At 31.7% G+C, this 72,089-nt stretch overlaps 3 protein-coding genes, 1 long non-coding RNA gene and 1 pseudogene across 9 annotated transcripts in view; 3 read left to right on the forward strand and 2 right to left on the reverse strand.

Moving 5' to 3' along the window:
- Nucleotides 1-8,403: 8,403 nt before the first annotated feature.
- On the reverse strand, nucleotides 8,404-11,061 carry LOC112770586 (probable protein phosphatase 2C 76; annotated as a pseudogene).
- A 15,634-nt stretch (nucleotides 11,062-26,695) lies between these two features.
- On the forward strand, nucleotides 26,696-35,753 carry LOC112771958 (psbP domain-containing protein 2, chloroplastic-like). Of its 4 annotated transcripts, none has more exons than XR_011876092.1 (8): nucleotides 28,672-28,804; nucleotides 29,172-30,340; nucleotides 30,612-30,713; nucleotides 33,051-33,104; nucleotides 33,218-33,270; nucleotides 33,366-33,404; nucleotides 33,483-33,624; nucleotides 34,404-35,753. XR_011876092.1 is itself a non-coding variant. In XM_025816823.3 (3 exons), exons 1-3 carry the CDS (start codon nucleotides 26,730-26,732, stop codon nucleotides 29,229-29,231), a joined length of 537 nt encoding a protein of 178 aa, XP_025672608.3. In that variant the 5' UTR covers nucleotides 26,696-26,729; the 3' UTR covers nucleotides 29,232-29,462. The 4 variants fall into 4 exon arrangements, 1 of the variants encoding a protein (XP_025672608.3); XR_011876093.1 differs by lacking the exon at nucleotides 28,672-28,804 and adding an exon at nucleotides 31,235-31,414 and having other exon boundaries at nucleotides 29,603-30,340; XR_011876094.1 differs by lacking the exon at nucleotides 33,483-33,624.
- A 9,680-nt stretch (nucleotides 35,754-45,433) lies between these two features.
- On the forward strand, nucleotides 45,434-48,347 carry LOC112771923 (uncharacterized). The gene is made up of 5 exons (XR_003187274.3): nucleotides 45,434-46,600; nucleotides 46,745-46,864; nucleotides 46,946-47,048; nucleotides 47,834-47,879; nucleotides 48,021-48,347. It is a non-coding gene; the product is annotated as an uncharacterized lncRNA (long non-coding RNA).
- A 341-nt stretch (nucleotides 48,348-48,688) lies between these two features.
- On the reverse strand, nucleotides 48,689-53,069 carry LOC112771920 (psbP domain-containing protein 2, chloroplastic-like). Of its 3 annotated transcripts, none has more exons than XM_072224576.1 (4): nucleotides 52,599-53,037; nucleotides 52,255-52,404; nucleotides 51,399-51,453; nucleotides 48,689-49,001 (listed from the first exon to the last, which is right to left on the reverse strand). In XM_072224576.1, the coding sequence occupies exons 1-4, from the start codon at nucleotides 52,914-52,916 to the stop codon at nucleotides 48,877-48,879; spliced, it is 648 nt and encodes a 215-aa protein (XP_072080677.1). In that variant the 5' UTR covers nucleotides 52,917-53,037; the 3' UTR covers nucleotides 48,689-48,876. The 3 variants fall into 3 exon arrangements, 2 of the variants coding, with proteins under 2 accessions (XP_072080677.1, XP_025672562.1); XR_011876095.1 differs by lacking the exon at nucleotides 48,689-49,001 and adding an exon at nucleotides 51,597-51,675 and having other exon boundaries at nucleotides 51,178-51,453; nucleotides 51,764-52,404; nucleotides 52,599-53,031; XM_025816777.2 differs by lacking the exon at nucleotides 48,689-49,001 and having other exon boundaries at nucleotides 51,178-51,453; nucleotides 52,599-53,069.
- Nucleotides 53,070-71,217: 18,148 nt separating this feature from the next.
- LOC140181502 (uncharacterized) overlaps nucleotides 71,218-72,089 on the forward strand; it is a 984-nt gene continuing 112 nt past the window's right edge. The window contains exons 1-2 of the mRNA XM_072225129.1: nucleotides 71,218-71,927; nucleotides 72,042-72,089. The exon at nucleotides 72,042-72,089 is cut by the window's right edge and continues 112 nt beyond it. Of these exons, the coding sequence (XP_072081230.1) occupies nucleotides 71,218-71,927; nucleotides 72,042-72,089 (758 nt within the window). The remainder of the gene's footprint in view (nucleotides 71,928-72,041) is intronic.

Consider the following 72,089-nt stretch of genomic DNA (forward strand, 5'->3'; position numbering starts at 1 on the left):
TTAAAATTTGTTGAGAATTAAAATGTTGACTAAAAATTACATTGCTCGTGTGTTACATGACATAACGGACTAATCAAGAAAGAAAAAGAAAGTTAAGTTTCTTATCAAAGAAATCCGTTGGTAAAATTAAAACCACCTGATTCTTTGATTAAAGCTTACTTTGTTATCAACTTGAGGCTGTAATTTTCCACAAGTTTTAGTATCAAGAGAATAGAGTAATAAGGTAGTTTACCCAAGTCCATCCTTGGAAAAAGCATGACCAGTGCAAAAGACAAGTAAAAATGAACATCAAAGGTAGGTATTCCACATTGGATACTCAATGCCTTCAAGATAAAGAAATTGACCAATGTTTTCTTCCTCTTCTTGAAGCAGATTTACTCCATATGCTGACTTTGATGTAGTTGGAGTGGGTGCAGAGCTAAATCTTTCAAGAATGTTAATAGCATTATCACTTTCGGGCGATAAATTTGGGCTCTCTAAATCATATATGAACCATACCCTCTTGATTTCATTACAAAACATATTTAATTTGTTCAAACATAATTGATTGAGCTCCAAATTTGAAATTGGAAAAAGCATGATCTTTAAGCCAATCATATCGGTAGAAACCAAATTTTATTATTCTGAAACCAACTTTAACAAACTGAAAAATTATGTATCTTCCTAGTAGTATCTATTTTTTACTTCATTATAGGATTGTGGAATATCCAAGATGCTATATCATTTATTACAAGACAGAAATAATACCAAATTGAAGAATGAAATTACAAACCGGAAAAGATGAACAAATCTCAGCCATTGCAATAATTAGTGTCAAATACTTAACAATACCTAACAATAGAGGAGTGATTCCTGTGAATAGGGTCATTGTTGAAAATACTTAACAATAATTAGTGTAAGGAAAAGTATATGGAACCAACTTCAAATCAGCCAAAAATGGAACAACTTGATTAATTATAAATATAGTAATTAATTTTATTTATTTATGATTTAAAATATTGGTTATTAAATGTTTCACCACATTCAAACTAGGAGGAAATACGTTCAGTATTATTGCAACGTGAATCACGGAAACTGATTCAATTAGCTTCCGTCTCTTCACCATCTTCTCTCTCCAAATGCCTAAAACACGATAAATCAGAAAACAGATTCAGAACCATCCAATTTATAATAAAAAGAAACATCCTAATGCCTAGTATAAGCACCATCCACGCAAAAGTTTTGAATTCACTTAGAGACATTTGGCTGATTTTTGCCTGGAACCATCTTGGTTTTCTAGCATTATTGTTAGTGTAAAATACTTTGTCTATAATTTAGTTAGTGTCAAACTCTTGTATTAATTCTCAACTTTTTTTTAGTGACAACCAAATAAAATATAAAAAAAATCATTAATAAAAGTATAAAATTACATAGAAATATTTTATAACTAATTTTTATGGATGAAATACTTTAAAAGAATTTTACATATATGTTTAATTAATATATTTTAAGCTAATAATCTTTTAAAAAGATACATCTTTTTTTTACCAAAAATCTCTTCGACATAACCACAAAGATTTTTTATAAAATTTAGTTCACCATCTCCTTCGGCATTACCATCGTAGCCGGAGAACTAAAAAACCAAATATTATTAATAAAAAAAGTGATGAATTATAATTGCATTTAAAGAGTTCCTGTTCATAGATAATGACATATTTTTACATCATCATTTTTTTTAAACTAATCTTCCTACCTCATTGTTCATTTATAAAACTATCTAAGCTATTATAATGCCTTGGAATTGAGGCACATTCACATAGTAGAAAATCAAAGAAAACTAAGTTAATAATTAACTCGAACTAAATACGTGCAACCTAATTAAAAATCTTTAGTCTATTTATCATGTATTTTTTTAGAAATAATTAATTAATAAAGGTTGATTCTCCTGTTGAATCAACAATTATACTTTTCAAACTCTTGAAGCATGTAACACTAATGATAGATACAGATCTATGTGTTACGTGCGCTCCTTAGCCATATGGACAATGCAGTGGACATTATCGAGACCAAATAAGCACACGTGGTGCGAGATTAAGGTTGACGTGAAGGACCATACTGGTTTTTGCAAAGTTGCATGTCTTCTGAAGATGAAGAATGAGAAAGTACCAAGAAGCCTATGGCGGCTTATATATGATTCTACTTGCAAGAAGATGTTGTAGTCAAAGATTATTAAATTTAAACTCGTGCAATGCACCAAAAGAATTCAATAATGTAAATGAAAATAATCTTTTTTATTAAAAAATAAAATAATTTAAACTTATCAAACTTTTTTTATAGAATTATTTTGGATGATTTTTTTAATATGAACCATATTTTAGTATAACATCCAGTTATTAGATTTTATTACGCTTTTAAAAATTCTCAAGGCGGAAAAATTCACAACAGAAGAATTACAGTAGCAGATTATTTTTTTAAAATTATTTGTAGTAATACTAGAGAACGTATTGAGTTATTATAATATTAAATATATAATATACAAAAAGTGCGTATTGTCAATATACGGGGCGTATTGATATTACATAAGGAATGTATTGTATTTCTCTTATTAAGAAAATATAACTGAGGTATTATAAAAGGAAGAACGCATAGGTTCGGTTGAGTGTGAGTGGGAGAGTGTTTTTTCTTTAGAGTGTGAAAGTATATATGTATAAAAATGCATAAAGGTGTTAGTTTAAATATATATATATATATATATTATAATGCTCAAATTTTTTCTTAAACATGTGTAAATTTTATATGTAACAATAATTTATGTGATGTTATTCTTTTTTGCAATAACATATAAAAAATTTAAGAGTATATTTTATAAATGTGTTGATAATTAAATATGAAGAAGAGCCACATATTCTTTATAGACAGTCTGTGTTATGGTGGTTTCGTTTAGTTTCAAATAATATATGTGGCTGACAAAACAGGTATGTAAGGGATGTTTTTGATCTACCAACAAACATGAACACAAATGTCAGTTATCAAGCTATATGTTGAGTTTGAAGAATTATTCGAAGTTGATTTATCAGAGCCTAACATCAACTGAATGGTTTATAACACTGAAAGCAAAGACGAATTTGAGGGCACTTATCATATTGTTGATTTCAACTAAAGATGTGGATGAAGATGATATAAATTATAATAGTTGAACCTGATGTTGCAAATGTGGTAAACTTACTAGCAAGTCATATCCATCTGGGGAGGCTTCTTTTATGCACATTTTGAATCTAGACACTATAAATGCACTAAAATTTTTTGAGTATGTCAATATAGATAAGTAGTTTTTTTATTATTATTATTATTATTGAATCCTATAGTAATATTGAAGAATTATTTTTTGTTGTTATTGGTGAGACTTTATTATTATTGTAAACAATAAATTTATTATTGACATGGAGTTTAATTCTAGAGAAACTGTGGTTGTGACAATTAAAAATGATATCATTTGCAGAGGTATGGATTATTAGGAGTGTGAATCTGAGCTAACTACATTTTATGCAAAGTGTGTACAATATAAAACAAGTTGCGATTGACTTATCATGGCTAGGCTTATTAAAAGAAAGTTTTGTTAGGTTATAAGGCAGTACAATGGTAGTCACACATGCACTAGAATTATCATTTCTCAAGATTATGCCAAGCTGAATTCAGACATGATTGCAGAGGTGATAAAACCATTAGTTGAAGCGGGTCCATTTTTAAATGTGAAATATGTGATTGTTGAAGTGCAATTAAAATTCAATTATACGATAAGTTACTGCAAAACATGACTGTTTAAGTAAATGGCAATTGCGAAAATTTTTGGTAAGCAATGGTACAAAAAGAGCCATCAATAGCAGTCGAGATCGAAACTACACTAACATACCGAGAGAATGAAACGGTCGAGAATATTAGGATAATGATACGAGTGTTTTGGAACTTTTATCCTTACATTAGAGCATTAAGAAGTTACAAATCAATCGTACAAGTAGATGACATACATCTGTATAAAAAATATAAATTAAAAGAACTCTGATAGTTGTAGTTTTTTAAGATGAGAATAGCAATATTGTGCCTCTTAATTTTTTATTATACTATTTTGTTTGTTAAACAAATGTATTAGGTGATAAATTCGTAAAACACGAATATATCATGTCTTTTGTAATTTTTTTTTAGTTTTTTTATTTTTGGTCTAATTGTATTCATTAGTTATATTATTTATATCTCACCTTTTTTTTTCTCTTTTAACAATTTATAGTTTTTAATATCATTTAGTTATAATGTTGTTAAAAATACATAGTCTTATCATAATTTATAAAAGATAAAATTAAAAATTAAATGTTAATTTCAACAATTAAAATATTATATTCAAACTTGTATTTTATCTAAGAGTTTTATATTTATACAAATATTTAAATATAATCTAAAATAAATAAATAAATAAAAATAACTATTTAGAAGAACAAAAATTAAAATAATAATATGAAGTCGAATAAATAAATTTGAATTAAGTATTTTTGTAATTTTACTTAAAGTCTAATTTATGTATAAATCTTTTAATTTTATAATTATTAAATTTAAAATTAATTTATATATTTTATAAAATATATATTTATTTTATTTTTGCACAATGCGCGTGTGTAAATCTAGTTGAAATTGAAAATAAGAGTGAGAGAGGAAGCATATATATTGAAAAGAGAAAGAGTGCTAGTACACTGTTGCAGTGTTTGTTTAGTGGGTGTGTCCACCCCAATTTTGAAATACGATGACACACTCACACCTATATTTTATGTTTAGTTTTCAAATACATAAAATAAGCAAAGATATGGTGGTACACGTTGGTACACAAATACATAAAATTTGTGTATTGTCATTTTATTGAGACACTAAGACACAAAGATTAAGACATAAGTTTTTCCACTTTTATCCTTAATAGTAGTGACGGTGGTGATGCTTTTTTTTTGGGGAGATAAGGATAATATTGATATTTACCATTTATGTTCTGTTTTGTGCATAATTATCAAACAAAGTAAAAATTTTGTGTCTCCTTATATATATGTTTTTAATATTTATGTATTTATATTTATGTCTTCACCCATATATAAACCAAACAGAGCCTGTGTTCACGAACTTACAGGGATTGGACGTGTGTTACACAAGCAATATGCCCACTGTGTATTGTCAGTGCAATACATTCTTTGCGTGTTGTACTTATTCCAAACGATAATCTCAAATCTTGTAAACTACAGTTTCTTGCAATATCACCCTAAATTTGACTTTGTTCTTTAATAATAAAAAAAAATCAAATTATTTTGCCTAATTTTAAAAATATATTAATATATATATGTTTGTGTATGGTTATATATTTGGAATAAATATTGTTTTGGTCCCTAAATTAAAGTTTAGTATTAAAATCAAATTCGTCTCTAATTTTATTTTGGATTTAAAATCGATCCAAACGTTTTATTTGATATTAAATTCGTCCTTTCAATATTTTCGGACAAAAATACCCTTATATTTTTTCTTAACCTAACCCCACCGTTCACCACCACCACCACCTTTATTACCATCAACTATTCCTCTTCTTATATCTGTTCATTTTAATCCATCAACAATAACAACACAACACAACATAACATTCAAATTTAAAAATTTATCATCAGCAACATAACATTCAAATTAAAAAATAATATTAACAACCTCATTTATTTGAAAGAGATTGAGAAGAAGAAAGGAAAAAGCGAGAGAACAAGAGAGCAAGAGGAAAGCTCAAAATCGTGGCCACCACCATTGGAATTGCCATCTCTGTTGCTCTTGAAAATTGCCGCCGCTGAAACCAGAGACAAATACATGAAGGGCAAGTGGAGACCTGACCCCTTCCTCCAGCTTTTTTAAAAAAAATAACAGTAAAAAGTCCAACCCAACCTAAATAAAACATAATAATTTAAAAAAAAATAAATTCCTAAAACTAAATTCTCTTTCTTCAAGTTTCCTATGGCTCATTAACTGTCCATATACTTTTGATTTTTAAAGCCATAGCCTCACGAGTCACGCCCTCACTGGCACTGCCGAGGGTCCACTAAAGTTTTCAATAATATCAATTAAAGTAAATGTACTCATTCTATTTTTCACTTCTCTTATATAATTATATAAAATTATTAATTAACAAAGCACATTTTCTTATTATAAAATAATACAATTTTATTTTTTTATGTTTACATAAATAAATTGTTGACCCACTTTTAACATTTATTCTCTCTTATTTTTTTTTGGGTAAAGTATATTTTTTGTCCCTGAAGTTTGATAAAAGTTTCAAAAATACCCCTAAGTTTTATTTTATTTCAATTTTGTCGTAAAAGTTTTTGATTTGCATCAAATATACCCCGAACGGCTAATTTTTCAAAAAATTTAAGACCAATTCAACAACAATTTCATAAGAACAACCCTCAACACAAGCAAATCAAGCACAGTTTTCATATATTATTGTTAGATTGGTCTTAATTTTTTTGAAAATTTAGCCATTAAGGGTATATTTGATGCAAATCGAAAATTTCTAGGACAAAATTGAAACAAAATAAAACTTAAGAGTATTTTTGAAATTTTTACTAAACTGCAGGGACAAAAAATATACTTTACCCTTTTTTTTAAGTGAAATTGATAGTGATTTAGTAAAAAAAATATTATTATTAATGTTTAATTAATAAAAATACTTAGACTTTGTTTATTCATATGAATATATAATTATTTGAGTTTTTTTTTAGGTAAAAAGAAACTAGAACATTTTATGATGAGAAAGCAAAGTAAAATTAATACAATTTTTAAGAGAAAAGTTACTTATAAAATTACTTATTTTAAGTTCAACTTTAGATTATAAGTTCTTCCGTGTCAACAAAGTATGTGAATTAGTAGAACGTTTTATCCAGTTGACTTCAGTGACCAAGAGAAATTTCACATTAAAATGCATGCTCAATATTATAAGCTTGACGCTCCTAATCATGTTGAATTAACTAACTTGTGCACAATTTTGGAGTTATGTCAATGATTAACGAAGACAGAAAAGTTTTTAACATATTCTTTGATTGATCATTTGATTTGCTTGGTATTAACTCTTCCTTTTTCAACTGTTACAACTGAGAGATCTTTTTCAGCTATGAATACTGTGAAGAATAGATTCAGAAACAAAATAGAAGATGAATTTTTCGCTAATTGTCTTTTGATTTACATTGAGAAGAAGATTGCTAAAAGATTTGACACAGATTCTATTATCGATGAATTTTATTATATGAAGAATCGACGTGTACCACTTCGTTAGTAAAAAGTACACATTTTTTTGTACTTTAAATATATATTCTCTATCGGTATATTTTTGTAAGAGTTAATAGCCAAATTTGTCCCTGAAAGATCACCCATTTTTCAAATTAGTTCTCAAAAGATTTTCTTAATCATATTAGTCCTTAAAAGATAAAACGTAAGTCAAATTGGTTATTCCGTTAGTTAGATGATAACGATATAATGACGTGTTACGTTAAGTATCACGTGGCATGATGACGTGGTAGGTCAACGCCACGTGTCACAAGATGATTGGTTGACATGTAAAAAAGTTATTTATAATCAAAATAGTTATTGAAAGTTTAGACGTAAGTTATTTTTATTCTTAAATTTTTTAAAATTAATCAAATTAGTACTTATATAAATTTCTTTTATTTTTTTCATAATATTAAATTTGAAGTATTTTTTTATAGTACTAATTTTAATATTATTTTTTAGACTTTAATAAATAAATTTTTTTTACATAAAATAATTAAATTATTATAAAGTTATGTCATTTGTATTTTAAATTTTATATTTTTAAATTGTAATTTTTTATAGTGACATTTTTTTATTTAAACGAGTTTATTAAATTATGGTTGATTATATATTTAAAAATTTACTATTTTAAGTTTATAGTTTTTTTTTTGAAAATAACTACTATATTTATTTAGTGAAATATAAAAGATTAAAACATTTAAAATAACTACTATATTTATTTAGTGAAATTTAAAATATTAAAATTCTAGTTTTTTAATATTTTAAAATAACTACTATATTTATTTAGTGAAATAAAAGATTAAAATATTTAAAATAACTACTATATTTATTTAGTGAAACTCAAAATATTAAAACTCTAGTTTTTAATATTTTAAAATAATTACTATATTTTGTAACACCCTCACTATCAGAAGTCACGCTTCCAGCTGCGCCACTCTAATAGCAATAAGTATTACGACGACTTTACATATTAAATACTAAAATAGGAGCATGTGACTCGACACTGTATCCCTGATTTCTTTGAACATCGAAAGTAAATACTTTATCTTAAAAAAAGCAAACAAACAGGCATAGATTCATATACAAGACTCCTTACATAATAACTCAATATATTATACATATAAAACATACAATTCATATCCCTCTTACAAACTTGTAATAACAAAGACGATGGAAGAAAATAATCTAAACAATACAACAGCATATAAACCAAACGCAGTATAACTCTTCTTAATGCTTCTTCATCCGGTTCCTAAAAAGGTAAAGCTGTAGGGGGGTAAGAACCTAACCACACGGTCTCACCATGGAATTTCAAAGTTGTCATAAAAAGATATTGAATAAGAAAACTGTTCTCAAGCTCAGTGATTATCATTGCTTTATGAATCTTTTAAAACCTATAGGAAATCGTTCAAAAACTTTTTTAAAGAAACAATGTTTAATATTTCAGAAATTCAAAACATTTCCTTTCTTATAAGAAAATCTCAATCAGAAACCAACTACGCAATCAAACAACACAGTCATCATTTCAGCACCAAAGTTCATTCTCAAATGTAGCACGCCAGGACAAACACAAGCAAGACAGATAAGGAAAGCACAAGTAGGTAGCAGTTACAGCAAATAGTTCAAGTAGCAGTTAAGAACAGTTTAGCAATTAGGCAAACCAAAACAAGTTCAAACCCAAGCAAAACATACAAATGCATATAATGCATGCCTGTCCTATGGCTGATGAGGCTCATCTGTCGGTTATCCAGCCAACCCGACAAGTCTGAATTGTCCTTAGACTGTCCCCCGACGTGCATCCCCAAGAGTCTATGCATAGCATTTTTTCTCAAATAATCAATATTGCTCAATGGGGGTAACATTCCCAGGAATTTATATAGTGCCCGGTCACACTTACGTCGTAGGGTCAACAGAGTATCGAGTTTTCAACCTGGTACACGTGGTGGCAAGCCACGACACTTAATCCAGAGAACCTCGTATCTCAGATATTTCAAATTCATAAGCCATATAAATAATTCATTCATCATTCATCAATATCTAAGTCATTCTCAATATCATCATCATTCGTCAATCCTATATCCCATTTCCAAATTCATTCAAAAATCATATTTCAAATCAATCCTCATCATCATTTTTTCCGTTTCGTTCACTAACAATTCTCAATCCAAAACATAACTTTTTCTTTGATAAGTGAAGTAATCTTAAGTCATATAATGCTTAAAATTAAACCTTTTAAAATAACTACTTCAAATGAAACTTCTAATTTTATAAATCGGCAACATCTCCTCTAAAACTCGGATTCTGCCACCCTTTTTGGGTCCCATCCAAGTATTTCTCAAACCTTTTCCAAACCTCAATCATTTTCCAAGATTCAGCTAGTTCCAATATCAAATTATTTTCAAAGCGAATAAGTGCCCATAATAAATCTCTTTTTAAAATCAAACCAGCTCAAATACTAAATTATTTATAAAATCATTTATAAAGTCACTAACTCAAAATTAAACCATTTCCAAAGCCAGTCACAAAAAAAAAACCATTTCCAAAGCCAATTCCTTTACATCATCAAAAATAGCTTCAAAACCAAGAAAAGCCATTTTTCATAATAATCAACAAAATAACCTTTCAAACTAATTTCTTTCCAGCAATCACAAACTATTCAAGCAATCAAGCAATCAATCATTCAATCCAGCAAACAACCAGATTTAGAAGACAATTATAATCACAGGCATATGTTCTCTCACATTAATATCTATTTATCACAACTCTGTAATATAAATATATTTTAAGAAAAACCCTACCTCGATTAGCCAAAGTTCAGTAGTTAAACGCATCAATTCCTCTTCCGTTCATCAACTACTGAGAGAGCAATTGCTTTACCAGCCTTCAATATTATAGTCCCAGAATCTCTAACATAGAGATAGTTATCAACCAAAACAGCGGATGAAGCAGTAGAGCCATCATCCCGGAAAGTGTCTTTTTCAGAATTCAGAAATTGAGAATAAGTCCCTTGATACGTTTCACTTATAGCCAATTTGGCATCAGTAAAGAAAATTTGGATGCTTCATGAGATTATCAAAGAGATGCTCGATGAGAACTACCATGACCATCAAATATTCCAAATAAGCATACTGAATGACCACCAAACTTCAATGTTTTAATATCATAAAATTCCTCCATCGTTACTCTCTTCCATCTAAAGCTTGACAGCTAAGCCTTCCATCCTCACTTTTCCACCCTTCACTTGCAAACCGGCCATCATCATCTTTTTCTGGCATCGTATTCACAAGAGAACCAACACTTCTTGACACAGAACCCATATCCACCATCATCACTGTGAATGTCTTAAATTGACGAATAAGAAATACTAGGGACAGCTTGCAAACTCCTCTTAGTGTTGTTTATTCTCACTTGTTTGGAAAAGGTTCCAGCTTGAACAACCAAAGACTTAGACGACTACTGCATACCATCTAACCGACCAACCAAGAAGACAGGAGTTCCGGCGACAGTTTTCAGCAACCACACCCACAGTAGCGCAGCTTCCAACATAATCAAATAGAGCGACAGTAACCTTCGAGCAACTCCGATGAGCTTCATAAGCGGTGGTAAGAAAGGCGGTCCCGACGGCCAGAGGCTCCAGCAGCGGTGGTGAGATTTGGCGGCAGTGACGTAAACATCGTCTCCTTCCTCGCGTCGCACTCCTCCTCCGTCAGTCTCCTCTCTTCGGGCACTCTCTCTCCTCGGCTCCACCATGGATGGCGGTGACTCTGCTTGTGGTGAGGACAACGATGGTGACCTCAGCAGTGGCAGCGGCGGCAAGATGCGACAGCAGCGGTGGCTTCTCCCCTGCGCGCGCTCTGCTCCTCCCTCGCATGGCTCTGGTTCGCGCTCCTCTTCCTCTGACGGCGACGGCCTCAGCCGCGACAAAGAGCGGCGGAACAGCCCACCAGCTCCGGTGCGTCTTCCCCCTTCCACCGCCGCTCTTCCCTCTCTTTCTCTCTGTTTTCTCGGATTTCACTCTCTCTTCCCTGCTTTCCCTATTTCTATTCCCCTTCTCTTTTTCTTTTAGTTTGTTCTAAAGCTATGTTTCTTTAAAGGAAAGGGGGTATGGCGGTGGTGGTTATGGGTTAGGGTACAATTAGGGTTTTATTTAGGGTAAATGTAAAATTAAGAATTTTTGGGTAAATTGAGGCTTTGTTAAATTTTAATAAAATTAAGAGATATTATATTAAATTAAATTCTAAATTAATCTTTTAAAATTATTTTGAAGATATTATTTAATTATTAATTTGTTGATTAGCTTTTAATTAAATATTTTAATTTAAAATATAAAATAATATAATTAATTTTCTTTGTTTATAAGAATTAAAGTATTAAATTATAAAATATTAATTATTTAAACCAAATCATATAAAATTCTTATTATTTTACATTTACTAAACTTTATAATTTAAATATAGAAAATAATTCCTTAATTATAAAATTAGATAAAACCTTAAATTACTTTAAACTCAATTAATCAAAATTTGCTTTAATTATCTTTAATAAAATAATTTTTAAAATTAAAATACATAATGAATAAATAAATTAAAATTAGCTCTTAATAAGATTTTCTAAAATTTCTGGGTCTTACATCCTACCTACCTTATAAAAATTTTCGTCCTCGAAAATTGATACAAAATAAAAGAGATTTCATATTACTTCGTTCTTGAACTCATTTAAAGAAAAGGCAAAAGGTCCTCAATATATATACATATAGTTTTATATACCAGGATTTTCATATAAAAATATGAAGGGTATAAGTATTATGTGAAACAAGGTTACAAGATAGGCTTGATGTACAAGATGATATGTTTCAAACATGTGATGGTAAAGCAAGGCAGTAAAAGGTTATAAAACAAGTCAGAGTTAAAACGATGTGCTTAACATCCGTATACTAATCTCATACCAACTTCAGAGACTCAACTATTCAAACTTTAACATAACTTATCTCCACCATTCTTAACCGTACTTCATTGAACAATTCATCCGAAGATTTCCAATTTTGTCAAACACTTTGCAAACCTTACTACTGGTCATAGGTCCCACATTAACAAAACTTTCACGTAAAACAAGGTTTCACAATTCCCTGTGACGTCGTACACTTACGAGTTTCACCTTTTACGTTCATCAAACGTGTCCTAAAGGACTAACGTGTCGTTTACTAAGTCCAACGGTCGCACAAGATACCAAAACTAATCTCGAGTATATTCAGAAAAATAATAGACCATAGAAAAGAAAGAAAAGTGACAGGGGCAGCATTCGCGAGAATTTGAAAGAATAAATGCAATTACAGATAAACAATGATGCTCAAGCAACGAAGCTTGCTAGAAAGAAATCAATTGACAATTTCAAGGATAACCTTTGGATCAAAGAAATTCAATAGGATCAATAAGAAGAAAATCAGCGCATTAATTTAAAACATTTCCAAGTTGAGTCGAACAAGTATGAGATTTCATAGAAAATGAATGATTAAAGACAATGGTGACGCATTACTGCGGAACAACTTCAAATGATCACGGGGGTTTCATAGTTCGTGGAGGAGTACGGAATCAATAGCCGTATTGCAAAAGTTTTAACGTAGTCAGAAGTGTAAGCAGATCAAGGTGTACATAAGGTACAAATGGTGAAGCAAGAAAATTTAAATTACATTTCAAGAAAAGAAAAGGAGGAACGATATGTCAAATTGAACGGCACAATTTAGAATACATAAGCCAATACAACAATAAAAAGAGACACTTTACATTTTCAAAGATTCAAGGGTCGGCATCATATCCAAAACAATTCCAATGTTATGTTAAAGAGTACAAGACTTTATAAGGAGAAGTATAATGGCAAGGATAGACGTTCTTAAAGATTCAGATAACAATTTATAAATAAGAGGTGGACGTATGGAGAAATTAAAGAACTTCAATAGGGATGATAAGAAAATGGTGCATTCATTAGAATTGATTTCGAGCTAAATCAAGGTACAAGATTCACACGAAAGCGACCAGAGTCAAGGACGTCATTTACCAAATCCAAGGGAATGTGTAAGAAACACAATCAAATGAAAGATCTACAAGGAATAGATAAACTTAAGAGAAAGATCGTTCTACCTAATGAAAAGAGAAGATATGAAATAAACAATTGAGGGAACTGAAAAAAGTATAGATGTTTGCGTTACCTCGAAACTTCGCGACTCCTTATAACCTTGTACACTTACCAAATTCATTTTTTTGTGCGCACAATTCACATCACTAGGAGCTAACATACAAGGAATACGGAACTTGAGAAAAGGAGGACAAACGGCATAAACGGTACTTGCAAGAAATTAGGAGGATACTCAGGTTCGCAATTGGACAAAGATGGTATTTCGCAAAGATTTTGAAAGAATACGTGAGATTATCAACAAACAAGGATGTATATAAGCTATGTAATGTATCGTAAGGAGCGTTAATTCGAAAGCTTAAGAAGGAATTCTAAATCAAAGAGCTTCGACATGGGCAATAATAAGAAAGAGAGTATAACAATTTAGAACATCTTCAAATTGAACCTAAAGGAATTGGATTATCTCTTTCTAAAGAAAGTATATAAATTCAATATTTTTCAAAAATAACTAAAAGATAAATATTATGTTATGCTAAATTAATTGGAATAAAAGCAAAATCTTACCTTAGGAGGTTTGAAGAGTTCGTAAATACATAATCAAGTAAATATGTATATATATATATATACATAAAAATTCGAATAATGTTGTAAAAGGATCAAATTATGTTTAAATGAGAAAATCTAAGGTAAAGTATTCTTGTAAGGATAAATAAAGACTAAGTAGTACTTTTAGATAAAAGCATGTTGTAACTATATAAAGAAATTATTTATTTTTTGTAGGAAAATACTTATAAAATCAAAGGTTGTCGTATTCAGAATTCAAATAATGGTTACAATCAAAATCAAACAGAAAAAGAACTAAAATGGAACTATTTTTAAAAGAGATTCCAAGATAAGAGTTGTAGGAGAAAACTACTATAATTGATACATTTTATCAAATCAAGGTCAGTTTTTATTATTTTTATGAAGAAACATAAAACCGAAGATTGTAATCCGAGCAGGACACACAATAGTTGCAGAACACGAAACAGGAGAACTAAATCGCATAATCAGTTTACTACGAATCACGACTCTTAAGATTTCAAATAATTTAGGAATCAAGGATTATGCATTGCACCAAAACTAATTCAAGATCAAATCAATAAATACCAAGTTTCTGAACAGTGTCAAGGTTGAATGTTCCTTAAAGATTCTAGCAACAATTAGGAACATAATCAAACAAGGATGTATATGGATGAGGAGATATGGTAGAAAAATATCCAAAACACATTCCAAGAAGAAATCGAAAACTAGAGATTCCAATACAATTGATAAAGAAAACGATAATGTCAAGCACAAATAAAGATTATACGTCAAAACGGAACTAATCTCTAGAACTTAGTTTCTAACGTTCCCAAAACCCGCGACTCGCGTTATCACTATGACTCGCATATCGCCTATGATAACCCATTAATGCTTACATATATATAATTCACTAGTATTAAGCCGGCCAAACATAATACCGAGAATTATGCAATGCAAGATTAATGGCATTAATCAATAGACCGTCATGTGCATAAAGCTCTAATTCTCGTTATTTAAACAAGACCTACTACATGACAGACTCTCAGAGTATGCAATTGAAGCATAATCAGTCCATTCCCAAGGCTCTACAGAAAAGACCGCTCTGATACCATAATGTAACACCCTCACTATCAGAAGTCACGCTTCCGGCTGCGCCACTCTAATAGCAATAAGTATTACGACTACTTTACATATTAAATACTAAAATAGGAGCCTGTGACTCGACACTGTATCCCTGATTTCTTTGAACATCGGAAGTAAATACTTTATCTTAAAAAAAGCAAACAAGCAGGCATAGATTCATATACAAGACTCCTTACATAATAAATCAATATATTATACATATAAAACATACAATTCCTATCCCTCTTACAAACTTGTAATAACAAAGACGAGGGAAGAAAATAATCTAAACAATACAACAGCATATAAACCAAACGCAGTATAACTCTTCTTAATGCTTCTTCATCCGGTTCCTGAAAAGGTAAAGCTGTAGGGGGGTGAGAACCTAACCACACGGTCTCACCATGGAATTTCAAAGTTGTCATAAGAAGATATTTAATAAGAAAACTATTCTCAAGCTCAGTGATTATCATTGCTTTATGAATCTTTTAAAACCCATAGGAAATCGTTCAAAAACTTTTTCAAAGAAACAATGTTTAATATTTCAGAAATTCAAACCATTTCCTTTCTTATAAGAAAATCTCAATCGGAAACCAACTACGCAATCAAACAACACAGTCATCATTTCAGCACCAAAGTTCATTCTCAAATGTAGCACGCCAGGACACAAGCAAGATAGGCAAGGAAAGCACAAGTAGGTAGCAGTTACAGCAAATAGTTCAAGTAGCAGTTAAGAACAGTTTAGCAATTAGGCAAATCAAAACAAGTTCAAACCCAAGCAAAACATACAAATGCATATGATGCATGCCTGTCCTATGGCTGATGAGGCTCATCTGTCGGTTATCCAGCCAACCCGACAAGTCTGAATTGTCCTTAGACTGTCCCCCGACGTGCATCCCCAAGAGTCTATGCATAGCTTTTTTTCTCAAATAATCAATATTGCTCAATGGGGGTAACATCCCCAGGAATTTATATAGTGTCCGGTCACACTTACGTCGTAGGATCAACAGAGTATCGAGTTTTCAACCTGGTACACGTGGTGGCAAGCCACGACACTTAATCCAGAGAACCTCGTATCTCAGATATTTCAAATTCATAAGGCATATAAATAATTCATTCATCATTCATCAATATCTAAGTCATTCTCAATATCATCATCATTCGTCAATCCTATATCCCATTTCCAAATTCATTCAAAAATCATATTTCAAATCAATCCTCATCATCATTCTTTCCGTTTCGTTCACTAACAATTCTCAATCCAAAACATAACTTTTTCTTTGATAAGTGAAGTAATCTTAAGTCATATAATGCTTAAAATTAAACCTTTTAAAATAACTACTTCAAATGAAACTTCTAATTTTATAAAATTTCGGCAACATCTCCTCTAAAACTCGGATTCTGCCACCCTTTTCGGGTCCCATCCAAGTATTTCTCAAACCTTTTCCAAACCTCAATCATTTTCCAAGATTCAGCTAGTTCCAATATCAAATTATTTTCAAAGCGAATCAGTGCCCATAATAAATCTCTTTTTAAAATCAAACCAGCTCAAATACTAAATCATTTATAAAATCATTTATAAAGTCACTAACTCAAAATTAAACCATTTCCAAAGCCAATTCCTTTACATCATCAAAAATAGCTTCAAAACCAAGAAAAGCCATTTTTCATAATAATCAACAAAATAACCTTTCAAACTAATTTCTTTTCAGCAATCACAAACTACTCAAGCAATCAAGCAATCAATCATTCAATCCAGCAAACAACCAGATTTAGAAGACAATTATAATCACAGGCATATGTTCTCTCACATTAATATCTATTTATCACAACTCTGTAATATAAATATATTTTAAGAAAAACCCTACCTCGATTAGCCAAAGCTCAGTAGTTAAACGCATCAATTCCTCTTCTGTTCATCAACTCCTGAGAGAGCAATTGCTTTACCAGCCTTCAATATTATAGTCCCAGAATCTCCAACATTAGTAACATAGAGATAGTTATCAACCAAAACAGCAGTTGAAGCAGTAGAGCCATCATCCCGGAAAGTGTCTTTTTCAGAATTCAAAAATTGAGAATCAGTCCCTTGATACGTTTCACTTATAGCCAATTTGGCACAAGTAAAGAAAATTTGGATGCTTCATGAGATTATCAAAGAGATGCTCTTTCAAATACTCTGCAGCATGAGAACTACCATGACCATCAAATATTCCAAATAAGCATAATGTTTTAATATCATAAAATTCCTCCATCGTTACTCTCTTCCATCTAAAGCTTGAATACCCACAGCTAAGGGTGTGTTTGTGAAACACGTTGGAGAGGATAAAAGTGTGTTTCAATGCTTTGAACGATGTTTTTTTATGTTTGGCAATTTTTCTTCCCTGAACGCCAACGTGATTCTGCATTTCAAAAGTTCGTTCACAAGAAGCAAAAAATTAGAGCTTCTGCGTTTACTCAACATACGTTTAGGTTTGTTGCTAGTTATTATTGGTTTTTTCATAATTTGTTCTAAATAAATACTGAGAATATTAAAACAATTATTTTAATTTTTGTGCACTGTTTACTATTTTAATTTTTTATAATATGTATTATTGTTCTTATTAGAAATGATAAATTAAATAAAAAATTAATTATAAATAATAATAAAAATATAACTTGTAAAAAATTAGAATCTAAAATAATAATAAAAATAAGATTATTAAGAGTACTTAAAAAGAGTACTAAAATATGTTATTTTATATATTGTTTTTAATTTAATAAATAAATATTATTTTTTATTATAAAAAAATACTTAAAAAGTTATCAATTTTTATATATTATTTTTAATTTCATAAATAAATATTAATTTTTACTACAATAATAAAAAATTATAATATACTAAAATAGAGTACTATTAAAAAAATATTATATAAAAATGCTAAAAAAATATAAAAAAGATTAAATATACTTAAAAAAATAATATTATAATTTAATATTATATATTTTTTAGTAATTAATTAATTATTTATCTAGAAATGGTTTTAACTAATATTATCCAAACAATATTTATTTTATCAAAATCAATTTTAGTAAAAATTGCCAAACATAAATCATGTTGGCACAAACTCACTTCTACCCAAAATCAATTCTACAAAATCACTTTTATTTAAACTCCAGTTTGTCCAACGTAAATCCAAACACACACTAAGCCTTCCATCTTCACTTTTCCACCCTCCACTTGCAAACCGGCCATCATCATCTTTTTCTGGCATCGTATTCACAAGGAACCAACACTTCTTGACACAGAACCCATATCCACCATCATCACTGTGAATGTCTTAAATTGACGAATAAGAAATACTAGGGGCAGCTTTCATTAGAAAAAGTTGAACCAATTAAATCGAAGGCACTTCTCCCCTGCGTGCGCTCTGCTCCTCCCTTGCATGGCTCTGGTTCGCGCTCCTCTTCCTCTGACGGCGACACACAACGGCACGGACGCATCTGCGGCGGCGACGGCCTCAGCCGCGACAAAGAGTGGCGGAACAGCCCACCAGCTCCGGTGCGTCTTCCCCCTTCCACCGCCGCTCTTCCCTCTCTTTCTCTCTGTTTTCTCGGATTTCACTCTCTCTTCCCTGCTTTCCCCTGTTTCTATTCCCCTTCTCTTTTTCTTTTAGTTTGTTCTAAAGCTATGTTTCTTTAAAGGAAAGGGGGTATGGCGGTGGTGGTTATGGGTTAGGGTACAATTAGGGTTTTATTTAAGACAAATGTAAAATTAGGAATTTTTGGACAAATTGAGACTTTGTTAAATTTTAATAAAATTAAGAGATATTATATTAAATTAAATTCTAAATTAATCCTTTAAAATTATTTTAAAGATATTATTTAATTATTAATTTATTGATTAGCTTTTAATTAAATATTTTAATTTAAAATATAAAATAATATAATTAATTTTCTTTTTTTATAAGAATTAAAGTATTAAATTATAAAATCTTAATTATTTAAACCAAATTATATAAAATTCTTATTATTTTACATTTACTAAACTTTATAATTTAAATATAGATAATTATAAAATTAGATAAAACCTTAAATTACTTTAAACTCAATTAATCAAAATTTGTTTTAATTATCTTTAATAAAATAATTTCTGAAATTAAAATACTTAATGAATAAATAAATCAAAATTAGCTCTTAATAAGATTTTTCTAAAATTTCTGGGTCTTACATATTTATTTAGTAAAATCCAAAATATTAAAACTATATTTTAGATTTTACTAAATAAATATAGTAGTTATTTTAAATATTTTAATCTTTTATATCTCACTCTAAAAATATAGTAATTATTTTAAAAATATATTAAAATATTAAGATTCAACAAGTGATCCATGTAAATCCCGCTAAAATCGGTAAATAATTAGTCAATAAATTGAATTTTAATTAGAAAAATAAAAAAAAAAAACTAATATCAAAATAAAATAGAGCTCGTCAAAACGAAAATTTTAATACCAATTTCAAAAAGTTTGGCCCAAAATTGGATCGAAAAAGTCGAACCAATTAAACCGAAGTCCAAACCGGACCCGTAGGTCCAACTGGACCTATAATTTAAAAGAAGCAGCAGCTTCTTCTTTCTCATTTCATACACAACGAAGCCAAACAGATTGGGGAAGAAGAAGAACTCCCTAACCCTCATCAAACCATCTCATTACCATAACTTTTCCGTTTGAGTTCCGATCGCTGCACCGTTTGCGGCCACGCGTCCAGCGCGTCGAGCTCTACATTTCTTTCGGATAAATTTCACCGGTAAGCTCCATTTTCGTTCCAAAATCTCTATTCCCTTTCTATTTTTGAAATTGAAATCCTATAGTGAAATTTTGCCAATTTTAATGTTCTAGGTTCGATTTAGCTTGTGGAGCTTACTGGGTTTGAGTTGCTACGCGTGTGGGAGCTGTAAGGTTTCCCTAAACTTTAATTTAATTTTGAATTCATTAGGTAAAATCTAAATTTGGAATATATGTGTGTATTAGGTGTGAATTAAATTCATATATATGCATTGGAATTGAAAATTGAGTATTTGGAGGCTTATGGGTGATTGAAGCTTGGTTTGTGGATGGTTTCTTTGAGCTTGGGGGCTGTGTTCTAGCTTGTGAGGCTGCCTTGGATTGAATAAAGTGATCAGCCAAGGTATGGTTTAGGTTTCGTGTGTTTAACATATAAGATTTTGTGAAAACTTAGGCTAGGGGACCATAGGCTAAGTTGAAATGGATAAATGAATGAAATGATTAGTTGTGTGATGATGTAGGATAAATTTATGATTGAGTTTGTATTGGAATTTATGAGTATGAGTTGCTGGTATTGTTGAATATGTGTGATTATAAATATTAATGTTGGGTTGATGATGATGTTGATATGAGTTAATTGAATTTGGTGGTATGACTTGTTTAATTAGTTGAAGGTGGATTATGATATGGTATTAATGAACGAAGGTAATGGACTAATGAATTTTAATATGAAAGTTATGGTTGGAATGGGTGAATTCTTTGAATAATGCACGGGTTTTATGAATTGGTATGAATATTAATGTGATAGTGGATAGGATTAATAAAATGGAACTTGTTATATAATGGAGGTGCAGGTTTTGATGGTAAGGAACATGACTTTGGTGAAAATGAGGTTTGGATGTGGGTTGGTAAAAAGTGAATTTTGGTGAATTTTGGAAGTCCATAACCTGCTCCTCAAATTTTGGATGGAATTGGATTTATTTCAAATGAACTGCCAATTTTGGACGGAAAACGTCCATCCACGCGTACGCGTGGCGTGACATTTTGGCGACGCATGCGTGAGTAGCCATGCGTGCGCGTGAGAGGCCAATGCGCATGATCACGCGTACGCATAATCACGCGTACGCGTGACGTGCTATTCTCACCATGCGTGCGCGTGGCCCCTGTTTGCTGCAAAACTGGATTTTAACATTTTAAATCAGATTTTCACTTCTAAACCTCCATTTCCTCCTTTTTAAACTTAAGGTATAGTGCTAAGTTCAGTAGCTAGTTGAAGCTAGGAAAATAAGCTAACTTGGAAGTGAAGTAAGAGGTAAATGATGACTTATATGACGGAGATGAGAATATTAAAAGAAGTTTAATGTCATGGCTTGATAAATGATTATATATTGATTATGAAAATGAAATGGCTTATGAGAAATGATATCTGAGATACGAGTTTTTCTGGGTAAAAACTGTGACTTGCCACCACGTGTTCGAGGTCGAAACTCGATACTCTGTTGACCCTACGTCGTAACGGTGATCGGGTACGTATAAATTCCTGGGTATGGATAGCCCCCATTGAGTGATTTGAATGATAATTGAATGTGAAATCTATGTATAGACTCATGGGGATGCGCAACGGGAGACAGTCTAAGGTTTCCGGACTTGTCAGGTTGGCTGGATAACTGACAGATGAGCCTCATCAGCCTTAGGACAGGCATGCATCATACGCATTTGTTTGTTTTGGTTGCTATGCATTTCCTGGGTTTGCCTAATTTAATATATACCTCCTGCTATCTGTTATACTTGCTACTTGCGCTATCTGCTTATTACTTGTGCGTGAACTTGTTTTGGTTGCTTGTCTTTGCTAAATTATGGATGACGGAGGGACGAAGGAAGGGTGAAATGGCTTGGTATTATGTTAGGATTAAAGTTGAGTAAGTTTAGAAAGGTTTAGATTACCTACCCCTGTTTATGGCTTCTGTTTAGTAATTAAGTCTTTCAATGGTACGACGGAGTTCTAGGATTGCCTCTAGCATTCCCAGGACCTTATTTATTATACGTGTGACGCCTTTAGCATGCTGAGAACCTCCGGTTCTCATCCCATACTGTGTTGTTGTTTTCAAATGCAGGTCGAGAGGCTCCTCGCTGAGTAGTACCTGGGTGTATTTTGAGTTTCCTGTTTGTATATATGTATATATATTTACCTAGTATGCTCTCTAAGAAACTTGTTTATTTTGCTCCTCATAGAGGTTGAGGGAGAGATAGGACCTTATCTTGTATTTTGTGTATTTTGAGATACCTATATATATAATATATATATATATATATATATATATATATATATATATATATATATATATATATATATATATATATATATATCTTCCGGCTAGCCTTGGCTTTGCAGGTTGAGTCAGGAGCTAGTTACGCTGTATTCTTGGCCTTCTTTTACTCTGTTACTTATTCTTATTCTTATTCTTATCTTCTAGGTTTCTTAGTATGCAAGTAATCTTATCTCTGGAGCATTGCGCTTTTCATTTTGCAATTTTTTGTTTATCCGTTTTTCAAGACTCCTAGTGTATTACTTCCTTTCACTATTATATGTTAATATTTCCGAATAGAGGTCCGTAAGACCACACTACTTCTGTTCTACGACTTAAGTGTAAAACTCTGTGTAGTAAGGTGTTACAATCCCACAAATCAGTTTTTCAATTATTGAGTTATACTATATATATTAAATAATAATAAAAATTATAATTTTAAAAAATTTAAAAGATTTAAATTTTAAAATAAATATTATATTATATAGTAAGATTTAAAATATTAAAATTTTAAATATATAATCAACAATAATTTGATAAATATGTTTAAATAAAAAAAATTTGCTATAATAAATTACAATTTGAAAATATAAAATTTAAAATACAAATAACAAAATAACTTTATAATAATTTAAATTATTTTATGTATAAAAAATTTTATTCATTAAGGAATAATTTAAAATTAGTACTATAAAAATACTTCAAATTTAATATTATGAAAAAAAATAAAAGAAATTTATATAAGGACTAATTTGATTAATTTTTAAAATTTTAAGGATGAAAATGACTTACGTCTAAACTTTTAGGGATTATTTTTATTATAAATAATTTGTTTACACGACAAGTGACACGTGGCATGCTAGGTGTCACTGACACGTCAACCAATCATATTGTGATACGTGGCATTAACCTGCCATGTCATCATGCCACGTGGCACTTAATGTGACACGTCATCAACCGTTATCATCTAATTAACGGAAAGACCAATTTGACTTACGTTTTATCTTTTAAAGACTAATATGACTAAAAAATATCTTGAGGACTAATTTGAAGAATGTGTGATCTTTCAAGGACGAATTTGACTATTATAATTTATTTGCATATATTTTTTGACATTATATATATTATTGGCCCCCATGGTAACATTTCTGGATCCGTTCCTGGCTGGAACCAGAGAAGTCCTTGCAAACGCTAATGGAAAAGCAAGAAGCTCAGCCTCAACGTTCACCACCACTCCAACACTTCTAAAATTTTTGTTTTAAATGCAACATCAAACCCTTCAAATCCAACAACAACAACAACAACAAAGCATTCAAATTAAAAAAATGAAAAACTTAATCAATTACACAGAGACAAACAAAATCCAGAGCGAAATAGAGTCAGCAAAGTTGCCAGTTTACTCCGCCACCGTTGTTGCTGGAGAAGGTTGTTGACAACCGACAAGATAAATGGTGACGACATCGTGACCGACGCCAAAGAGGAGGGCGACGACGGCAGAGAGGATGTCCTTCAATAGCGAGGCGACGGGAGGGTGCGGCAAGGCAAGGTGAGGGTGCAACGTGACAAGGCGAGGGTGACCATCAATCTCGATGGCAGCGGAGGAGCCCTCGATGGCAGATTTTTACCGTGGTTTTTCCTTTTAACACATGCAACAACAGCAACAACACAACAACGACACATGCAAGGATGCTCACGGGGAAGAAGAGGAGTGGGTTCAGTGGGTTTAGGAGGAAGAGGAGGAAAATTAGTGTATGTGAAACGTGGGTGGGATAAGGGGGTATTTGAAGATTAGGGTATTTTTGTCATTTTTAAAAGAAATTTATTCAAAAGGACGATTTTAATACCAAATAAAACATTGGGGACGATATTAAACCCAAAATAAGATTAGGGACGAATTTAATTTTGGCTCTAAATTTTAGGGATAAAAATAATACTTATCCCTATATATTTTGTATAAGTTTATACTATCACTTATATTATTTTCAATTTTTTTCAAATATTAACCTTTCTTACAACTTTTGAAACTCTATATATAAAAAAATCTCTATAAAAAATTTATCAAAAAATTCTTATTTTAAGTTTTTATCTTTTAGAATGAACTAACATGATTATATTTTTGAAAATCAGACTAAACTTAATTTGTTTTATTCAATTAATTAAGAATTAGCTATCAAATTAGTTCGGTCTAATATAAATCATTTGATAGAAAATTAATTAAAAATTAAAAAATCGATTAACTAGTCAAGCTGATATAATATTTTAACAATTAATCAATTTAAAATAATAAACTACAAAAAAATTAAATCTTTTAAAAAACATATTTTTTATATATTAATAATTTAATATATTATTTTATTATATCCAGTTAAATACTGAAACAGTCACCAAAAAAAAAGTTAAATACCTGAAACACGACCTTTGTTGAAACTATTAATAAAAATAACGGTAACAAATGAGTTTAATTTTTATTTTTATTTATTTACTTACCTTTTCCCCCCTTAAGGCTTTAACCCAAACACATGAAGTATGGAAACTTGCTCCCTGTGCCAATGAAACCCAACACATTATATGGGAGTGGATCCTCTCCAGTGAAAAAAAAAATTGGATGGTATTTAGTGCTTAATTTAACTATTGATTACTCTCTTTTTTATTTATTTCTGTTCCCAGATATAGAATCAAAAGTGGAAAATCACATTGTATCTTATTAAGTGTTAAAAAAACTGGAGAAGATCAATTTTCCACATTAGACTTTGCAATTCAACTAGAATGAGATTCGGGTGATGTGCGGACAATAAATTAATTATAGTATATAATAAATATTAAAAATGACTATATTTTATAAAATTAAATTAAATATATGTAAATTAAAATTAAATTTAAAAGGTGTTTTGTTTAAAATTATTTGTAGTACAAAAAATTTGAATATTGAAATTGTACAAAGTAATATTTTTATTTAGTGGTTTGACTTTTGCATTTGTTTTAGTTGATGGAGTTATTCTTTTTATGTGACGCTCATCTTCTTTTTTCTTTATTGGTTATTGTTAGAGTTGTTGCTTTCTTCTTTCTGTCGTAGATTCTTGTGAAGGCATGTTCTTTATAAATTATTGAGCTATATGCACTTTCTATTGTATTGTTTGTTCCATCTTTGCATGTATGTTCTTCTTTCGAAGATGTGTATTAAATTTGTATGATTTTCTTTCTCCTTAATCTTTTGATGTGCATGTAATTTTCTAATAACATCTACAATAAAAAGAACAAAAATGTGTAGATTTTTTTAATAAGTTATTTTTAATAATAATAATTGAAATAGTATAAAGTGAAATTACCTGTTAATATTTTTTTTTGACCCACCCTGTCAGACAATATCTCAAGTGATGCAAATTCAAAATAGTGTTAGAAAATGTTCAAAATTAAATCTTTAATTTCTTTCACAACAATTGTGAGTAAAAAATTTACTTTCATTGTACCTTTAATTGGTCTATACAAATTATTTGCATCTTCTATTTTTAAATTTTTTTATAGTATAGACTTTTCATTTTAGTAACAAATGTTTGAATATGTTCATCATATTTCTCTTCACAATTACATAAAGAGATGTTACGTGCGGTGTTAGGAAATCATATCATAGTTAATAATTAGTGTAAAAAAATGGATTACATTTATTTTTTTTAAGTTAATAGAAAAGGAACAATGAATAGCATATTGAAAGAAGTATAATTTTAAAGATATTAAAATATAATTATATATAAAATATTATAAAATAATATAAAAAGTATAAAAAATAAAAATAATTAATGTATTTTTTCGTAAATTCATTTTAAAAATATAATAAATATGTTTGTTTTGTACATTTTCATCTAATATAATTATTTCTAGATAAAGAGACTCTTATTCATTTGTGGGTGTTAATATTTTTCATAGACGAACCATGCGAACTTTGATAAACCAATTATTTATTTGTTTGGTGATATTGTCCAAAAGAATAATGCTCCATCGAGTAAGTTTGAGATGTTGTATAGTGCGAAAATAAATTTTTTGTACTAATTTTGATGTTATTTGAGAAAATAGTGATAAGAGACTTATATAAGTAGTTCAGATAGTATGAAATTTGAATATTTGTAGCGTAAAATTTATTATGATTAATAGATTATTATGACATTTATAATATGGATGTTTATTATATTTAATAATTTATTTATAAAAATTAATAAATTAATTATTAGAATTATAAATTTATTGTATTATTTATAACGGTAAAATATAATAAACATAAGGATATAAATTTTTGTAGGTTATAAATTTAATTAGATATTATTAATTTTTAATTATTATCATTAGTAATTTTATAACCTAATTTATATATATTTATATTACTTTGTATATTTTTTTGTATTTTTATTTTTTTGTTAATTTAAAAATAATAGTTAATTTGATAAATTTTTTAGTTGATTTAAAAATGATGTTACTCACATGACATTAGTAAAAAGAAAAAATAACGTGAATAAATCCATCTGCGCTTATATATTAAGAACATATTCCAATGGCTTTTATAACTTGCTCGACGCTTCTCCACAATTCACAACAACACTCTTCTTCTAGAACCTTCTTCTCAATCCCCTCTTTCAATTCTGTTACCTGCATTCTTTCCAATGAACCTCACAACAACCACATCCTGCATTTATCAACATTTTTTACTAAGAGGAAGCTCCATCTTACTCTTCTTCTCACAACTTTTCTTTCGAGCAATTTATCAAACACTAGTGGTTCATTCTTGATGGCTCAAGAGTTGGACTTGGAGCTTCACAGATACACTGATTCGAAGGAAGGTTTCACTCTTCTTATACCCTCTTCTTGGACTAAGGTAAAATTATTTACCCATTTTTTTTTTGAATAACCTTAATCTTTGATAAGCTTTTTCTACTGTGAAGAATTGCGTATGTTTGGTATGATGTGTTGGAAAATGATTCAATAGAGTTAAATGGAAATGGAATGAGGTGGGTAAAATATTGAGTAAAATCTAGCTGTTACTCATGTTAGTGTATAACTCTTTTACACTGACACCTAATCGTGTGTTGCGCATAGATCAAACTGGTTTCTTGTTGAGATTGAGGTGTAGAAGTTAGCCACTTTTTGTCTATATGGCAATAATTTGATTTAGAAGAATTTTACATTGACAATGCATAAAATTTAAACTCTTAGATATTTTAGAATTAGATTAGATGGAAATGGAATATATTAGATGAACTGATCATTATATTTCATGAAAAAATTGTTATTTATCCCCTCCAAATTGAGTAGTACAAGATGAAATGCTATGGAGTTGGAGCAAAAAAACATAAAATTCTTGTCATTCCAAATTTTCACCACTTTCCATTTACATTTGTTACAATTTTTGCTGCTCTGGTTTACAATGAATAGGTTGATAAAGCTGGGGCAACTGCTTTGTTTCAAGATGCAAGTATGGGGAGCAACAACATTGGGGTTGTCATGAACCCGGTTCGTCTTGCAAACCTTGGAGACTTCAGGAGCCCCGAGTTTGTAGCTGATAAGCATTTACAAGCAGAAAGGTGTAAGGTAAGGTTCTTGTTTCCATTGCTGGAACTTTCTATGACCAATGCAAAATTTGAGTCAAGTGTGATGATATTATTAGAAGAATCTCCCTGTACTTGTACCATAACAACATAAGCAAAGGAGGAATGAGCTGAAAGATTTACCTTGGATTAGTTTGACTCTGTTGTGAACATCATTTTGCTAATACTAAGCGCTAAGACACTAAAGGCTAAACTAACTAATTGGCTACAAATTGTCTTCTCTGTTTCATTCATTACATTATATAATAAAAGGGTCTCTAGAACCTTCCCTTCCTATCACAAACTATTGGCACCTCACCTGTGCTCTAAAGTATTCCTATAATTATTTATTTTTATCCATAGTAGATTCTTCGTTGATCTTTACTTAATTAACTCAAAATTAGCAATGATCAACTTGGTTTCTTGTTGAGATTGAGGTGTAGAAGTTAACCATTTTTTGTCTATATAACAATAATTTGATTTGATATTAATTTAGAAGAATTTTGCATTGAGAATGCATAAAATTTAAATAGAGTCAATTCTTTTATTTTTTATTTAAATAGATAATTTGTAATTAAAGTATGTTGTATAGGGAGGAAACAGAGTATCAAAAAAAGAAAATATTATGTAATCTAAATGAGTCAACTATACTATCCCGATTAGTTACAATTATGTAATCTCTTCTCTTTGAGCTTCAATTCCATTTATCCAAAAAGAAAAAAAAAGAAAAATTATAATTTAAAAAATTGGATTAAAATATTAATTTTAGAGTAAATTTTTTGCCCGTGGTTTAGTTGATGGGAATGTGAAGAAACATGATTACACCATGTCTAAAAGGCATAGGAGTTAACCTTCAATTGGCTATAAGCTATCATCTTACTTAATAGTTGGTTAGTTAATTTTGTGAAGGATTGTGGATTTCTCTGTTGTTTTTTTTGTTTTTTTTGTATATAGGTACTCTGTTTGGATTTTGATCCCAATGAGAAATTCTGGACAAGATCTCTTCTTTCTAAGTTAACACCTTGGTTTTAGGCTTCAAGATTAAGTACATTATTCATATTAACCTTTTGCATATTACCTTTAATATTTTCACTATGTCTGTCCATTCTACTATCTTTTAAGTTTTAACTGCTTCACTACAATATTATATTTGAATTTTGGTTTATCATTTAAAATTATATTTATTAAAACAAAATTTAAATCAATTTTTGATGCTTTTAAAAGTCTTTTGTCTTAATTAAAACTATCTAAATTTACATAATACAAAAAGATAAAAATTCCTAGAATGAAATTTTAAAACTGAAATTTGAAAATGAAATCTTTTAATTTTTTATCCATAATGTAATATAAATTAAATTGACACACTCTATCTTAGAAAGTGAAGGTTACATAAATATTATATCTAAAAATAGGAAATCAAGAAAGAAGAAGAAGAAGAAGGAGAAGAAGAAGAGAAGAAGAAGAACGAGTGAAGAGCAATCAGATTCTGCAATGATGGATCCGTGGGATATGATAGACCTGGATGCCGATGAACCACCGCAGTTTCACTTTGAGTCTCCGTCTCTGCCTGAGCCGGTCTGGAATGGGGACGAAAACAAGATTTTTGCCGCCAATGTAGGTGGTTATCAACCACCTCAGCCCCAGCCCTGGCCGTGTGCCATGGACATGAGTGGTAATCAACCTCTTCAGCCGGTTATTCATGAGTGTTTGCCGGAAGCTACGGAGAACCGCCGGCTGGAGGAGGAAGCTATGAAGATGACAGAGCAGTATTATGGAAGCCCATTATCTGGTTATCAACCACTTCAGTCTGAGCCTTCAGCCGTTTGCCATTGACGAAAATGTTGTGTTTAAGAAAAGGAATCCAAGCAAGAAGCTAATTAAGAAGACGACGAAAATACTTAAAAGCAAGAATGAGTCAAGAGAATTCACATATGTTGAAGATGATAGAGGCAGAGCTGTTTGCCGACGACCACAATGTGGGTGGTAATCCAGCGCCTCAGCTTCAGCCTCAGCCTGATTGGGATATGGAGAAGATGTGACGTCGGTGGTCATCAACCACTTCAACCTCAACTTCAGCCCAAGCTGCAGTCGGATAATCAACCATCTCATTCTTGGGACGACAACAAACAGTTCGATGAGTGTTTGCCGGAAGCTATGGAGAACCACCGGCGGGAGGCGGAAGCTATGAAGATGACAGAGCAGTCGGATAATCAACCACCTCATTCTTGGGACTACAACAAACAGTTCGATGAGTGTTTGCCGGAAGCTATGGAGAACCGCCGGCGGGAGGCGGAAGCTATGAAGATGACAGAGCACTGTTATGGAAGCCCATTATCTGGTTATCAACCACTTCAGTCTGAGCCTCAGCCGTGTGCCATTGACGTGTGTGGTTATCAACCACCTCAGCTGCCGTCTCAGCCTCAGCCTCATCCTTGGTCTCGGCCACTTCAGTCTGAGCCTCAGCCGTGTGCCATTGACGTGTGTGGTAATCAACCACCTCAGCTACCGTCTAAGCCTCAGCCTCAGCCTCATCCTTGGTCTCGGCCACTTCAGTCTGAGCCTCAACTGATCATCATCACAGGTGGTATTCTCAATATTTTCATTCTCTTCTTATTTTGCAAGGTTTATTTCTCGTATTCTTTCTTTCTTTTTATTTACTTATTCTATATTTCCTTTTTCTTATCTTATAAGTTTTATGAACAAACCGTATAAACAATGAACTTTTTTTTCCCTTAGATTTGTTTTTGGAATAAATAAAATATTTTGAAATGGAGATGATCAAATATATAAATATTTTTGTTCACAAGAAATTCATTGATTATCAAATATTTTGTTTATTTCTATCATGACAGCAAGGAGTTAGTGCCTGCTGCAGAGGAGGAGGTAGTGCCGGCCGCAGAGGAGGAGGCAGCACCAACAAAGAATGGATCTCATTGGACCCCAGATGAGCATAGGTATTTATTATTATATTACTTCTTTTTTCCTCTTCCTTATTTATTTATTATTTAGTTGAATATTGGTGTTACCAAAAAAAAAAAAAAAACAAAGTGGAGCAACTAGTACCTACATATAAAGAAAAGCAATTTATTATAGCACTTCCTTGATTTAGATACATCTCTAATTTGTCGATGATGATTGTATCTTGTCTACAATATATAGTCTAGTACCTCTTTTCTGTAAGATCGACTTCACTGCTCTCTTGTTAATTAAAGCTTTCATAAGTTAGTATTTTTGTGCATCAATAACTAGCAATTTGAGCGAATTCTAAAGTAATTTTTTGTTGATTGTTAAATTTATTTTGTTTTGACCGTGGTTGGCATAGTAATGTTTCTGGTTGGACTGAAAACCAAAAAAGAAAAAAAAAATTTGTTTGATATCTAAAAATATTGTTACTAATTAAATAGTTTATGTTTTTGTTTAAAAATTTTTAGTATAAAATTTGTTAATAGTTATTTCAAAAATCATATTTTGGTAGGTTATTTCTTAGAGGGTACCAACAAGAAGGTTTACACTGGACAAGAATTTCAGAATATTACGTCAAAATAAAAACTCATAGTCAAATTTCCAGTCATGCTCAGAAATAGTTTTTACACAAAAAAGAATTAGCAGAAGGAAAAAAGCTAAGGAAAAGCATTTTTGATGTAATTTGATCATCGTAAGTCATTTCTTTACTCTCAATTAGTTAGTCTAATTCAATTTCCACTAATATAGAAAATATTTAATTGGCTATTTTAAACTCTTTTAAGTTATTATCCATGATAGTTACACTATTTTAATTGTTTTTCAATGTAGAAATTGTGCCTTATCCGAGGTTTTTAATGGATGGAGGATTTGCTTATAGGAGGAAGAACATGTAAATGGTCTAAAGAGTTTTATTTAGGTTGCACATATCTAGTTCGAGTTAGTTGTTAGCTAGTTTTGTAAATGAACAATGACCAGAAGATAGGTTTGAAAAAATACTGATGTAGGAACATGCGATCATTATAGATGTAATTGTGATTCATAACCTTTTTATCAATAATATTTGATTTTCTAGTTCTCCGGCCTTGATGGCAATGCCGAAGGGGACGGTGAACTGGATTTTATCTAAAGTCTGATGGCTATGCTGAAGGGACTTTTGGTAGAAAAGATGTATCTTTTTAAAAAATTATTAGTTTCAAATATATTAATTAAACATATATGTAAACAATTTTTAAAAGTATTTCATCCATAAAAATTAGTTATAAAATATTTTTAGGTAATTTTATACTTTTATTAATGATTACTTGTTTTTCATATTTTATTTGGTTGTCATTGAAGTTGAGAGTTAGTATAAGAAGAGCTTGATACTAATTAGATTATAGACAAAGTATTTGATACTAATTAGCTTGTTAAGTATTTACACAATTACTCCAATTAACTTGCTGTGCTGTATTTATATGATGCCAGTAATAAGATTTTGTTTTATTAATGTTATTTTGCCTCTTTTTTATGAACGAGAATACGTGACTTTTGTAACAACACTTTTGTTGTAATAAGAAAATGAAGACAAGATTTAATAGAATTATTTGTTGTTCATAGAAGAAAATTATTTTCATTCCACAAATGAGAAAAGAAAAGGCAAATTCATAGAACATACTTCAATTTAAGTTATATATTTATCATGATATCTTTCTATGTTATATAGTGTGTGCACTTTCTATATATAATTATTGAATAAATTTTTATGTGAGTTGTTTTATTTGATCACAATAAATATGATTCACAATACTGTTTGAATCTTATTCACAATTTATCTACTCCTTGAAGAGATCAGTTATTTTCATATTCTTTGCCACCATCATTGAATTTTTTATTGAAATTGTTCATTAAATATGCCAGTTTTTACTTGTCCTACATTATTGTCTTATTTCATCTATTTTTTGTTCTCGTGCTTGAGTAGTGTTCAAGCCATTCTTTCTCGTTTGATTTCCCATTAATATTTTTATGCCATTTTTCGTTGGAGAACGTTTGCCATAGGTATTTTTCTCAACTCCTTGCTTCACCTCTTTGTTTCATTGTAGAACCTTTATGATCTTGAGTGTCTTTGACTTGGCGCTTTAGTTTAATTTAGTGCATTATTCTTGTTATGATTCCAATAAGCTAATTTAGCCACGAGAGTTTAATTTAATTTACACTTGAAGCTATTTTGTTGCTGCGTTACATCATCAGTTTTTACTTTTTGTGGTAGACAAGAGTCACTTCAATTTCTTTTTTACTTAGAATTTGATGCATATGTTGCTCCTAGTAAGCAATGAATGTTATTTATGCAGTTAAATAATTTTGGAAAAACAACAGCAGATGTCACCTTGCTTTTCACATGGACTGTAAGTGAAACTTATTTGTTGACTATTTACTATTACACTGTTGGTGTTTTAATGTTTTATCCTATTCTTGGCCCTTGGGGTGCTTAATGCAAACAATTGATGTATGCATTCAGATTTCTGTTGGAGGACTTTCTGAGTTTACTGGCGATCATTTTAATTCAAAGATGTAAGAAAATTGTGACTTGTTCACCTTCTTTGTGAAAATGTCCCATTTGATTGCTTTTTATTCTAACATTCAAGATACATATTATGTTTTGCTAGGGTGAATGACAAAGTGCATGGTGTTCTTCTACATCACAAGTAAAGCCTTAACACTTACTATACTTTTGAATGACAAATAATTTTGGAATTTATCAATTAATTTAGATGATACTATAGGACTAGGGATGAGCGGTCTCCTGTCACATTTGCAATTGCAGCAGAGGAGACAGAGGATGTGCATATATCAGTATGTCCTGTCTGTTATATCTCCTGTCACAAGGGTATCTTGGCTAAGGATATGTGGAATGAAATTAAACAGGTTAAGAGACAACTTATAATTTTTCACAATATTTCATTGAAACTTATAAAATATTTATTCATTGTCTTTGTTATATTAAGTTATTGGTTCCATCATGTTTTCTTCTCCTGGATAAAGCCAATTATTCTGTTCTAGCTTCTAAGCATTATATAAGACAAGCACTTGGATTTTCCTTTATTTGGGTATCATATTTCTTGTCATTTATGACAATTACAATGTTGAAGACTTCAAGTCCTGTCAAGCATCACTGTTTCAGAATATTGGAAGCCTAAACAATTACCCCTTTTGAACTCTTAAAAATGATGTATCTTGTAATATCTTAGGGCAATCTTTTAGGATTGGTTTTTATATTTTCTTACATTACGCCATTTTTTATCTTTATTTTAGTATGTTTAGGATTCTAATATTTTTCAAAAATAGGAGTTGTTACTTTGTAACTTATATCATGGTACATCTCATCATATCAGAATGGCTGAGTTGATTAAATGAAGATATCATGATGCAGATTGTAATGCTGTTTTTTCAGCTTTTGTTGCTTTTTTGTTCTTCTTCTCCCCACCCCCCATCCCCCTTTTTTTGTTGATGTGTAGCATGTGTTTACATTGCACTTATGAAATTCAATCATTTGTATTTTAGTTCATGTGGTGCTAATCTGCTAATCTGTGATGTTCTTTTGAAAGCTCTTCAAAAGATGTCTATTACAGCAGGATATTAACCTTTCTGTAACTAATATACTTATTATATTTCATTGAACTGAATTAGTACTATTTGTCTTTTAGGCATGGGTCTTTTGACCGCCTGAATATCTTTGAAACTGCCATGCCTTCAGAACCAGGATCGTCGATTGAACTCTTAAAAAAGAGTTGTGTTCCAATGTGGTAGCAGGCACAGCCATCATGATTGTCATGTTGCCAGATGCAGCATTCAGAGGATTGTTTGTGGTATAACCATTTTGGATGGTGTTGACCGTGATGACGTCGTTCATCAGCTTGTGGAAGCATTCTTGCAGTTGCGCCGGGTCTTTCCAGGGAGACGAGCAGCCACCACCTCCCAACGGTTGTGTATGGCATCCCGAAAACAATTGGCAACAACCGACTCAAAAGCTTCAAGTTGAGGCAGAGACTGAAGCTGAAGCTGCAATTGAGGTGGTTGATAACCACCCGTGCCAGCGAAAAACTGAGGCCGAGGCCAAGGCTGAGGACGAGGCCAAGGCTGAGGCCGAGACTGATGAGGTGGTTGATAACCACATGTATCAGCGAAAAACCAAGGCTGGGGATGAGACTGAGGACGAGGCCGAGACCAAGGCTGAGGCTGAAGTGGCCGAGACCAAGGCTGGGACTGAGGCTGAGACGGTAGCTGAGGTGGATTAATAGACACGTCAATGGCACACGGCTGAGGCTCAGACTGAAGTGGCCGAGACCAAGGATGAGGCTGAGGCTGAGGCTGAGGCTGAGACGGTAGCTGAGGTGGTTGATAACCACACACGTCAATGGCACACGGCTGAGGCTCAGACTGAAGTGGTTGATAACCAGATAATGGGCTTCCATAATAGTGCTCTGTCATCTTCATAGCTTCTGCCTCCCGCCGGCGATTCTCCATAGCTTCCGGCAAACACTCATCGAACTGTTTGTTGTAGTCCCAAGAATGAGGTGGTTGATTATCCGACTGCTCTGTCATCTTCATAGCTTCCGCCTCCCGCCGGCGGTTCTCCATAGCTTCCGGCAAACACTCATCGAACTGTTTGTTGTCGTCCCAAGAATGAGGTGGTTGATTATCCGACTGCAGCTTGGGCTGAAGTTGAGGTTGAAGTGGTTGATAACCACCGACGTCACATCTTCTCCATATCCCAATCAGGCTGAGGCTGAAGCTGAGGCGGTGGATTACCACCCACATTGTGGTCGTCGGCAAACAGCTCCGCCTCTATCATCTTCAACATATGTGAATTCTCTTGACTCATTCTTGCTTTAAGTATTTTCGTGGTCTTCTTAATTAGCCTCTTGCTTGGATTCCTTTTCTTAAACACAACATTTATATAAGTGAATACATTTATATAAGCTTTACTTGTTAGCTAGAGTATGTTAGTTAGATTAGATTATGATTAAAAAATAAAAAAGATTTCATTTTAAAAATTCCATATTTAAATTCATTTTAAGATTTTTTGTTTTCGTTTTATATGTAAATGTAGAAAGTTCTAAATACACAAAAATGATTCTCATATATAGGACATAAAAAAAGATTTAAATTTGTTTTCTAAAAAATATAACTAGTGTATTTTTTAACTTATTTTTATTTGGCAATAATTACTATAAAAAAAACATGCTTTAATTACAAATTATCTATTTAGATAACAAATTAAAAAAAAAGATTGACTTGTTTAGCTTGATAGATTTAAAAAAAAAAGATTAAATTTTTATTTTGAATATCCACATATATATTCGATATATAATTACTTCATCCATTTAAATCTATAATAGATATAAACAAATTGGACTAAATGAACCAATTTATTTGACACTCCTTGCACAGCTAATTATATCCAAAATTTAAACTATGATTTAACTAACAATATTTCTAATCCAAAATATTTAGATTTCGGTTTACAGTAATTATAACTACGTGTTTTTTTCTCCTTCTTTATAAATAGCTTAAGGGAGGAAGAATTAGTGAAAAGGGTAAGCCTATACCTGTGAATTAAACTTAATTGAGATCTCGCTAACTATAATCTTCAGAAAATAATTTGCTCATGCAATCAACATTTTTATCTTTGTTGAAAATAATTACACACCTCCGGCAGCATTTTCCCTTTTAAAAAGATATAATGTTCAACTGTTCAAGTAAATATGTAGCTATGTAAGTTAAAACATAGTAATATAAAATCTATACACTAGAATTTCAGTCTGGTTGATTTTTATGACTTTCAACTAAGACTGAACATAAATCAATTGCTATATTTTAAGAATCAAAATTCAAGAGAGGGAGAATAATCAAAGAAGAAATGAGATTCTCATTTCAAAGTTTTAAGCCTGCATCAAAGAAATGGAGAACTTGCTCTAAAATCATTCTTTTATGTGGTTCATGAAGACTCTCTAGTTTATTAGAATGAACAATGTTAAGATAGAGTTTCTTTGAGGTCACAAATGATGCAGAAAATATCCTCTTCTTTCCTCCATGAGTACTATCAATGATGTATTCAAATTCATAAATTTACAAACCTTCATCCCCTGATCTTTCTGAAGCTGCAATTAATTCAGCTTCCTTTGTACTTTCCTGAATATGAGAAGAATAATACACACAAGTTAAAATGATATACAATCACATAGACATTTGATTATTCCCTAGAATCAGAGACAATTATGAACACAGAAGGAACATTTCACTATTTCAGAGAAATAAGCTTTTTCCCTTCTTACTTTAGTTGTTAAATGCAAAGCAAACTATATGTAATGGCCATTATTCCTTTTGTCATAAATACGGAAGCAATGTTTCACTAACATCTATGATCATTGCTACTTTTGATTTAATTAAATAAAGATCAACGAAGAATCTACTATGGATAAAAATAAATAATTATACGAAGGAATACTTTAGAGGCTTAGAGCACAGGTGAGGTCAGGTGCCAATAGTTTGTGATAGGAAGGGAAGGTTCTAGAGTCCTTTTTATTATATAATGTAGCCAATTAGTTAGTTTAGCCTTTAGTGTCTTAGTGTTTAGTATTAGCGAAATGATGTTCACAACAGAGTCAAAGTAATCCAAGGTAAATCTTTCAGCTCATTCTTCCTTTGCTTATGTTGTTATGGTAAACTACAGGGAGATTCTTCTAATCAATATCATCAACACTTGACTCATTTTGCATTGGTCATAGAAAGTTCCAGTAATGGAAACAAGATTAGTATTGGAGCACTTAAAAAATTATACTATAAATAAAAGTACGATGTAATAATATAAGATAGACATGATGTAATTGAAACTCTACTTTTTCTTTTTGTCTTTAATTCTAGGAATTTCTCTTCTATTCTTTGTGACTATCTCTAATTCTCTCTGTTCTTGATACAAATTTGTATCAGAACAACATCAAATTTAATGTGATATTGCAAAAAAAGGTAATTTTTACAAGAATCTAAGAACGCCATTTAGAGAAAGTACAACTCACAAGAGGCGTATTGCACTGACAATACGTAGAGACATATTGCTTGCGCAATACGCGTCTAACCCCTGTAGGTCCGAGAATATATAGTGCACTAGCACTCTGTCTCTTCAATATGTATGCTTTCTCTCTCAGTCTCATTTTCAATTTTAACTACATTTACACCTATGCATTACTTAAAAACAAAATGAATATATATTTTATAAAATATATAAATTAATTTTAAATTTAATAATTATAAAATTACAAAATTTATACATAAATTAAACTTTTAGAATTACAAAAATACTCAATTTAAATTTATTTATTCGACTTCATATTATCATTTTATTTTTTTTCTTCTAAATAATCATTTTTGTTTATTTATTTATTTTAGATTATATTTAAATATTTGTACAAATATAAAACTCTTAGATGAAATGTAAGTTTGAATATGATATTTTAATAATTGAAATTAATATTTAATTTTATTTTTCATAAATTATGATAATACTATGTATTTTTAACAATATTATAACTAAATGATATTAAAAAGTATAAATTGTTAAAAAAGAAAAAAAATGATATATAAATAATATAATTAATGAATACAATTAGATCAAAAATAAAAAACTAAAAAAAAATACAAAAGATATGATATATTCTAGTGTTTTAGGAATTTATCACCTAATACATATGTTTAACAAATTAAATAGTAAAATAAAAAATTAACAGGCACAAAAACTGCCATTGTCATCCTAAAAAACTACAACTAATCGAGTTCTTTTGTATTTTTCATATAAATATGTGTCATCTACTTATACGATTGGGCTCATTAATGTTTTAATGCAAGGATAAAAGTTTCAAACCACTCGTGTCATTATCCTAATATCTTCGACCACCTCATTCTCTTGATATGTTAGTGCAGTTTCGATCTCGACTGCTGTTGATGGCTCTTTTTGTATCATTGATTCAAATCACGACGGCAAAGTTTTATAAGAAGCTTTCCAACAACAAAAAATTTTCGCAATTGTTTTTTGCTTAGACAACCATATTTTGCGGTAACTTATCATATAATTGAATTTTGATTGCACTTCAATAATCACATATTTCACGTTTAAAGATGGACCCACTTCAACCAATGGATTTATCACCTCCGCAATCATGTTTGAGTTTAGCTTGACATAATCTTGAGAAATGGTAGTTCTGGTGCATGGTGACTGTCATTGTGCTGTCTTATAACCTAACAAAATTTTCTTTTAATAAGACTAGCCACGATAAGCCAATCGCCACTTATTCCGTATTGTACACACTTTGCATAAAATATAATTGGCTCAGTCCAGTCAATGTTAGGCTCCGGTAAATCAACCTCGACTAATTTTTCAAACTCAACATATAACTTGAGACTTGTGCTTGTGTTTGCTGATAGATTGAAAGCATTCCTTGCATAGTTGCTTCGTCAGCCATGCACATACATTATTTAAAACTAAAGGAAACTACTAAATACTAACATAGGCTATCTATATAGAATATTTGTGACTCTTCTAAATATTTGGTTATCAACACATTTACAAAATATACTCTTAAACTTTTCATATGTTATTACAAAAAGAATAACATCACATGAATTTTTACATATAAAACTCACACATGTTTAAAAAAAAATCTAACCATTATAATATATATATTTTTTAAACTAACACCTCTTTCCATTTTTAAACTAAAGAAAAAACACTCTCCCACTCACACTCAACCAAACATATCCGTTTTTCCTTTTATAATGTCCCAGTTATATTTTCTTACTCAACCAAACATATCCGTTTTTCCTTTTATAATGTCCCAGTTATATTTTCTTAATAAGAGAAATACAATACGTTCCCTATGTAATATCAATTCGCCTCCGTATATTGACAATGTGCTCTTCTTATATTATATATTTAATATTATAATAACTCAATACGGCCCCTAGTATTACTACAAATAAATTTAAAAAAAAATCTGCTACAACAATTCGTCTCCTGCGAATTGTCTCCAACCTTAAAAATTTTTAAAAACATAATAAAATTTAATAACTGAGTGTTACACTAAACCGTAGTCCATATAAAAAGAATCAACCAAAATAATTCTATAAAAAAGTTTGATTAGGTTAAAATATTTTATTTTTTAATACAAAAGATTATTTTCATTTATATTATTGCATTTTTTTAGTGCATTGCACAAATTTAAATCTAATAATCTTTGACTACAACATCCTCTTGCAAGTAGAATCATATATAAGTTGCCATAGACATTTTGGTTTTCAGAAGATGTGCAACTTTACAAAAATCACATAGTATCTTGACAAAGACAAATCACCTTCACATCAAGCTTAATCTCGCACTACGTGTGCTTAGGTCTCGATAATGTCCACTGTATTGCCCATATGGCTAAAGGGCGCATGTAACACATAGATCTGTATCTAGTGTCCCATGCTTTAGGAATTTAGAAAGCATCAACAGAAGAATCAACCTTTATTAACTATTTCAAAAAAAAAATGATAAAACACAGAAAACTTTATTTTGAGTTTTTTTATTGAGTAATATCTGAATCAGTTTCTAAAAAGTATTTAGCCAAGATATTTTAATTTTTAATAAATTTTAATTACCAAATCAGTCTTCAAACCTTATTATTTGTCCATAAAGAGATTGATTTTAGATATTTAAAAACTTTTAAAAACTGTTGTGTCTTTATTAAATAATGATAGGATAAACTGTTGTATATTTCTTAACACTAAATGAAAAAAAAAAATGTCACTATTTAACATTTCAAGAAGTTGAAAGCATCTATTTTTTACTTCATTATAGGATTTTGGAATATCCAAGATGCTATATCATTCATTACAAGACAGAAATAATACCAAATTGAAGAATGAAGTTACACACCGGGAAAGATGAACAAATCTCAGCCATAGCAATTTCAACAAACCAAGTGAAGAAAGAAACCACCACCCATCCCCATACAAGAGATGCAGGCCCTGTATATTGAAGGCTAGAACCATATAGAGGAGTGATTCCTGTGAATAGGGTCATTGTTGAAAATACTTTACAATAATTAGTGTCAAATACTTTGTCTATAATCTAATGAGTGTCAAACTCTTCTTGTATTAACTCTCAACTCTTTTTTAAAAAATAATCATAAAAGTATAAAATTACATAGAAATATTTTATAACTAATTTTTATGGATAAAATACTTTTAAAAAAATTTTACATATCTGTTTAATTAATATATTTTAAACTAATTCGGACTCTCTAAATCATATATGAACCCATCCAGCGAAAATTTTCTTTCCCCTAAGCTAGCTGAACTATGCACTGGACCTGAACCATCTGCGAAAGAGAAAATAATGTCACAAATTGATGACCGAGACAGTCATAACTTATAGCACATAATCATACAGAGTCTGAAAAGTTTTAAAGCAAACAAACATGGCTTAATTAGCTAATATATAAAAAACCCATGTTTTAAAGAAATATCTGTCCAAATTGTGAATCCAGAATTGAGATAGTAAAGCTCATTTAGAAGGGTTGTAAGTCACCAAAAACATAAATTCAGAAGGGTTGTAGGGTACCTGCACAACTCTGAATGCTTCAGAATTTTTAAAGTACAAGAAGAAAGTTAATAAAGAACTGAGCATTACCACTCAGGAAGTCTTTTTTGTCTTGAAGGATTGGTCTTTGCCAGTCATGAAATCTATTAGTCTATTAGCAATTATAACTATGGTGCATGCTTTGGAAAATCATCTAAATTTTGACATCAAAGAAAGAACAGAAAAGAAAAGAGAAAATTTTATCCATAGTCTGGCTCTTCTAAAATATATCTATGGATATAATTCTCAATAAGTGCAATGTAGACACATGCTGCACATAAACAAAAAAAGGGGGATGGGGGTGGGGATAAGAACAACAAAAAAGCAACAAAAGCTGGGAAAACAGCATTACAATCTGCATCATGATATCTTCATTTAATCAACTCAGCAATTCTGATATGATGAGATGTATCATGATATAAATTACAAAGTAACAACCCCTATTTTTGAAAAATCTTAGAATCATCAACATACTAAAATGAAGATAAAAAATGGCATAATGTAAGAAATTATAAAAGCCAATCCTAAAAGATTTCCCTAAGATATTACAAGATACATCATTTTTAAGAGTTCAAAAGGGGTAATTGTTTAGGCTTCTAATATTCTGAAATAGTGATGCTTGTCAGGACTTGAAGTCTTCAATATTGTAATTGTCATATGTATCATGAATGTTAGAATAAAAAGCAATTAAATGGGAGATTTTCACAAAGAAGGTGAACAAGTCACAATTTTCTTACATCTTTGAATTAAAATGATCGCCAGTAAACTCAGAAAGTCCTCCAACAGAATTCTGAATGCATACATCAATTGTTTGCATTAAGCACCCCAACAGAAAGGGCCAAGAATAGGATAAAACATTAAAACACCAACAGTGTAATAGTAAATATTCAACAAAAAAGTTTCAGCTGTTGTTTTTCCAAAATTATTTAACTGCATAAATAACATTCATTGCTTACTAGGAGCAACATATGCATCAAATTCTAAGTAAAAAAGAAATTGAAGTGACTCTTGCCTACCACAAAAGTAAAAACTGATGATGTAATGCAGCAACAAAATAGCTTCAAGTGTAAATTAAATTAAACTCTCGTAGCTAAATTAGCTTATTGGAATCATAACAAGAATAATGCACTAAATTAAACTAAAGCGCCAAGTCGAAGACACTTAAAGATCATAAAGGTTCTACAATGAAACAAAGAGGTGAAGCAAGGAGTTGAGAAAAATACCTACCGCAAACGTTCTCCAACGAAAAATGGCATAAAAAAGATTAATGGGAAATCAAAAGAAAAAAAATGGCTTGAACACTACTCAAGCACGAGAACAAAAAATAGATGAAATAAGACAATAATGTAGGACAAGTAAAAACTGGCATATTTAATGAACAATTTCAATAAAGAATTCAATGATGGTGACAATGAATATGAAAATAACTGATCTCTTCAAGGAGTAGATAAATTGTGAATAAGATTCCAAAGTGTATTGTGAATCATATTTACTTTTTTTTTTTGGTGACTTGTGAATCATATTTACTGTGATCAAATAAAACAACTTACATAGAAATTTATTCAATAATTTTATATAGAAAGTGTACATATTATATAACATAAAAATATATCATGGAAAATATAAACTTAAATTGAAGTATGTTTTATGGATTTGCCTTTTTTTTTCTCCTTTATGGAATGAAAATAACTTTCTTCTATGAACAACAGATAATTTTGTTATATCTTGTCTTCATTTTCTTATTTAAGGCCGTCATGGTAAATATAATTTTCACGATAAAACAAATTTTTATTACTGGCTTCATGTAAATACAGCACAGCAGGTTAATTGGAGTAATTGCGTAAATACTTAACAAGCTAATTAGTATTAAATACTTTGTTTATAATCTAATTAGTGTCAAGCTTTTCTCATACTAACTCTCAATTTCAATGACAACCAAATAAAATATGAAAAACAAGTAATCATTAATAAAAGTAAAAAATTACCTAAAAATATTTTATAACGAACTTTTATGGATGAAATACTTTAAAAAATATTTTACATATCTGTTTAATTAATATATTTGAAGTTAATAATCTTTTTAAAAGATACATCTTTTCTATCAAAAGTCCCTTCGACATAGCCATCAAGACTTTAGATAAAATCTAATTCACCGTCCCCTTCGACATTGCCATCAAAGTCAGAGAACTAAAAAATCAAATATTATTAATAAAAAGGTTATGAATTAAATAGATTATCCTACAAAATAAATAAATTGGTCCATTTAACTTGTTTAACTTTTTTTTTATCACTCTCGTTTAATTTATTTTTAATGCTTTTGATAATTTTTTTAATAACCTAACTTAAATATGTCAAGTTTTAATCAAAATATCTCAAATATTTAACCCAAAGTTGATAAATATCTAAAAATTTATTATTTTATTTGTTTTTTAGTTAAAAATTGTCTATTAAAAAGAAATAAAAGGACCTTTTAACTCGACAAATTTTTCTTAAGCAGGCTAATTTCTATCTTAAAGACCTATATACTTGATATATAATTAGCTTTCATTGAACAATCTATTTGACATCTTTAGTGGAAGCTCTTATATTAATAATCAATTCTTTTTAACAACAATCAAAGCAGAGTACAAGATAATTAATAATAACAGTAAAAAGTTACCAAAATATTTTAGAATAAATATTCAATTTATTTTTATAGTGAATTAAAATATCTAATTTAAAATTCGTTAGAAAATTAATTTAAATGTTTATTAAAAAATAAATAATTTCTATTTCACAGGTTCTTTTAATTGTATGTTCGTTTAATTGGTGCGTTTTAAACTAATGATTATTAAGTCGATCAATATAGATGATTTTTTTATTTGAGCAGTATTTTTTTTTCCATGTAGCAAATTCATTCTCACAAAAATGGTCTCATCAATTAAAACTCAAATTATGGAGCTATTCCTGTATAAAATAATTTAAATAGTATAATTAGGATACATAATATAATTTAAACTTTAAAAAAATTAAAATAACTAATTAAATATTTTTATAATTAGTAGGGACTAACTAAACAATTAAGAGAAGGGTGGCCAACGAGTATTTGGGATTTTTTTTTAAATAAATAATTTAATTATTTTATTTACTAAAATAAGTAATTTATAGTATATTTATTATTTTACATCACATAATTTATCTAATTTATCGTATTTATTTTTATTATGTAATTTGAATACGTAAAAATTTTTTTTTTTAATTTAAATAATCTAATTCATTCTATAATTTAATTTAAAATTTTATATGTACTCTTTTTGAGTATTAATTGTTCAAACATAATTTTTGTTTTAATTTCTTTCACTAAAATTTTTAAGTACTAATTGTTATTATTTGAAACGTAATTTGTTTTATAACAATACACATGTTTTTCAAACTTTAAATATCTTGTTTGCAAACAAAATACGTTCACAGATAAGATTTGACTTATCTTATCTCCACGCACAAACTCATCTTATTTATACTGTAAATAAGATAAATCATATAATAAAAATTGATAAATAATTAAATATACTATAAAATATATAGTTCGGTAAATAAAATAGTTAAATTATTTAATTAAAAAAAATACCAAGTATTGGTTATAACGTTATGTCATAAATAATTTATTTTTTATTTTTCTTTTTAAGTTTCATGTGATGTAGCTTCAGTTGGATAAATAGTTTAATTAAATTTTTAAAAAAAAATAATTTAAATAATAAATATTTATATTAAAAATTACTTATAAATAAGTTATTTTGTATTTGATTTTTTAGTTATGAAAATACTTATTTTAAAAAAGATGTGATAAAAAACTTTTTCTTACGAAATAAGTCATTTTTTTTAATTTTTCTACAAATACTTAAATAAATTTTTAAAAAGTTATAATTTAATTTTAAAAATTACATTTAAACATTATAATTTAAATGATATAGTCTTTCCATATTCATCTAAGAAATTGTGGGTTCGAATTTTCCTATTTTTTGGTAAAAAAAAAAGCATTGATATTTTTATATATCAAATAATTTTTTTTAGTCACAAAAAGATTTCTTTTTCTTTTTGGTTTTTCAATCCAATAAGGAATATTATCGTTTGAAATATGTAGCAGTGCTTTATTGGAGTCGGTTTGAAAAACAGCCGCTCTCTGCAGTTTAGTGGCGATTTCCGTGACAAATTGGAGAGAAGCCGCTATTTGTTCTTTCTTTCCCTCATCCATCACACGAGCATTCTCCACCACGCCCGCCGCATGTTCTTCTTCTCCTTCTTCCTTTATTTCTTTATTTGGATTGTGGTTTATTTTTCTTCTTTTTTTTCTGCTAGGTTTTCACCTGTTTACAAGAGGAGAAGTGCCCCTCACCCATAACAAAGGGGCTCTTCTGTCCTTCTGCTTTCCACCTTCACTTCTGGTTTTCTCTTCATGGTTTTTTTTTTTGTTCTGATTTTTTGCTCACTCTGCTCTTAGGTTTTTCTACTAATTAAATTGATTGTTTTGATTTATGGAAGAAGAAGAGAAAGCTCAATAGAGAATCTTTTTAGTCTATTCCATTCAATATCAGAATATCTAAACCAAGTTGTAAATTGCAGTATGAGAATAATTTTTACAAATATTTCTATAAATTTGTCATAATCAAGTGATAATACCCTTTGAGTTTGGAAATGGGAACTTAGAAGATAGGTCATGAATCTTGGTTGATATTGAGACTATTACGCCTACTCATGTTTTTAATGTTGATGATTTCACTAGTGTATTTAATTTGAAGTGGTTTGAGGCTAACAAAACAGAATCTATTGGGGTTGATGTTGTTGGTGTGCTAACATTGGCAAATGCTTGCGAGGACCATAGCCTCTCCTTGTGAATTATGCCTTTAGTGGCAATTTGAAACATAAACCAAATTCTAATGCTTCTTTCTACTCTAAAACCCAAGTCAAGGCGAGTTCCAAAAAGTATACAATCTTGGTTAGATGATTAGATGTCCGATGAATTTGGTGCATCAGGACTTATTGATTTTTATAATCAGTATATATTGCGAGTGAATTTGTCTTTGACCCTTTTAAAATTTTGTGTTAGGTTGCTTCTAAAAGATTATGATTTATGAAAATGTATGAACCCTCAAAATTCAATTTCCAATATCCTCTGAACTTAGCAATTCACACAACTTCATCACTAAGATGACAAGATCAGATAAAGTGGCTAAAGTATCATTATATCTTGTAAGATATTTTATGGTCATTTTATTGCTTTTTTATTTATTATTATTTTTTATGTTGACTCATATTATGCTTGTAATTGTAAATAGGTTCCATACATAACTAAAAATCTGATATATTTGTATTGCTTGAATATTCATCCAACAGGCATATCAAAACAAAGAGGGTCACTAGAGTTGAGTTGAACAAGAGACTCAGACACAAAGAACAACAGAAAAAAGCAGCAGAAGCTAAGAAGTTGGAGGACTTGTCGAAAGAAATTGACAGGTAGTATGAATTGATCTTTTTCTATGTTTCCAAACACGACAAAGTGTGATATTTGAGCTGTGTTGATTCTTCTGGTTACAGCATACCTGAAATTATGGAGGAAATCAAGCAAGATGATGAGGAAAAGCAGAAGAACATGCTAAGATAGGTTAAAGGCACGGCCACCACGCTTAGGAAAGCACAAGTAAGTAGGCTTTTCTATTTATCTTAATTTGCCATCAAAATCTTAGTTATTCAAATGAGAGAACATGCTTAGAGTACTTCAATGGTTTTGACCTAACACATATTATACACACAATTCTTTGTGAGTGTCTATTTATCACAATTCGTTAATAAGTTTGAGCCTGTTCCCCTTCAAGTTCTCCTAATCGAGGAAGTAAATGGATCCATCCAGAAGCTTATGGTAAGCTTGTAAAAATTCTCTTGCTTACTTTTTGTTACCCGTTTTCTGAGTTTTTAAAACATCCAAGTAACTTTTCAATTTCCATGACATATATGTAGGGTTGTTGTATCCTTATAAAGGATCGATATAAAAGTTTAGAGAAGAGAGGATTGATTGTTCCAACATCCAAAACATCCAAGAGGAAGTAGTTTACTGCTCTAACATTATATGAAACATGTCATCATCAAATCATTTTTGCATATAGTTCATATATCTATATTTTAACCGTTTGATATGACACATTTAAAATTTGTATGACATTGTGTTTGTGTTATGGCTTTGGCACGAAGTAGAGTCCTCTTGATTGTTGGTTCCATAACCAAGCATTGACGCCAGGGATGAAAGACCAATACAATTTTATCTAAATCAAGATTTTGTTTTCTTGTGTTTGTTTCATTTATACTCCTAGCTAGTCACAGTTAATGTGTTTTCATATTAATCTGTAATCCGATATTTTTACATATATTTGTAACCATATTTATAATTTCTGAGAGCTTGAATGAACTTCTTTTTTTCTTTTGCAACAGTGTTCAGTGAGCATTACACACTCCTTTGTGCAATTTAGAAACAAAGGTAAACAAACTTCTCCTTTTATGGTCGCTCCACTTTAGTGTGTTGAGCTTTCTTTGTTCAAAAAAAATCTTTTCTTTATATCTATTTAATTTCATTCTAAGACTAATTTGACATTTTCCATCTTCTCCTTTTCTTTGGCAGATCAATATCAGCATAAAATATCTCCGTAGCTCTCCACTTTTTGCATTCAATCTCAGCTACCTATCCGCTAGAGAAGACCATTATTAAAATGACAAAATACCATTTTACTTCTGGCATTTTGTTTCGGAGATATCATTGTCTTGAACTCTTGATTTGTTATTAATTTACTCTTGTGATATTTTAGCCATCTTTAGGTTGCTTTATTTTTGTGTTTGTTTGGATGTAGAAGCAATTGAGCAGCTTTGTAAGACCAACATTTTTTTAATTTAATTGTGAAAATTGTGGGGTTATAAACCAAATAAGAACAACAAAAGTGTTATTACAAAAGTCACTTATTCTCGTTCATAAAAAAGAGGCAATAATATTAATAAAACAAAATTTTGTTACCGCCATCATGTAAATACAGCACACAACAAGTTAATTGGAGTAATTGTGTAAATACTTAACAAGCTAATTAGTATCAAATATTTTGTTTATAATCTAATTAGTGTCAAGTTCTTTTTATACTAACTCTCAACTTCAATGACAACCAAATAAAATATGAAAAAAAAGTAATCATTAATAAAAGTATAAAATTAACTAAATATTTTATAATTAATTTTTATGGATGAAATACTTTTAAAAATTTTTTACATATCTGTTTAATTAATACATTTGAAGCTAATAATCTTTTAAAAAGATACATTTTTTTACCAAAAGTCCCTTCGGCATAGCCATCAAGACTTTTGATAAAATCTAGTTCACTGTCCTCTTCGGCATTGCTATCAAGGCCAGAGAACTAGAAAATCAAATATTATTGATAAAAATGTTGTGAATCACAAATACATCTATATTGATTTACAAAACCAGCTAACAATTAACTCGAACTAGATATGTACAACCTAAATAGGGCAATTAGATATGTGCAACCATTTACATGTTCTTCCTCCTTTAAGCAAATCCTCCTCCATCCATTAAAAACTTCGGAATAGGGCACAATTTCTACATTGAAAAACAATCAAAATAGTATAACTATCATGAATAATAACTTAAAAGAGTTTAAAATAGTCAATTAAATATTTTCTATATTAGTAGAAATTGAATTAGACTAACTAAATGAGAGTAAAGAAATGACTTACGATGATCAAATTACATCAAAAATGCTTTTTCTTAGCTTTTTTCCTTTAGCCAATTCTTTTTGATGTTTAAAATATTTCTGAGCATGACTGGCAATTTGACTAGAAGTTTTTGTTTGTACATAATATTTTGAAATTCTTTTCCAGTGTGAACCTTCTTCTTGGTACCCTCTAAGAAATAACCTACCAAAATATGATTTTTGAAATAATTATTAACAAATTTTATACTAAAAATTTTTAAACAAAAACATAAACTATTTAATTAGTAACGATATTTTTAGATATCAAACAATTTTTTTTCTTTTTTGGTTTTCAGTCCAACCAAAAATCTTATTATGCTAACCACGGTCAAAACAAAAATAAATTTAGCAATTAATAAAAATTGCTTTAGAACTCGCTCAAATTGCTAGTTATTGATACACAAAAAACCTTTAATTAACAAGAGAGCAGTGAAACTGATCTTATAAAAAAGAGGTGCTAAACTTATATATTGTAGACAACATACAATCATCATGGACAAGTTAGAGATATATCTAAATCAACATACAATACATAAAAAAGATTCTCATATATAGGACATAAAAAAAAATTTAATTTCTAAACAATATAACTAGTGTATTTTTTTTTAAAATTTATTATATTTGACAATAATTATTATTAAAAAAGCAAATGATCGTATTATCCATTAATATAGTGTATAAAATAATTTTTTATTTTAAAATTAAGTCTAATTAATGAGATAAAATTTAAAATAATATTTTATTTTTTTATTAATATTTAAATTTAAAATTAATTAACAACTCACTTTCCTTTTAATTTCAATAACAAAAAAATTAATTCGGTGAAAAATATTTAGCATTCAATGATTTTAATCATTTGACTTTTAATTACTAAAAGTTGGATTAAAAGTTTTAGTTTGGTTGATTTTTATGATTTTCAACCGAACATAAATCAATTGTCATATTTTAAAAACCAAAACTCAAGAGAGGAGAATAATATCTAATGTATAATTAGTCATAAGATAATATATATTATATTATTATGTAAATAATATTTAATATATAATTTTTTGATAGAGTTAATATATAATTTATGGAGAGTTGATTTATTATAATTCTTTTATAAATTTTGTAGAATATAAAAATAGTGATATTTTTTATATTATTATTTAAAAAATTATTCATAATTTTAAACTTAATTAATAATATTTATTATTGCTTTCTAATCGAAATAGTGTGTCCTTCTAAAATCATCTGCAATAATTTGCCTTGTAGAATATCTATAGAATAAAAATTTGGGTGAGACTTCAAACTTTTTCTGGCCAAGTAGCCAACAATCTAATCCTCTTTTCCTTCCTTGTACACATGCTTTAATTACAAGTTATCTATTTAGATAAGAAATTAACAAAAAAAATTAACTCGTTTAGCATGATAGATTTAAAAAAAAAAATAGATTAAACTTTTATTTTGAATATCCATATATATTTGATATATAATTAGTTCATCCATTTAAATTTATAGTAGATCTAAACGAACTGGACTAAATGGACCAATTTGTTTAACACTCCTATTTACACAGCTAACTATATCCAAAATTGAAACTATAATTTAACCAACAATATTTCTGAGCCAAAATATTTAGATTTTCGTTTTCAGTTATATAATTATAACTATGTATTTTTTTTTTCTCTTTCTTCGTAAATAGCTTAAGGGAGGAAGGATAAGTAGAAAGGATTCTATGCCTGTGAATTAAATCTAGTTGAGACCTTGCTTACTATAATCTTCTGAAAATAATTTGCTCATGCAATCAACATTTTTATCTTTGTTGAAAATAATTACACACCTCCTGCAACATTTTTCCTTTTAAAAAGATATAATGTTCAACTGTTTAAGTAATATGTAGATATATAAGTTAAAACATGGTGACATAAATAAAATCTATACACTAGAATTTCAGTCTGGTTGATTTTTTATGACTTTCAACCAAGACTGAACATAAATCAATTGCCATATTTTAAGAACCAAAATTTAAAAGAGGGAGAATAATCAGAGAAGAAATGAGATTTTCATTCCAAAGTTTTAAGCTGCTGCATTAAAGGAATGGAGAACTTGATCTAAAATAATTTGTTTATGTGGCTCAAGAGGACTCTCTGGTTTATCAGAATGAACAATGTTAAGAAGATAGAGTTTCTTTGAGGTCAATATCCTCTTCTTTCCTCTACGAGTACTATCAATGATGTATTCAAATTCATAAATTTGCAAACCTCCATCCCCTGATCTTTCTGAAGCTGCAATTAATTCAGCTTCCTTTGTACTTTCCTGAACATGAGGAGAATAATACACACAAGTTAAAATGATATACAATCACATAGACATTTGATTATCCCCGAGGATCAAAGACAATTATGAACACAGAAGGAATATTTCACTATTTCAGAGAAATAAGCTTTTTGCCTTCTTACTTTAGTTGTTAAATGCAGAGCAAACTATATGTAATGGCCATTATTCCTTTCGTCGAAATATAGAAGCAACAGGGTTAGCCTGGTGAACAAGCATCCACATTAACACAGGATTCGGAAAAGGGCCACAACTAAAGAGTGTAATGTACACAAATTAACCTGATAATTACATTAGTGACTGTTTCCATGGCTTGAACCCGTGTGACCTTTCCCTATATTTGTTAAAGAACTCCTGCTCCGTGAATACATCTATGATCATTGCTACTTTTAATTTAAATAAACAGAGATCAACCAAGAATCTGCTATGGATAAAAGAAATCATTATAGGAATATTTTAGAGAATAGGTGAGGTGCCAATAGTTTGTGATAGAAAGGGAATGTTCTAGATTATTATATGTAATTATTTGGAATGAATGAAACACAGAAGACAACTGTAAGCTAATTAGTTAATTTAGCCATTAGTGTCTTAGTGCTCAGTATTAGCTAAAATCTGTTCACAACAGAATCAAACTAATCCAAGAAAAATTTCCAGCTCATTGTTCCCTTGCTTATGTTGTTACCCTAGAAGTACAGGGAGATTCTTCTAATCAATACCATCAACACTTGACTCAAATTTTGCATTGGTCATAGAAAGTTCCAGCAATGGAAACAAGAACCTTACCTTAAGCCTTTCTGCTTGTAAATGCTTATCAGCTACAAACTCGGGGATCCCGAAGTCTCCAAGATTTGCAAGACGAACTGGGTTCACGACAACCCCAATGTTGTTGCTCCCCATACTTGCATCTTGAAACAAAGCAGTTGCCCCATCCCCCTATTCATTGTAGAAAAAAAATAATTTACCCACCTCATTCCATTTCCATTTAACTCTATTGAATCATTTTCAAACGCATCATACCAAACAGAGAGGAAAAAAAACATATGCAATTCTTCACAGTAGAAAAAGCTTATCAAAGATTAAGGTTAATAGTAATTTTGAATGCTAAAAAAATGGGTAAATAATTTTACCTTAGTCCAAGAAGAGGGTATAAGAAGAGTGTAACCTTCCTTGGAATCAGTGTATCTGTGAAGCTCCAAGTCCAACTCTTGAGCCATCAAGAATGCAGCACTAGTGTTTGATAAATTGCACGAAAGAAAAGTTGTGAGAAGAGGAGGAAGATGGAGCTTCCTCTTAGTAAAAAATGTTGAGAAATGCAGGATGTGGTTGTTGTGAGGTTCATTGTGAAGAATGCAGGAAGCAGAATTGAAAGAGGGGATTGAGAAGAAGGTTCTGGAAGGAGAGTGTTGTGAATGGTGGAGAAGAGTGAAGCAAGTTTTCAAAGCCATTGGAATTGAATTGCAAAGTCTAATGTGTTGGGTTTCATTCGTCACAGCTCACAGCCTCACAGGGACATGACAACGTTAAGCGCGTTAATTGTAAAAATTGAACTCATTTGTTACCGTTTTATTTTTATTAGTAGTTTCAAATGTTTGAGGTTTGAAAATCAATCGGGTCATCTAAGCAGTGAAATTAGATATTCAAAAATATAATCGAAATTTAATTAGGATTTAATGGGATATAATAAAATAGAGGAATGTTAGGGGACCAGTAACTTTTGTGATTTGTAGCCATCAAATAGCCATCAATGATGGTTTTAATAGTGTGAGATTGGTGTGAGATTTCATCCAATGGCTCACTTTTCTTTGCTGGTTACATGCTGGCCAGAATTTAACAAAGTTGCTGGTCTCCTAGACTTTTCCAATAAAATAATATATTAATATATATAAAATATTTTAAAAAATAGGGTAAAAAACAAGAATAAGCCATGGAGAAAAAGACATTAGTACATTACGTGAATAAGCCAAAACAAAATCCGTTTCACCAATCAATCAATGCACAAATATATGTAGTTCGAATCAATCAGTTTCGAACCTGGATTGAACGTAGTTCGAATTGAGGCAATTCGAATTACTATGAAGCCTGAACTAAGCATAATTCGAATTGAGGCAATTCGAACTACTATGAAACGTCAGCTCAACATAATTCGAATTGAGCTGGTTCGAATTACTCCTATCTAATTCGAATCAAGCTGATTCGAACTCCTCTCATGCATGCCATGCAACGTAATTCGAGCTGGCTTAATTCGAATTACTCCAAGTCTAATTCGAACCAGGCTGGTTCGAACTATAATGGAGCAGAGTTGTATATATATGTTGTGGACATGAGTTGCTCTCATTAGAGGGGTAGAATGGCTAGTGAGGAGAGTTTTGTGGTGTTGGTTCACCACAGAGGATCGATTAAGAGGAAGACACGTTCCGGTGTGAAGTTCACTGATAAGGATTCTCTCTGTATTATCGTGAGGCCTACGCTAAGGTACGATGACCTTGTTAGCTCTGTGCTGATGAAACTGGGTCTGGATGGTGTGAAACGGGTTAAGAAGTTCTTCTATCGCATTCCGATCACGGTGCTCCAAGAAACCGTGAAGTATGATTGTTTCACGATCGGGAGTGATGAGGACTTGCAGGTCATGTTTCAATGTCGCCGGTAGTTTCCGGAAGTGAGGACACCAGAGCTGTTGGCAAAGTTGGTTGATGTGGTATCCAGCTCGGGGTTCGAACCGGAATACCACCACTTTAGCCACGGTAGCTAGTTCTAGCTCCAGACCTGCCGTTGCTTCTACCTCCGTCCCTGCGTACGAGCCACCCGTCCACCCTGTCGCCTCCCCTTCCTTCGCTGCTGATCTCAACGGCAGTGTAGGCGACGAGGTAGAAACAGGGAAATTTCGGCCGAAATCTTTACAGTGTGCTGCACCGGTGGGGTTGGAGAGCAATTTTTGGATGATCCAGAGGACGATGATGTCGAGCCTGATATGATTGCTGATGACAGTGGCGATGATATTGGAGCGAGTGAGCCTGCTGGGGCGGGAGGTGGTTCTAGCTCTGGCACACAGCAGTACCCTCCACATTTTTCATCCTTGGACTTGGATGCCATGAGGCAGGAGGGGGTTCAGGGGCAGCCTGCTGGGTTTGGCGCCAGAGATGCGGACGGGTCTGCAGGTTTGACAGAATTCCAGGTTGGTCAGCAATTTCAGGACAAAGATGAGGCCCTGTTAAGTGTGAAGACTTACAGCATCCGCCGAGGGGTACAGTACAAGGTAGTGGAGTCTGACTATCGCCGGTATGTGGGCAAGTGTTCTGAGTTCGGGAATGGGTACACATGGTTGATTCGGCTGAGTCTTCGGTAGCGCAAGGACATTTGGGGCCAGTGAAGGCAACATACGGAAGGCTGGCCGAACTATTTGTTCGCAAGGGGAGAGAGGCTGAGGCCCAGCTGCGAACCGGACAACAATTCAGTCAGCACTTGGTGACTTGTATCGAGGCCAACTTGAAGACGGCGAGGTGCTTCACGGTGACTTTGTACGACAGGGATAACTCGGAGTTCACCGTCGCAGAGACGACTCCAACTGGTTCGTTCTTACTGGGTAGCTACAGAGTCTCGCTTGCATCTCAGACATGTGATTGCGGATACTTCCAAACACTTCATTTTCCGTGTCTGCACGCACTGGCATGCTGTTCCTACTCACAGCTTACATGGCAGCCTTACGTCCACCAGGTGTACCGTCTTAGTTCAGTGTTCAGTGTGTATCGGATGGGATTCACACCTCCCATTCCGGAGGGTTTCTGGCCACCATATGATGGGCCGACTATGATCCCGGACCCTAACAAGAGGCGTGCGAGAGAGGGTCGTCCGAGGTCCACTAGGATACGGACCAACATGGACGAGTCAAATCCGAACCGGCCAAAGAGATGTGGCCTCTGTCGGCAACCCGGACACACACGTCGGAGTTGCCCACAGGTCGGAGGGCCAGAGCATACAAGGGGACATGAGTAGGTGTATTGTTAGCTTTGGTACTTTGTTTATTTCACTTTAGCGTTTACATTCCACTGTTATAGGTTTTCTTACTTGTTGTTGTTAAGTGATAGAGTTTGTTAATGTTAATGCGATGTACTGTGCATCAGATCTTACTTAATGAATATGTTCCGTTTCCGGAGTTTTGTACGAAATGTCTGTTGAATTCACAACGCAATAAATAAATCTACAAATTAAACTAATACATGATGCGGAAAATATGCTAGTAACTGAAATAAACCCTGAACAGCCATTTTCAAAGTAGAATATCATGATTTGGAACAACATATATATACAACTCTACTCCTTTATAGTTCGAACCAGCCTGGTTCGAATTAGACTTGGAGTAATTCGAATTAAGCCAGTTCAAATTACGTTGCATGGCGTGCATGAGAGGAGTTCGAATCAGCTTGATTCGAATTAGATAGGAGTAATTCGAACCAGCTCAATCCGAATTATGTTGAGCTGACGTTTCATAGTAATTCGAATTGCCTCAATTCGAACTACATTCAATCGAGGTTCGAAACGGATTGATTTGAACTACATATATTTATGCATTGGTTGATTGGTGAAACGGATTTTGTTTTGGCTGATTCACGTAATTTCTTTCTCCCCATGGCTTATTCTTGTTTTTTACCCTAAAAAATAGATTTAATTTTTTTTTTTGTAATTTATTATTTTGAATCGATTAACTGTTAAAATATATATATCAGTTTAATTAGGTAATCAATTTTTTTTATTTTTAATTAATTTTCTGTCAATCAATATATATTAAATCGAACTAATTTGATGGCCAATTCTTAATTAATTGGATGGAACAGATTAATTTCAATCTGATTTTTAATAATATGGTCATGTTAGTTCATTTTAAAAAATAAAAACTCAAAATAAGAATTTTTTAATAAATTTTTTATTGAGATTTTTTATATCTATAACAATATATAAAGGTAATAGGAGAATTTGGTATCCAATTTTCGCTTTTTTATGTTAACCCCATTAATAAAGAGTAACTGATATAACCTTTTATTTTTAAAAAGGTCAAAAAAATAAATTACCAATTCACTTTTTTTTTTATTTCTATTACGGTTACTTTTCTATTTCACGGATAACTTTCGATCACTTCGTCTTCTTTCTTATTTCATTCTCTTCTTTTAGGTTTTTGTCTACTTTTATTAATTTTTTTAACCTCTCTGTATCTTTTTCCATTTTTTAAATTAATTATGTGTTACTTTTTTTTTTGTGTCTTCAAAAAATTGTAAAAAAAATGACTCATAATTAACTATACCAAATTTTTTCCATTTTTATGATAATAAGAAAAATAAAGGGAATAGAAGAGTTTGGTGTCTAATTTCTGCTTTTCCATCTTAACCCTATTAATAAAGAGTAACTGATATAACTCTTTATTTTGAAAAAAAGTCAAAAAAAAATAAATTACCAATTAACTTTTTTTTTTTATTCCTGTTGCAGTTACTTTTCTATTTTACGTATAATTTCTAATCTTTTCGTTTTCTATTTTATTCCATTCTCTTCTTTCAGGTCTTTGTTTATTTTTATTAATTTTTTTTATTTCTTTGTATCATTTTTTATTTATTAAATTAATTATGTATTACTTTTTTTTTGTCTTCAAAAAATTATTAAAAAAAATGACTCATAATTAATCCTACCAAAAATTTCATTTTTATGATAACTATGAAAAGTGGTTATAACTTTTCAACAACTTGTGGTAATATAAAAGATTGGATTAAGGCACAGTAAAAAAAGACTGAAAGTAGATAGAGTATATATTTTTTGTCTTCATATGATTTACATAGAAAATTAAGAAGGAATCAATTTTTAAGAAAAAAAAAAGATATACTTTAGAAGGGATGAAGACAAGGCAAAAATAGTCTCAATTTATATGGTTTAATACTAACTATATACTCTGTGATATATTGTACTCTGACTTGTAATTCGGTCTCAACTTTTAACAAACATAAATAGAGAATTCATTACATACATACATGCATTTTTAAAAAATGATATTATAAAATAATAAATTAAAATATTTTTTATAATATTATTTAATTGATATATATCATTAATAATTTGTTTTGTAACTTTTTTTAGATAAATATATTAGTTTTACCGCTGATTTTCATATATCATATATTTAAAAATAAAGTAAAAGTGTTTCATACAATATTACTTGGTTAACATTTTTTATTCATAATATCTTTCATTTTGTTAGGTCACATTCTATTTCACATAATTTTTTATTCTATTATTTGACCACAAATTAGTCATTTTTTAGTTTTGTTTTAAATCTTAGTTTAAAATCTTAATTCTGTTTTAGGGCAATATACCAAAATAAATAATTTGACTTCCAATTTTACTAGAATACACATTTTACAAAACGGATACTACATTTTTTCCATAAACTATATAAACCGCGATAGGGTACCCACGGTTTACAAATGAACGTAAACGCTACAGGGATCTCGCGTATTACGTTCGAAGCCAAACTGCACATAATCCGCGATAGAGATCTCGCGGTTTGTATATGAATTATAAATGTACATAAATCGCGACCCTTTTTGGGGTGAAATAATAATTTAGTTGATTCGGAGTGTTTTCAAGCCTTTCTTCCTTCCTTGCACTATCATCGTTGGTATCTACATCTCTCCATCTTCTTGCTATGCATCACCATGCATCACTATGTCCCTGCTGTTAGTCCCACCACATTGTTTGATTCTCCCACCAAAAGGGTATTAGCCAAAAATCAGCCAAAATATCTTTGGTGAATCCAAAATCTCTACGAGTTAATATATATGGATGTTTCTTCTGCTAAGTATCAGAATGTTTCTTTTTCATACTAAATGGTTGTTCTTTTATATATTTTTCGAACTTTTTTGTATTGCAAATGTGAATGTCTCTATTTCTTTAAGAATTTCATATTTTTTTTAAATTTTATAGATATTTAATTATTTTTGCTAAAATATAACTGGATATTTCTTTTGTTAAGTATTAAGATATTTTTTTCATATTAAATGAATGTTTTTTTTATATTTCTGTAATTGTGTAGTTTGCAGTCTCTTTAATCATCAAAACGGCACCTAATATCCCAAAACGCAGAGAGCAACATCGTGATGATGCTGCTACCGTGCAATTACTGTGAAAGCCATTGACAATCCAAACTTCACATGATCACCTGCATCATAGTACCCTCCAACCAAGTCCACTTTCAAAAATAAGAACATATATTCTGTGCCGCTCTTTTTCAGTCTCTACTTTTCGAAACATGTGGGCAAACGGTTAACCCGCTTAACGGTGACGTTGGACTACTGTGGACTGGAAACTGGTACATGTGCCAGGCCGCCGTTGAAACGGTGCTCCGAGGAGGCTCCCTCAGGCCTATGCCGGAGCTACTCGGTCTCGACGCGCCTGTTCCTATCGCTATTGACGCCGGCTTCGAGGGAGAAGTCACGTGCGCTGACGCGCGGAAGCTCCGAGACCCGAACCCGAGTCCGAACATAAGGTTCACGAGCTCCCGATCTGGTAAAGACAGTTTCAGCTGGAAGCGGAAGCGATCGGAGGAGTGGGTCGCGGTGGGGAGGCGGAGAGGGCTAGACGGTGAGAGAGAGGTCTGTGTGTGTGATTGTTGGAGGTAGGTAGGTTAATGTGAGAGAGAAGATGAAGGTTTTTATAGGTTTTAATTAGGTTTACTTAATCAATTTTAAATTTTTAAAATTTTGAATTTAAAAAATTTAAAATTAATTATTAATATAAATTAATGTGGTTTTGTTTAGTTTTTTACTGGTAACCTCTTGGTTCCATATGCTTTTTCTTTGTCAGGCTATGCCTTCTCTAATTATTGACCCATTTCATTGGCTAAATTTTCTGCCATTTGATCAAGAGAATCTCAATGATGCTCCTGAATCTTCCTTCAAGTTTAAGAACAATTTATTTTTATATAATATCAAATATGAAATAAATTACAATATTAAAATAATTAATTGCATTTATATGGATCAACCATTAAAAAATAAGACTAGTAAATTAATCTATTATTCACTATAACTCTTTTAATTCAGGTAGTACAAAATAAAAAAATTTAGAAATAAGGTATCTTTTTAAAAAAATTTAAATGTAAAAAATTGAAAATAAAAATTATTTTTAAAAAATAAAAATAAAAAACGAAATCTAAACCTGTTCTTAACAAACCCCTTCTCTCTTTCCACGATGAGATGTCAGACAAGGGTGAAGCACTGAACCTAGTGAAAATTATGCTAAGGTTGAAGGTCTAGGACTCTAGGTTGAAAAAATATTCAACTGGAAGAAAAAAACACATATACACAGAAACCGCGAGACACCTACCGTGATTTTTAGCCATTTTGCATATCAACATAAACCGTTGTAGGAGTATAGGTTTATGCACGTTTGTAATTCACATACAAACCGCAACACCCCTATCGTGGATATGTGCAGTTTGGCTTCGAACGTAGTCCGCGAGACCCCTATAGCTGTTTACGTTCATTTGTAAACCGTGGATCCCCTGTCGCGGTTTACATAGTTTATGGAAAAAATGCATTTTGGTATTCGTTTTGCAAAATGTGTATTCTGGTAAAATTGGAAGTCAAATTATTTATTTTGGTAAATTGCCCTATGTTTTAATTTGTATTTTTTGTTTAGTTTATTTTTAATCAAATTTGATTTATTTATGGGCAATTTACTGAAATAAATAAACTGGCCTCCAAATTTACCAGGATACATATTTTACAAAATGGATACCGAAATGTATTTTTTCTATAAACTATGTAAACCGCGACAGGAGTCTCGCAGTTTACGAATGCACGTAATCCGCTATAGAGTGTCACGGATTACGTTCGAAGCAAATCATCACATAATCCGCGGTAGGGGTGTCGCTGTTTATGTGTGATGATGCAAACGTGCATAAATCGCTACAGGGGTCTAGCGGTTTATGCTTTGTCAAATTCGCCTATATATACCACTCAAGTTAGGGAGTGGGGCATTTGAGGAGAGTTATTTTCACACTTTCACAAATGGATAGTGAGGAGAGCTTGTTGGTTCTAGTCCACTACTCTGGTAAAATAAATAAAAAAAGGTAATAGGCATGGTGTTAAGTTCACTGATAAAGAATCACTGAGCATTTTTATCCGTTTGATTGATACTTTGTCGGATCTGAAGAGGAACATATTGTAGAAGGCAGGGTTGTGTGGGGCCAAGTTGGTGAAGAAGGTATTCTACAAGATTCCGATGGTAGTTGTGTCAAGTGGTGTGCAGTATGAATTATTTGTGGTAGGGTCGGATGAAGACATAGAGGTCTTGTTTCATTGTCGGCGGAGTTTTTCGGAGGTGAGAATACACGATTTGTTTGCCAAGTTGGAAGACCGTGTCGACAGTTCCGGGGCTTCAGTGCCAAATCCTTAGTCGACGACAGTGGGGGGTGCTTCGACTTCGATGCTTGTCGTTGCACCTGGTTGTCTCTTAGCAGCACCTTCACTTGTTCTAGCACCAGCAGCTAACTCACCTGGTTTGATTACTGGTCTTGTTGGTGGTGGTGAGGCGGATCACGTTGAGGACGCGATACGGGAAGATGATTCGGACAATGAGCCCGATCACATATCGGGAGATAGTGAGGCGGAGACTCCAGTGGCCCCACCTGCACCTTAGGGGCCATCCAGTTCTGGGTCCCACCAACAAATGTAAGACTCAAGACTTTTGAAAAGTCCTATTTTGAATTAATCTCAAATTATATATTTTTTTATAGTTTTAATTTCAAAAATTATTTTTAGTAAAAATAATTAAAGGCAATTAATTGGATTTGAAATAAATTAAAGTTTTTATCCAAACTTTATACTTATGGATTATTTTCCTATTCATGATTAAAGTTTTAGAAATTCGAGAAATAATGAGGTTTGGCTATTTAAATTAGAATTTTGTGTAATTTTATAATTATTGAATTATTTTCTATATTTAAATTATAAAATTGGTAGTTATGAAATAATATGAATTTTATATGATTTGATTTTAGATAATTTAATTAATATCATTTAATATTTTAAGTTAAAGATAATGAAAAAATTAATTATATTACCATGAATTTTTATTTAGGGTAATTTATTGAAAATCAATTAGTATTTTTATACCCCAAATAATATTTTTAAAATAATTTTAAAGATCAAATTAGATTTCAAATTAATATTCTATATCCTAATTTGATTAAATTAAAAACAAAATCCTAACTTTTCTAATACTACCCACCGCCAGTAACCTTCCTTCCCCAAAACCCACTACTCAGCAGCTTCAGGAAAATCAAAGAAAGAAATAATTAGGGCTGTACACGGATCGGATCGGATCGAATATAGCCTAAAATTCTATCCGATCCACACTGTACTCATCGGATCGGATCGGATACGATATCCGCATTTTTTCAGGCCAGATCCGATCCGATCCGATCCGCATATTTGCGGATCGGATCGGATCGGATATCGGGTATATCCGCATAATTAAAAAAAAAACTATTTTAAAATTCTATTTGGCTATTTTTACAAAAAAATATCCATAAAATTCATTTTTCACCTGTTTGAGCCTATTTACTTCTAGAATATTATCAATAAAAATTCTCTTGAATAACAAAAAAAATAATAACACAAGATTTAAGTTTAATTATTCTAAGTTGAAGTACAACATAAAAAATTAAAAACAAGATATCATAAAATTCATAAAACAACACACTAAAATTTATATCACATTAAGGTTTACTTTCTTAAACTATGCTATTTATATGAGACATGCGGATATGCGGATTTGCGGATCGAATCTGCGGATATCACTGCTAAATCCGCAATCCGATCCTACCATAGTGCGGATCGGATAATATCCGCAAAATTTGGATCGGATGCTGATAATTACCGTGGATATGCGGATATTATCCGATCCATGTGCAGCCCTAGAAATAAAGAAAAGAAAGGAAAGAAAGAAAGGGAAGAACGGAGAGGGTGAGAAAAGGGAAAGAGGGAAACAGATCCGCAGAGGAGGAGGACGGGGAAGAGAGAGATTTGAAGGGAGAGGGAGACCGTGACTGGCGGCGCCACCGCCTCGCCCAGCTGCCATGCTTCTCGTCGTCGCCGCCGAAGGGAAGAAGGAGAGAGAGCGCCGTCGAACAGAACGCGAGAAGGGAGAGGAGTTGTGTTCTGTTTTTGACGTCGCACCACCGCCACGCCACCATGCTGTGCGAAGTCACCGCCGTCGCCTCGAGCCTCGCTGTCGTCGTCCTCGGCCCGAGCCCTTGCCGTTGTCGATGGGGTCGAATCCACCGCTAGTTTGAGCTGAGAGAGAGGAAACGCGTATAGGAGAGAGAACAGGGGGCTTCGTGGGAGCTTTGCCAATGCCTAATTGCCGTCACAGGAGGAACGTCCCGCCACCACTATGCTCTGTCGCCGTCGAAATTGGAACATCCACCGTAACTCTGCTTCTTCCTTACTTAAAATATGTTCTGCTTCTATTCTGTTCCACTGTTTTGATTATTGTTGGTGTCTCTGCTGCCTTAATCACTCATATTAATGCTACCGACGCCACTGGCTTGCCATTTGTGCTCGGCTGTGCCCTTATTTGCCGTTCTGATTGTTGAAAGGAAATGTTGTCGAAGCTATAACTTCTCCATTCCCCATTCTCTTATTTCTTTTCTGGTAAAAAAAAAATTCTGTTGTGCTTTATCTCGCCATAATACTCCATTCCGACTCTGTTTTATTAGTGCGTAATGTTTCTCTTTGCCTTGCTTGGTTGTGTTTATTCTGTCTGTTACCTAGAGCTGCTGTGTTTGCAGTTATTACTTTTGCTTGTCATTCTTCTCCATTAGCAGAGGGTGCTTGGAATACAAATCATGATGTAGCTGCTGCAGAATAAGGTGAAAAGAGGGTTTATCGCGTTAAAATCGCTGCGGGTTTGATTCTTTGAGGTAGGGATTTTTCTTAAAATCTATTTTATATTACAGAGTTGTGATAAATAGATATTGATGCAAAAAGATATACTTCTGTGATTATATTTGTCTTGTGGATGTGATGGTTGGTTGGACTGGATTATTGGATGCTTGATTGTGTGAGTGATGTATGGTTGTTGATAAAAATCGGTTTGAAATGTTATTTACTTGATTATTATGAAAAGTGAATTTTCTTGGTTTTGGAGTTTACTTGGTAATATAAATGAATCGATTTCGGAAATAATTTGAGATATGAAAATAAATTGATTCTGGGAGCGGTTTGATTTTGAGTTGATCTGATTTTATAAATGATTTAATATTTGAGCTGATTTGATTTTAAAAAGAGTTTTATTGTTGGAATTGGTTTAATTTAAAAATAATTTGATATTGGAATTGGTTCAACTCTGGAAAATGTTTGAGATTTGGAAATGGTTGAGAAAAGGTTTGAGAAATGTTTAGATGGGACCCGAAAAGGGTGGCAGTGTCCGAGTTTTAGAGGAGATGCTGCCGAAATTTTATAAAATTGGAAGTTTCATTTATTATTTATCAAAGAAAGAATTATGTTTTGAATTGGGATTGTTAATGGACGGAATGGAAAGAAGGATGATGAGGATTTTCTTTGAAATATGGTTTTTGAAAGAATTTGGAAATGAGATTTGGATTGATGAATGATTATGATGTTAAGAATGTTGAGAATGCTGAGATATCAATTGAGAATGTTAAGATATGATTTTTGAATTATTCATATGGCTTATGAATTTGAATTATCTGAGATACGAGGTTCCCTGGATAAAGTACCATGGCTTTCCACCACGTGTACCAGGTTGAAAACTCGATACTCTATTGACCCTACAACGTAAGTGTGACCGGGCACTATATAAATTCCCGGGAATGTAATCCCCATTGAGCAATATTGATTATTTGAGAAAAAGCTATGCATAGACTCTTGGGGATGCACGTCGGGGGACAGTCTAATTATTTTCAGACTTATCGGGTTGGCTGGATAACCGACAGATGAGCCTCATCAGCCATAGGAAAGGCATGCATCATATGCATTTGTATGCTTTGTTTGGGTTTGAACTTGTTTTGGTTTGCCTAATTGCTAAACTATTCTTAACTGCTACTTGAACTATTTGCTGTAACTACTACCTAAACATGTGCTTTCCTTGTTTGTCTTGCTTGTGTTTGTCCTGGCGTGCTACATTTGAGAATGAACTTTGGTGCTGGATTAATGATTGTGTTGTTTGATTGCGTGGTTGGTTTCTGATTGAGATTTTCCTATAAGAAAGGAAAGGTTTCGGATTTCTGAAAGATTAAACATTGTTTCTTTGAAAAGGTTTTGAACGATTACCTATTGGTTTTTAAAAGATTCATAAGGCAATGATAATCACTGAGCTTGAAAACAGTTTTCTTATTAAATATCTTCTTATGACAATTTTGAAACTCCGTGATGAGACCATGTGGTTAGGTTCTCACCCCCCTACAACTTTACCTTTTCAGGAACCGGATGAAGCATTATGAAGAGTTATACTGCATTTAGTTTATATGTTGTTGTATTAATTAGATTATTTTCTTCCCTCATCTTTGTTATTACAAGTTTGTAAGAGGGATAGGAGTTGTATATTTTATATGTATATTATATCATGAGATATTATGTAAGGAGTATTGTATATGAATCTATGCCTGCTTGTATTTTTCTTAAGATAAAGTATTTATTTCTGGTTTTCAAAGAAATCAGCGATACGGTGTCAAGTCAAAGGCTCCTATTTTAATATTTAGTATATAAAGTAGTCGTAATACTTCTTGCTATCAAAGTGGCGCAGTCGAAAGCGTGACATTCTGGTAGTGAGGGTGTTACATTATGGTAGTGAGGGTGTTACATTATGGTATCAAAGTGGTCTTTCCTGTAGAGCCTTGGGAATGGACTGGTTATGCTTCAATTGCATACTCTGAGAGTCTGTCATGTAGTAGGTCTTGTTTGAATAACAAGAATTAGAGCTTTATGAACATGACGGTCTATTGATTAATGCTATTAGTCTTGCGTTGCATAATTCCTGGTATTAAGTTTGGCCGGCTTAACACCAGTGAATTATGTATATGTAAGCACTAATGGGTTATCATAGACGATATGCGAGTCATAGATAACGCGAGACGCGAGATTTGGGAATGCTAGAGACTAAGTTCTAGAGATTATTTCTGTTTCGACGTATAATCTTTATTCGTGCTTGATGTTACCTCTTTCTTTATCAATTGTATTGGAATCTCTAGTTCTTGATTTCTTTCTTGAAATGTGTTTTGTATATTTTTCTACCATATCTTGTCATTCAGATATATCTTTGCTTGATTATGTTCCTAATTGTTGCTTGAATCTTTAAGGAACATTCGACCTTGACACTATTCATAAATTTGGTATTTATTGATTTGATCTTGAATTAGTTTTAGTGCAATGCATAATCCTTGATTCCTAAATTATTTGAAATCTTAAGAGTCGCGATTCGTAGTAAATTGATTATGCGATTTAGTTCTCCTGTTCTGTGTTCTACAACTATTGTGTGTCCTGCTCGGATTACAATTTTTGGTTTTCTGTTTCTTTGTAAAATGATAAAAGCTGACCTTATTTTGATAAAATGTATCAATTCTAGTAGTTTTCTTCTACAATTCTTATCTTGGAATCTCTTTTAAAAATAGTTTCATTTTGGTTCTTTTTCTGTTTGATTCTGATTGTAACCATTATGTGAATTCTGAATACGACAACCTTTGATTTTACAAGTATTTTCCTACAAAAAATAAATAATTTCTTTATATAGTTACAACATGCTTTTATCTACAAGTACTACTTAGTCTTTATTTATCCTTACAAGAATACTTTACCTTAGATTTTCTCATTATATATATATATGTTTACTTGATTATGTATCTACGAACACTTCAAACCTCCTAAAGCAAGATGTCTGCTTTTATTCTAATTAATTTTCATTTAATAAACTTTATATAAATTATTTTAATTTGAATTTGGTTTATCATAACATAATATTTACCTTTGTTTAGTTTTTTTTTTGAAAAATATTGTATTTATATACTTTCTTTAGAAAAAGATAAACTAATTCCCTTAGGTTCAATTTGAAGTTGTTCTAAATTGCTGTACTCTCTTTCTTATTATTGCCCATGTCGAAGCTCTTGAATTCAGAATTCCTTCTTAAGCTTTTGAATTAACTCCCTTTACATTACACTTCATTGCTTATATACATCCTTGTTTGTTGATAATCTCACGTATTTTCAAAATCCTTACGAAATACCATCCTTGTCTAATTGTGAACCTGGGCAATCTCTCGATTTCTTGCAAATACCGTTTATGCCGTTTGTCCTTCTCTTCTCAAGTTCCATATTCCTTGTATGTTAGCTCCTAGTGATGTGAATTGTGCACACGAAAAATGAATTTGGTAAGTGTACAAGGTTATAAGGAGTCGCGAAGTTTCGAGGTAACGCAAACATCTATACTTTGTTTAGTTCCCTCAATTGTTTATTTCATATCTTCTCTTTTTGCTAGGTAAGATGATCTTCCTCTTAAATTTATCTATTCCTTGTGGACCTTTCATTTGATTGCATTCCTACACATTTCCTTGGATTTTGTAAATGACGTCCTTGACTCTGGTCACCTTCCTGTGAATCTTGTACTTTGATTCATCTTGAATTCAATTCTAACCGTTTTCCTCTCATCGTCTCCATTGAAGTTCTTTAATCTCTCCATACGTCCGCCTCTTATTTGTAAAATGCTATTTGAATCTTGAAGAACGTCTATCCTTGTCATTATACTTCTCTTTGACATAACATTGGAATTATTTTGGGTACGATACCGACCCTAGCATCTTTGAAAATGTAAAGTGCCTTTTTTTTATTATATGTGTTCTAAATTGTGCCATTCAATTTGACGTGTCATTCCTCCTTCTCTTTTCTTGAGATGTAATTTAAATTTCCTTGCTTCACCATTTGTACCTTACGTACACCTTGATCTGTTTACACTTCTGACTATGTTAAAACTTTTGCAATACGGCTATTGATTTCGTACTCCTCCACGAACTATGAAAACCCCGTGATTATTTGAAGATGTTCCGCAGTAATTCGTCACCATAGTCTTTAATCATTCATTTTCTATGAAATCTCATACTTCTTCGACTCAGCTTGGATATGTTTTAAATTAATGCGCTAATTTTCTTTTTATTGATCCTATTGAATTTCTTTGGTCCAAAGGTTATCCTTGAAGTTGTCAATTGATTTCTTTCTAGCAAACTTTGTTGCTTGAGCATCATTGTTTACCTACAATTGCATTTATTCTTTCAAATTCTCGCGAATGCGGTCCTTGTCACTTTTCATTCTTTTCTATGGTCGATTATCTTTATGAGTATACTCGAGATTAATTTTAGTATCTTGTGTGATCGTTAGACTTAGTAAACGACACATTAGCTCTTTAGGACACGTTTGATGAACGCAAAAGGTGAAAATTTGTAAATATACGACGTTGCAGTGAGTTGTGGAACCTTATTTCATGTGAAAGAATTTTGTTGATGTTGGGTTTGTGACCATTAAGATTTGCGAAGTGTTGACGAGGTTAAAAACCCTCAGATGAGTTGTTTGATGAAGTACGATTAAGGATGGAGGAAATAAGTTAAGTTGAAGTTTGAATAATTGAATCTCTGAAGTTGGTGTGAGAATCCGGGTATTTGAAACTATATATATATATATATATATATATATATATATATATATATATATATATTAAGAACTTTTTGCTTTTTCTTTAAATGTATTCAAGAGTGGAGTGATATGAAATCTCTTTTATTTTGTATCAATTTTTTATGATGAAAATTTTTATAAGGTGGGTAGGATGTAAGACCCAAGACTTTTGAAAAGTCCTATTTTGAATTAATCTCAAATTATATATTTATTTATAATTTTAATTTCAGAAATTATTTTTAGTAAAAATAATTAAAGACAATTAATTGGATTTGAAATAAATTAAAGTTTTTATCCAAACTTTATACTTATGGATTATTTTTCTATTCATGATTAAAGTTTTAAAAATTCGAGAAATAATGAGGTTTGGCTATTTAAATTAGAATTTTGTCTAATTTTATAATTATTGAATTATTTTCTATATTTAAATTTTAAAATTGGTAGTTATGAAATAATATGAATTTTAAATGATTTGATTTTAGATAATTTAATTTATATCATTTAATACTTTAAGTTAAAGATAAAGAAAAAATTAATTATATTACCATGAATTTTCAATTAGGGTAATTTATTGAAAATCAATTAGTATTTTTATACCACAAATAATATTTTTAAAATAATTTCAAAGATAAATTAGAGTTCAAATTAATATTCTATATCCTAATTTGATTAAATTAAAAACAAAACCCTAACTTTCCTAATACCACGCCCGCCGCCAGTAACCTTCCTTCCCCAAAACCCACTACTCAGCAGCTTCAGGAAAATTAAAGAAAGAAATAAAGAAAAGAAAGGAAAGAAAGAAAGAGAAGAACAGAGAGGGTGAGAAAAGGGGAAGAGGGAAACAGATCCGCAGAGGAGGAAGAACGGGGAAGAGAGAGATCTGAAGGGAGAGGGAGATCGTGACTGGCGCCGCCGCCGCCTCGCCCAACTGCCATGCTTCTCGTCGTCGCCGCCGAAGGGAAGAGGGAGAGAGAGCGCCATCGAACAGAACGCGAGAAGGGAAAGGAGCTGTGTTTTGTTGTTGACGTCGCACCACCGCCACGCCGCCGTGCTGTGCGAAGTCACCGCCGTCGCCTCGATCCTCGCCGTCATCGTTCTTGGCCCGAGCCCTTGTCGTCGTCGATGGGGTCGAATCCGCCACTAGTTTGAGCCGAGGGAGAGGAAACGCGTATAGGAGAGAGAACAGAGGGCTTCGTGGGAGCTCCGCCACTGCCCAACCGCCATCGCAGGAGCAACGTCCCGCCACCACTGTGCTCCGTCGTCGTCGAAATCGGAACATCCACCGGTAACTCTGCTTCTTCTTTACTTAAACTATGTTCTGCTTCTATTCTATTCCACTGTTTTGATTATTGTTGGTGTCTCTGTTGGCTTAATCACTCAGATTAATGCTACCGCCGCCACTGGCTTGCCATTTCTGCTCGGCTATGCCCTTATTCACCGTTCTGATTATTGAAAGGAAATCTTGTCGAAGCTATAGCTTCTCCATTCCCCATTCTCTTGTTTCTTTTCTGGTAAGACAAATTCTGTTGTGCTTTATCTCGCCATAATACTCCATTCCGACTCTGTTTTATTAGTGCGTAATGTTTCTCTTTGCCTTGCTTGGTTGTGTTTATTCTGTCTGTTACCTAGAGCTGCTGTGTTTGCAGTTATTACTTTTGCTTGTCATTCTTCTCCATTAGCAGAGGGTGCTTGGAATACAAATCATGATGTAGCTGCTGCAGAATAAGGTGAAAAGAGGGTTTATCGTGTTAAAATCGGTGCGGGTTTGATTCTTTGAGGTAGGGATTTTTCTTAAAATCTATTTTATATTACAGAGTTGTGATAAATAGATATTGATGCAAAAAGATATACTTCTGTGATTATATTTGTCTTGTGGATGTGATGGTTGGTTGGACTGGATTATTGGGTGCTTGATTACGTGAGTGATGTATGGTTGTTGATAAAAACCGGTTTGAAATGTTATTTACTTGATTATTATGAAAAGTGAATTTTCTTGGTTTTGGAGTTTACTTGGTAATATAAATGAATCGGAAATAATTTGAGATATGAAAATAAATTGATTCTGGGAGCGGTTTGATTTTGAGTTGATCTGATTTTATAAATGATTTAATATTTGAGCTGATTTGATTTTAAAAAGAGTTTTATTGTTGGAATTGGTTTGATTTGAAAATAATTTAATATTGGAACTGGTTCAACTCTGTAAAATGTTTGAGATTTGGAAATGGTTGAGAAAAGGTTTGAGAAATGTTTGGATGGGACCCGAAAAGGGTGGCAGTGTCCGAGTTTTAGAGGAGATGCTACCGAAATTTTATAAAATTAGAAGTTTCATTTGAAGTTATTAATTAAAAAGATTTATTTTTAAACATTATATATTTTAAGATTGATTTATTTATCAAAGAAAGAATTATGTTTTGAATTTGGATTGTTAATGGACGGAATGGAAAGAAGGATGATGAGGATTTTCTTTGAAATATAGTTTTTGAATGAATTTGGAAATGAGATTTGGATTGATGAATGATTATGATGTTAAGAATGTTGAGAATGCTGAGATATCGATTGAGAATGTTAAGATATGATCTTTGAATTATTCATATGGCTTATGAATTTGAATTATCTGAGATACGAGATTCCCTGGATAAAGTACCATTGCTTGTCACCACGTGTACCAGGTTGAAAACTCGATACTCTATTGACCCTACGACGTAAGTGTGGCCGGGCACTATATAAATTCCCGGGAATGTAACCCCATTGAGCAATATTGACCGGACACTTGCCTAGCCACTTCGATTTCGAGCGACCACCGACAGCTCGATTACCACGTAATCTGTGCGAGGATATATCCATTGGTCCGGACGGATGCAGCGGTTACGATAAAAGTGTTGCAATAAGCTACTGAGTCAACTTACGGATTCAGGCCTAATTATAGGAAGGTGTGGAAGGGAAAGCAGAAGGCAGTCACATAGATTTATGGAGATTGGAAAGAGTTGTATGCCGAGTTGCCCCGGTGGATCCTTGGGATGCAAGCAACGATGGATGGAACGGTAGCTTTGTTGAAGACTTCTCTAGTGTGTGTAGGTGATGAGGTTGATGAGTCTATAAAGTACTTTCATCGACTTTTCTGGACATTCCCTCCATGCGTTGACGGTACACATCTGTATGGGAAGTATGGCGGGACTTTGCTTCTGGCTATTGCGCAAGATAGAAACTCGAATATATTGCCAGTTGCCTTTGCACTTGTTGAGGGAGAGAATGCTGAGTCGTTGGCTTTTTTCTTACCCCACTTGTGTCAACATGTGACCCCACAAGAAGAGATTCTGGTGATCTCTGACAGACACAACTGCGTTAAGGCTACACTGGAGGCACCAGACAGTGGTTGGCAATCGCCTCATGCATATCAAGCATATTGCATTCGACACGTTGCGGCTAATTTTGCTCTCAGTTTCAAGGATCAGGATGCAAGGCGGATGCTCGTGAATGCGGCGTATGCCAAAACTGAGGCCGAGTTTGACTACGGATTTGATATTATGAGGACGAAGAATCCAGCTATGTGTGATTGGGCCAATCGACTGGAGTACGATACGTGGACCCAACACCAAGATGGAGGCAGTCGGTTCGGCTACATGACGATGAACATATCCGAGTGTGTTTACTCTGTATTGAAGGGGACACGGAATCTGCCAGTTACTACACTTGTGAAATCCACATACGGGAGGTTGGCAGAGCTTTTTGTCATCCGAGGGTAGACAGCAGGGGTGCAGTTGGGATTAAGCCAACGGTTTTGCCAGGCGCTGGTCAAGGCGATAGAGCGAAACTTGAAAGATTCGAGGTGCTTCACGGTTACTCTGTTTGACAGATATCAGTCTGAGTATACCGTGGCTGAGACGACTCTTACCGGTAACTT

The sequence above is a fragment of the Arachis hypogaea genome, chromosome 18 (genome assembly GCF_003086295.3).
Source record: "Arachis hypogaea cultivar Tifrunner chromosome 18, arahy.Tifrunner.gnm2.J5K5, whole genome shotgun sequence".
NCBI lineage: Eukaryota > Viridiplantae > Streptophyta > Magnoliopsida > Fabales > Fabaceae > Arachis > Arachis hypogaea.

What these genes read in the sequence shown, in the direction of transcription:
- LOC112771958 (XM_025816823.3), top strand. Translation starts at nt 26,730, where the DNA reads ATGGCTTTTATAACTTGCTCGACGCTTCTCCACAATTCACAACAACAC. An exon ending in TACCCTCTTCTTGGACTAAG is followed by an intron (nt 27,051 to 27,607) that starts GTAAAATTATTT and finishes TACAATGAATAG; the next exon opens with GTTGATAAAGCTGGGGCAAC. An exon ending in TACAAGCAGAAAGGTGTAAG is followed by an intron (nt 27,764 to 29,171) that starts GTAAGGTTCTTG and finishes ATCTAAAAATAG; the next exon opens with GAAATCAAGAAAGAAGAAGA.
- LOC112771920 (XM_025816777.2), bottom strand. Translation starts at nt 52,916, where the DNA reads ATGGCTTTGAAAACTTGCTTCACTCTTCTCCACCATTCACAACACTCT. An exon ending in TACCCTCTTCTTGGACTAAG is followed by an intron (nt 52,405 to 52,598) that starts GTAAAATTATTT and finishes TACAATGAATAG; the next exon opens with GGGGATGGGGCAACTGCTTT. An exon ending in TACAAGCAGAAAGGCTTAAG is followed by an intron (nt 51,454 to 52,254) that starts GTAAGGTTCTTG and finishes CCTCATGTTCAG; the next exon opens with GAAAGTACAAAGGAAGCTGA.